Consider the following 72,089-nt stretch of genomic DNA (forward strand, 5'->3'; position numbering starts at 1 on the left):
TGCAAAACAATAAGAACTTAGAGTCATCACTGGATAATCAGAAGCTGAGGAAGGAGTAAATGATCCACAGAAATAAAGATACATTTTGCCTCGTCACAGGAATTGCAACGGGAGAAATTCCCAATGCTGAAGGGTCTTCAAAAGTCCATAGAAGCACTCCATGAGATAAAGAAAGAGTTTGTTTTAAACACCTGCCAAGTTTAGTAAAAGCTGACATTCGCTTGCAAGAATTGAGTCAAGCAAGAATTCTTCTCCTCCCTTGCCTCCCTTTGTGTCCACATGCTCCAATTCAGGATGCGTCTGGAACTTAACTATCAAAATCTCATAAGTAAGTGCAAGGAAAAATAAGTCAACTTCAGCTATAAACTTAGCTTTAAAAGTCCTGAAATTATAAGAAAAATAATATGGTCAATTACAGTATATTTAAGAAATGCAAAAATGATTCAACCTCAAAAAATTTAACAATGTGATATTATGCAACAGTGTTCAAAAGTGGAAAATTAATATCATCTTATTAGGAGTCTAAAGGCATTTAATAAAAACTAATACCTACTTACAAATAAAATCTTTTAGAAAACTAGAAATATAAGCGAGTTTCTTTAACTTGATGCACTCTATCAAATCCCTATAAGAAAGATTATATTTAATGGGAAAACTACAGAAGGGTAGAAACAAGAAAAGAATCTCTTCCCTATAACTCACCTTAGAAGAGGAGATATTGGTCAATGCAGTAAGATGAGAGGAAAAAGATATATAAAAATTGTAGTAAACAAGATCAAATTATATGCCATTATTTATATCACAAACACAAGAGAATCAAAAGAGATTAGAATCAGGTTAGAATCAGAGTCAGATAGACGTTTACTTTGTGTGTATCAATATCCAACAGCCAATATGTTCCTCTGTGTATTTTCATGAGTAATCGTGATGGTTAGTTTTATATTATCAACTTGGCTAAGCTGTAGTGCTCAGTTATTTGAACGAAACACTAATCCAGGTGTTGCTGTGAAGATATTCCATAGATGCAGTTAACCTCTTCCATCAGTTGACTTCAAGTAAAGATTACCCTTGGTAATGTGAATGGGCCTCATCTTATTATTTGAACACCTTACGAGAAAATACGAGTTTTCCACAATGGAAGCTTTTCCACAAGACTGCAGTATTAACTCCCGCCTTTGTTTCCGGTCTGCAGGCCTGCTCTACAGATCCTGAACTTACTAGCCCCCACAATTAGGTAAGCTGGTCCCTCAAAAATATATAGATATGAGATAGAAAGAGAGAGAGTGTGTGTGTGAGAGAGATATCCTATCAATTATGTTTCTCTGGAGAATTTTTAATACAATGAGTAAAAAAGGAAAATAAGATATATTTTGCAACGGTGTGAAAATCTGTATCTTATCTAGGAACTGAGCTTTATAAAAATTAGTAAGACCAGTACAGATAAAACTTTAAGCTTTATGAAAAGACATAAGAGAAGTGAAATGGCATGATTATGGATGGGATTTTTTAATATCCAATGCAATTGCAACTGTAATCTCAGGCAGATTTTAGTAGAATGTGAGAAACATGTTCCAAAATAAATGTGGAAGGCTAAAAGTTTACAAACAGCTAAGGAAATCGTTGAAATAATTTTTGAAAAAGGAGAATTCACCTGCTGGATATAAGTACGTGTTATTTTTTTTCCTTCAACTTTTATTTTAAGTTCCAGGATACATGTGCAGGATGTACAGGTTTGTTATACAGGTAAATATGTGCCATGGTGGTTTGCTGCACAGATGAACCCATCACCTAGGTAATAAGCCCAGCATCCCTTAGCTATTCTTCCTGATGTTCTCCCTCCTCCCTCCACCACCCCTCAAAAGGCTCCGTTGTGTGTTTTTCTCCCTCAGGGGTCCGTGTGTTCTCATCATTGAGCTCTCACTTATAAGTGAGAGCACACAGTGTTTGGTTTTCTGTTCCAGCATTAGTTTACTGAGGATAATTACTTCCAGCTCCATCCATGTCCCTGCAAAGGACATGATCTAGTACTTTTTATGGCTGCATAATATTCCGTGGTATAATATACCATATTTTTTAATCTAGTCTATCATTGATGGGCATTTGGATTGATTCCATGTCTTTGCTATTGTGAATAGTGCTGCAATAAACATACATGTGCACGTGTCTTTATAACAGAATGATTTAGATTGCTTTGGGTTTATACCTAGTAATGGGATCGCTGGGTCAAATGGTATTTCCACCTCTAGATCTTTCACCACACTACCTTCCACAATGGTTAAAACAATTTACACGCCCACTAACAGGGTAAAAGTACTCCTTTTTCTCTGCAACCTCGCCACCATCTGTTGTTTTTTCACTTTTTAATAATAGCCATTCTGACTGGCATGAGATGGAATCTCACTGTGGTTTTGATTTGCATTTCTCTAATGATCAGTGATGTTGAGCTATTTTTCATATATCTGTTGGCTGCATGTGTGTATTAATTTGAAAAGTGTTCGTATCCTTTGCCCACTTTTTAATGGGGTGGTTTGTTTTTTTTCTTGTAAATTTGTTTAAGTTCCTTGTAGACTCTGGATATTAGACCTTTATCAGATGGATAGATTGCAAAAATTTTCTTTCATTCTGTAGGTTGTCTGTTCACTCTGTGAGCAGAAGCTCTTTTGCTGTGCAGAAGCTCTTTAGTTTAATTAGATCCCATTTGTCAATTTTTTTCTTTTGTTGCAATTGCTTTTGGCATCTTTGTGATGAAATCTTTGTCCGTGCCTATGTAAGCACATATTTTAAATCCATTGATATCAAATCAGTGCAATTCTTGCACAGGAAATAACACATAGATCAATGAAATCAAGTATTTCCCTAGTCACATGTAAGTGACAAAACTTTAAGACATTGCAAATGACAGAAGAAAGAGCAGATTACACAATAAATAACGTTGGGAAAATTGGCTTCTTACAAGAAGAGAACAAGTGGATTTCCTACCACACAATCCATGCAACTGTAAAAGCGTTAAACCTAAATGTTAAAGGGCATGTTATAAAACACTTTGAAGATTTCAGAGAGTTGTTTCATGAATTTGAGTTGAGAAATAATTTCTTAAGACTCCACAAGCCCAATTTGCTTTTAAATTTATAAACAGCATAATTTAATTACACAAAGAAAGCTATTTATTTTTATAAACAGCTTAACCCTAAAAATATCAAGTTGATAGAATTGTATATAATTCATCTCTAAAAGTAGAATAAATAATTCCATTTTTAAATGGAGAATTGAAATGATTCTCAAAGCCCATCAATGAGCTGAGATTTATAACTTCAGGATCAGTGCTTTGATGCATAGAATTTCTAAATCATAATCACTTCTCCAATCGGAACTACTCTTGTCAGTTACTCACAAATAACTCTTCCTACCCCTTTGTCAGGACAAGTTCTGAGCATGGTGGTAGAGTTTGTATATTTTGTCTTGAGGCTTCTCAACAATTTTCTAAATCCTCTCAGATCTGATTTTTCAATTTATCTGTGTCGACACAAGAGTCTGCTAGGGAAATGCTCACAGGTACTGTACATTCCCTGGAGAGGTACCATAAAAATACTAAGACATATGATCGAAAGACCAAGGTTCCACATCTATCCCTCCCACTACCAGCTGTGTGACCTTAGGAAAGTATATTGTCACTCTTTGTCAAGTATACATATTGCTAAAACCAGGGGGACAATGAGCTTGCAAGGTCCTTTATAGTTCCAACAACTATAATTCTGCCATTACCAATGACGCTAATGTGAGATTACACATCATGGTAGCCCAAAGTGAAAGATATTTGGGAATAGGCCCCATGGACTCTGACACTGCAAATACAGCATCAATTATCTAGTACTTTTATGACAACAACTGGCCCTGTCCTCAATATGGTAAGAAAAATTTCTGTTTTCTGGGTTCTTTAGTTGTTGACAAAAGAAAAACAAAATTGGCTAAATTAAGCAAGAAAATTTTTGTTTAATTATTGGAAGCAAATGTGATGAGTCATGAAACTGAAAAACAGAGCTGGTAAACTAAGTTTCTTAAAGAACCGTGTGATAATTAATTTTATGTGTCATCTTGACTGTACCACAGGGTGCCCAGATATTTGGTTAAACATTATTCTGGGTGTGTCTGTGAGGGCGTTTCTGAGCTGGGGCATCAGTCTTCTCCTGTCTTTGGATGCAGACTTGCACTGGAACTTACACCATCAGCTCTCTTGGGTCTCCAGATTGCTGAATGCAAATCTTAGGACTTCTCAGCCTCCATAATTCAATTCCTTATAATACATATTGGTACATATATTTACATAATATATACAGAGGCTGAAAAACTATTGTATAGATATCCTATCCATTTGTTTTTCTGGAGTCCCTGACTATATATACAAAAACTCAAAAATCCCTTGGGATGATGAGAAAAAAGACAAAGAGAGAGCATCCCCACATCACCATGGAGGTACTTCTTCACCAACTACTTCACCTCTTCATTTCATCTGTGAGAGATAGTTTGTCCTAGTTGGATTATAAACTTACCATCTCTTGGCCAGGGCAAGTCAAAGCATCTTGGTTGAAACCACAGACAAGGCTGACTGCAATAAAAGGGAGAGATCTTTTCCTCAAAGAGAATCAAGATAGCTACCACACAAAGGAGAAAGTAATCTTGGATAAGCAAGATCAACACCTCTCACAACAATTACTCACAGAAGGCTCTGACACTGGTATATAATAACTGTCATTTTCTGAGGCTTTGCTCACATTGGAAAATCTCTGCTGTCAGGCCTAATAGAATCAGAGAAATTATAGACAGTCTACAGCTCGTCTTCATCTGAAATGGTAGTTTATTAGCTTGGACTTGTTAGGGACACTCTGCTGTTTTTATTCCCCCCATTCCTTTACTGAAATCTCTTCAAACAATTAAAAAAAAAAAAAACTAAGAATATGTATTTACATCTTTTCTCAATGTCTCAAAGGAATTTTAATGTCTTTAAAAAGCATGTTTTTCTTCAGACACAGTCAGTCTTGGTAATCTACTATTGATACTTTCATAGGGATAGAGTAAGATGTGCAAAACCAAATGAGGTAGAGTTCATTTTGAAAATAGAGAAAGACATTATAGTCATACTAAGTAGAAAATCACTGATAGAACTCCTTCTGCTCCATTATGACCAAACTCTTCTTTAGAATTAAGAATCCATCATGCTGGCAAGAAATGTGCTTGGAAGGGTGCAGAGTTATTCTGCGATCTCAATGAGAAAAGATGTAGAGGTGGCAAAAGACAATTTTGCAAACTTCCTAAATGTGTCTACACTGAAGTTACTGCTTTCCTTCAGCAACCTGGATTTGATTATAAGGATGACTGAATAGTATAAACCAGGTTTGTTTTATTCTCATGGTTTCTTGAGGATTTAATCCCTATTTGATTCTGGTTACCTTTTTACAAAATGGGACAAAATATGGCCACTGGATATTGAATGTTTCAGGGAACACTGAAACATGTCACCTGGTCTTACCCAGTGGTAAACTGCATGAACACCTGACCTCCCTGAAGTTGCAGCCAAATACAGCACTGAGAGTGCATGTGTCCGTTGTGAATACTGCACTTCTTGTTTCCTTTGAAGAAGTCCTTTTCCCTGACAGTCTAGAAATAAGGAGACGCCTAGCCCCGGAGAAGAGCTTTACTGATGCCCCCTACCACAGAACTGCCTGTGCCCATGGAGACACACCTGCAGCAATAGAATCCTCTTCTTATTTTTGCCCCAGTCTGTGTAGTTATTTGCCATGGAGTCAAGCAAAGAGAAATTGGAAACAATATCTGACTTAAGTAGAGCATTTGAAATGCAGGGGTTTCATGTGTTAATATAAACAAAGATTCCATCTGGAGTTGAAATCTGGTCTGATTATTATTATTATTATTATTATTTTATTTTATTTTTTTGGAGATAGAGTCTCTTTCTGTTGCCCAGGCTGGAGTGCAGTGACGCAGTCTCGGCTCACTGCAAGCTCCGCCTCCCGGGTTCACGCCATTCTCCGGCCTCAGCCTCCCGAGTCGCTGGGACTACAGGCGCCCGCCACCACACCCGAGTAATTTTTTGTATTTTTAGTAGAGACGGGGTTTCACCATGTTAGCCAGGATGGTCTGGATCTCCTGACCTCGTGATCCGCCCGCCTCAGCCTCCCAAAGTGCTGGGATTACAGGCGTGAGCCACCGTGCCCAGCCCAAAATCTGGTCTGATTTTTAAAATATGTGATAATATATGAATAAACCATCTTAAAAATACAGGAGTTGAAGACCAGCCTGGGCAACACGGTGAAATCCCATCTCTACTAAAATACAAAAATTAGCCGGGCGTGGTGATGATTATGTGCCTATAGTCCCAGCTACTCAGGAGGCTGAGGCAGGAGAATCGCTTGAACCTGGGAGGCGGAGGTTGTAGTGAGCCGAGATGGTGCCACTGCACTCCAGTCTGGGTGACAGAGCGAGACTCTGTCTCACCAAAAACAAAAAACAAAACAAAACAAACAACAACAAAAAAATACTGACTCTTTTGGAGAGCAAGTTTTTACTAAGCCTGTGACCTCAGCTCTGTCATTTAATTTCTCTTAGTCTGGGCTTATTTATCTGTTTAGTGGTATCTGCCTCACCCAACTCAGAGGGCAAGTTGAAATAATGGACGTGAAAACACGACGTAAATCCAAAGTGAAGTGAAATGGAATTATTGCTGGGAAGCAGTCTGATGTAATTCAAATAAAATAGACATTGAAGTTGGGAGATCTTGGTCTAACTGAAAATTCTTAATAGCAAGGTATATATTTTGGCATTTTCGATTACAGGAACATGAACTAGCAATAAATAGCAGAAAAATCATTAGCTCAGGTTTGTAGTCAGACAGACACAGGTTCAAGTACAGACTCTGCCACTTAATAATTTTTGTTGTCACACAGCACCTTCCCCTGTCTAATACTCAATTTTCCCTCTTGCAAAATGAGAAAAATATTCTCTACCATGACCGAAATTAAACTGGCAATATATCCATGAAAGGAAAGAGAAAGATCAAATGAAAAAAGTTAAGGCAGCCTCAGATTCAAGAGGAACTGAAAAAATGTAAAAGGTGGAGATAAACTACATCAAAAGAAGAACAGCTGCAGATTCTAAAAACCAAAAAGTCAGCAAGTATTTTAAATGAAAATGAGAATCTTGCTTAGCATTAATGGGGAAAAAAGCCTCCCAGTTAAAAAGGCTAGAGAAAGGCAACTTTAGAAATCTAAACCAGCTAAAAAACAGTGAGATTTTGCAGGGACAACAAAAGAGGTCAGGGTATTTCATCACCTACTCAGAATTATGCATTAAAAAATATGTGGATAGGATATTCTTCGGCCTAAGCAACTAAAAAGATGGGTGTGTAAATATGTCAACCCTGCATGGTCATGGAAACATGTGCCTTCTTTTTTTTTTTTTTTTATTCAACTATTAAGTTCCAGGGTACACTTGCAGGATGTGCAGGTTTGTTACATAGGTAAACGTGTGCCATGGTGGTTTGCTTTACAGATCAGTCCATCACCCAGGAATTAAGCTGAATTAAGCCCAGCAACCATTAGCTACAGTTCCTTGTGCTCTCCCTCCCCATGGCCGCCCTGACAGACCCCAGTATGAGTTGTTTTCCTCTATGTGTCTATGTGTTCTCATCATTCAGCTCCCACTTATAAGTGAGAACATGCAGTGTTTGGTTTTCTGTTCCTGCATTAGTTTGCTGCAGGTAATGGCTTTCAACTCCATACAAGTCTCGGCAAAAGACATAATCTCATACCTTTTATGCCTGCATAGTATTCCTTGGTGCATATGTACCACATTTTCTTTATCCAGTCTATCATTAATGGGAATTTGGGTTGATTCCATGTCTTTGTTATTGTGAACATATGTGTGAATGTGCCTTTGTAATAGATTGATTTCTATTCCTTTGGGTTTATACTCAGTAACAGGATTGCTGGGTCAAGTGGCGTTTCCACCTCTGATCTCTGAGGAATCGCCATACTGTCTTCCACTGTAGTTGAACTAATTTAAACTTCCACCAGTGTTACAGTGTTCCTCTTTCTCTACAACCTTGCCAGCATCTGTTGTTTTTTGACTTTTTAATAGTAGTCATTCTGACTGGTGTCAGATGGTTATCTTATTGGGGTTTTAATTTGCATTTCTCTAATGATCCGTGATGTTATTTTCATGTTTCTTAGCCACATGGATGTCTTCTTTTGGGAAGTGTCTGCTCATTTCCTTTGCCCACTTTTTAATGGGATTTTTTTTTTCTTGTAAATTTAAATCCCTTGTAGACCCTGGATACTAGATCTTTGTCAGATGGATAGATCACATAAATTTTCTCCCATTCTGTGTGTTATCTGTTCACTCTGATGATAGTTTTTGTTGTTGTTGTTTGCTGTGCAAACGTTCTTTAGTTTAATTAGATCCCATTTTTCAATTTTTGCTTTCATTGCTATTGCTTTTGGCATTTTCGTCATGAAATCTTTGCCAGTGCTTATGTCCTGAATGGTACTGCCTGGGTTTTCTTCTAGAGTTTTTACAGTTTTGGGGTTTACGTTTAAGTCTTTAGTCCCTCTTGTGTTAATTTTTGTTTAAAGAATAAGAAAAGGGTCTACTTTCAATTTTCTGCATATGGTGAGCCAGTTGTCCCAGCACCATTTATTAAATAGGGAATCCTTTACCCATTGTTTGTTTTTGTCAGGTTTAAGATCAAATAGTTGTAGGTGTGTGGTCTTATTTCTGAGTTCTCTATTCTGTTCCATTGGTCTATGTGTCTGTTTTTGTACTAGTACCATGCTGTTTTGGTTACTGTAGCTTTATAGTATAGTTTGAAGTCAGTTGGATAATGCCTCCAGCTTTGCTTTTTTGCTTAGGATTGTCTTGGCTATTCAGGCTCTTATTTGGTTCCACGTGAATTTTTAAATAGTTTCTTCTAATTCTGTGAAGATTGTCAATGTTAGGTAATGGGAATAGCATTGAATCTATAAATTACTTTGGGTAGTATGGCCATTTTCACAATATTGATTCTTCTTATCCCTGAGCATGGAATGTTTTTTCATTTGTTTGTGTCCTTTCTGATTTCTTTGAGCAGAGGTTTGTAGTTCTCCTTGAAGAGGTCCTTCACTTCAATTGTTAGCTGTATTCCTAGGTATTTTACTCTTTTTGTGGTAATTGTGAATGGAAGTTTATTCATAATTTTGCTTTCTGCCTGTCTGTTGGTGGTGTATAGGAATGTTAGCAATTTTTGCACATTGATTTTGTATCCTGAAACTTTGTTGAAGTTGCTTATCAGCTTAAGAAGGTTTGGGGTTGAGACTATGGGGCTTTCTAAATATAGGATAATGTCATCTGCAAACAGGGATAATTTGACTTCCTCTTTACCAGACTTTGTCTTCTATCTCTCAGAGCACTTCTTGGAAAATTCTGCAAAATTGACAAGAAGACCTCTGGGTTTTTCTTCTTATGTTCTTCTCTGCACATCTGCTCAAAGAAGGCATAAGCAGACGTATTGCCCTTTTTTCTCAGGGTTGTCATTAGCCATCCTGACAGTAGTGTTCACTAGCCTAAGCAGTGCAAGGCATGACAGGCAGCTCTGCGCTCCCCAGCCTCCTCACGCTAGCTACCTCCATGAGAGCCACCTATTCCCTGTTCCTTTCTTTCTTTTATTTTCTTTCTTTCTTTCTTTTTTTTTTTTTTTTTTTTTTTTTTTGGGACAAAGTCTCACTCTGTCACCCAGGGTAGAGTGCAGTGGTGTCATCTCAGCTCACTGCAAACTCCGCCTCCCAGGTTCAAGCGATTTTCCTGCCTCAGCCCCCTGAATAGCTGAGACTAGGCACCCACCACTACACCCAGCTAATTTTTGTATTTTTAGTAGAGACGGGGTTTCGCCATGTTGGCCAGGCTGGTCTCGAACCCCTGACCTCAGGTGATCCACCTGCCTCAGCCTCCCAAAGTGCTGGGATTACAGGCGTGAACCACAGCATCCAGCCCTCTTCTTTTCAAAGTAAGTTTCCAGTGGCCTTTTCTGGAGGCCCAAGTAACTTGCATTTATCAGTTTACAGGATTTAGATTCTGCAGTAAAGCCAGGGATAACACAAGTAAAGCAAATTTTGAAATTAACCAAAGAGCTCTATCTTATAGCTGTGGTAACATGTTTATGAGACAAGAATTTCAGAACAAAGCTGAAAAAATGTTAGATGCATATTTGTGGAGAATATTTTAGTTTCCTTTTTTTTCTGAGAAGAATTGAATCGACAAGCCACATTTGATAAATGTTATGAATAATTCAGCTAGGTATGTTTGAGCATCAAAGACATATAATTTTTTAAAAAGCTAGAACTTTATCAATATATCAACATACGGTGGTGATGACATAACAAGGTTATTTTAAGGGTACACAGGAATAGGGACCTCGGTTTGGTACAACATTCAAGAATCATGAAAACCAGAGCATATTTCATGAAGAATCCAGGGCAGCCTTGAGATCTTCTCCTTGTTTCTCTAGCGTTAGGGAAGAGAAATTCTTCAAAGTAAACCAGAAGTACAATATGCACAGAGGCCACATGTAGTCTGGGTGTTACATTTTGCTGCAACCTCAGGAGGTACAGGTAGTCGTAGTTTCATGCCCATATCCACCATTGGAGTAGCCCTAGCACAATTACCTCTGTATATCTGATAATGTCTGCTTTGTATCAAATGTCTTCTAGTGACATTCTTTTTCCCCTCTTGACTTCCACTAGGCCCATAATTTTCTCTTCCCTGTGATTTTGACTCACCAGGAGCCCAGAGGCCATCTGCTTCCTCATGGGATCCTTTCAACTTCTACTTGCACTCCAGCAACTTTCATTCACAGTTCATATTCTCCAGAGAGATGAACTGATTGATCCACCCCATCTTTTCATATCAATCCATGGCACCAATTTCTGGCCAGCCTTTGGGTCAGATGCCACCTTCAGTCCAATCATTTGTTAATGAGAAAGTCACATGGTTCATAACAAGGAATTTAGGTGAGGAAGTTTCATTCACAAGGATTAGGTCTTGATAAATTACGAGACCACTCTCAGTGACTATGGAAATCTAAGCAAGTCATTAACTATCTTTAAGCACTCTGTGCCTGTCTCACCAGATTTTTGTAATCATCATATGAAATAATTTATGTGAGAGCCCTTTGTAACTTCTAAAGTCAAGTATCATGATATGAATATGCGTACATTTAATTCTTTTTTTTTTTTTTTTTTTTTTTTTTTTTGTGAGACAGGGTCTCACTTTGTTGCCCAGGCTGGAGTGCTGTGGCATGATCTCGACTCACTGCAACCTCCACCTCCCAGTTCAAGCGATTCTCCTGCCTCAACCTCTTGAGTAGCCCGGACTATAGGTACACACCACCACACCTGGCTAATTTTTGTATTTTTAGCGGAGCTGGGGTTTTACCATGTTGTCTAGACTAGTCTTGAACTCCTGACCTCAAGTGATCCACCTGTCTTGGCTTCCCAAAGTGCTGGGATTACAGTTGTGAGCCACTGTGCCAGGTCTCATAAATTTATTTTTTAAACTATTCAGTTCCATGTATGTAATGATTGGCTCTGAGGAATTTGTGGTCAGTTCTCAAGAATAAGGTACTTGTTACAGATGCCCTCTAATGTGCCAACAGTCTGAATTAGAGCTTCTTAATTTAATTCAGATCATTTCAGTTCAGATGAATATTTCTGTGTGTCTCTTCAGTACATAAGGTCTCTAGCTACATTAAGGTCTCTAGCCCAGTGCTGAACATTGCCCAGTTTTTAGGAGTAGGACACTCACTGTGTAATGCCTTCCCCACCCCCACCCCCCCCCACACACACACAAATCTTGTTTTGGAAATATTTTCATGACTCTAGTAATTATTTATCAATTGCCAGCTTCCAGGAAGATACTACATAGGCCTTATCCTCAAGGTCTGACCATCTCGAAGGACTTAAAAATGGAGTTCACAATGCTATAAAATATAAAGATGAACTACTGTTTTTTGGGATAGTATATCCAACTGCACAACTGGACTCACTAGGGGGTATAGCCCCCACACAAGGTCACTCTCACTTCTGACACCAATTGAATGTTCAGGGATGGGAGCAGATTTCTGAAACCACCTTTGTATTTGATAATTCACTGTAAGGGCTCACAAAACTCACTGAAAGCATTATACTCGTGATTATGGTTTACTACAAGGAAAGGATGCAAATTAAAATCATCCAAGGAAAGAAGCGCATAGGTCAGAGTCCAGGGAAGGTGGCACACGCAGAACTTCTGCTGTCCTCACCTCTGGCATCATGAACACCTTCCTTTCCCAGCACCAATGTGAGATAACATGCATGGAGTATCACCAACCAGGAAAGCTTACCCAAGCTTGTGTTGTCCAGAGATTTTATTGCGGCTCAATCACACACTGCTGTGTGGTTAATCTTTAGTGTCCAGGATTTGCCAAAGTCAGACTGACATATTTAGCCTCCAGTTCCCTCCAGAGACAAAACTCAAACCACATGGCCAAAAGCCCCATCATAAATCACATTGTAAGACTGTCAGATGGCCAAAGCCTCCAGGCAAACAAAGACCCTCCCCGCCTCAGGCACGAAATATCAAGCATTTAGATCTCACCTCCCAATAGCTTAGGGCAAAGTCCAGACCTTTCTTTGGGTAAGGTTAATTCTTCACTACACAATAACTAAGTGTAATAAGTGACATTTAACTCAATCAGAATTCTAGTAATATGATCCTCAGGGAGATTAGAAACCACTGGTGAGGGTGGGATAGAATCACATAAAATTGACATGCTGTATACAGAGGTAAAATTATGAACCAAGATAATCTAAGAAAGCAAACAAGGCATATTTTTCTATTTTCAGACTGTCTTCCCATTTACTTAAGATAGTTTTATTGAGGTAAAACTTATGTACCATAAAATTCACCCATTTTAATTGTATAATTCCGTATTTTTATTAAACTTACAGAGCTGTGAAACCATCACCACAATCTGAGCATTTCCATCATCCCAGAAAAATCCCCTGTGCCCATTTTTCAAATCCTATTCTTATTCCCAACCCTAGGAAACCCCTGAAATACTTTCTGTTTCTATAGATCTGACTTTTCTGCATAGTGCATATCAATGGAATTCTACAACATGTAATCATTTGCATTGCACTTTTTAACATAACGTTTTGAAATTCGTTCATGTCATAACATGAATCAGTGGTTTAACCCTTTTCATTGCTGAGTTGTATGTATTCCATTGTATGGCTATACCACATTTTGTTTATGCATTCTCCATCTGATCGATTTTTGGATCACTTCTATTTATTCCAATTATGAACAATCGTGCTATTAATGAACTTGTTACGTGGATATAGTTTATTTTTTTCAGGTAGATAGGAAATAGTGGAATTGTCAGGGTTTTCAGTAAGTTTATGTATAACTTAAAGAAACTATCAAGCTGTTTTCAAAAGTGCTTGTCACATTTTTACATTCCCACCAACAATGGGCATGTCCAGTTCCTACGCATTGTGCTGACACTTATTGTTTTCTGCTTCTTTTTTTTTTTTTTTTACTGTAATCATTTTAGTGGGTAAAAAGTTATTTCACATTTTTTTTTTGTTTTGTTGTGTTTTGCTTTTTTTTTTTTTTGAGATGGAGTCTTGCTCTGTCCCCTAGACTGGACTGCAGTGGCGCGATCTTGGCTCACTGCAAGCTCCACCTCCCGGGTTCATGACATTGTCCTGCCTCAGCCTCCTGAGTAGCTGCCTCAGGCACCTGCCACCATGCCCGGCTAACTTTTTGTATTTTTAGTAGAGACGGGGTTTCACTGTGTTAGCCAGGATGGTCTCGATCTTCTGACTTCGTGATCTGCCTGCCTTGGCCTCTCCTCCCAAAGTGCTGGGATTATAGGCATGAGCCATGGCGGCACCCGGCCCGTATTTTTCAAACTAGCTATAACTGCACTGGTAAAGGACATTCATTATTGAGATGTGCATCCAAGGAAATAACAACTTCAGTAACAGGCGCTCTGTCTCTCCCTTTGCTGTGGAGAAAAGATTTTGCCATGCTTGTTCTTTGTGTTTGAAGCTTTCATATCTGAGAACTGTTACTTGTGATTATCACTGGAGAAGACCAAATCCATTGATCTTCACATGAATGTCACATCAAATCTGTCTGGCAGCAAGCACAATGTTATTTCTTTGTAAAATTTCTCATGTTTACTAAAAGAGATGATAGCAAAAGTGGAGGGGATAAGATATACATAGGAATTATGGCAGGGTGGACAGGACTGGGAAACATGCTGCATTTAGATATGTGATAAAAATACTTCATGGTGTCATGCAGAATGACACTGTAAACACAACAATCTGTGTTGACCTATGGATTAAGCTTAAATTTCTAGTAGCGGTATTCCACACATAACTATCTTACTCCCCACTTGCAAAAACCACCATGCACAATAAACTAACATGTGGGAAGTGAGAAAAAATGTAGGAAGAAGAAAAAATAATCCAAAGAAAGAAGGTAAACAAGAAAGAGCATTGCTAGAATGTATAAATCATGGTATGATTTATAACTGGTATAAGCAAGCATTGAAATATTTAATTTCATGCCATTTATAATGTAAAGCACAACCAGGCTGACTAGTTTTGATAGCAGGGGAAGGGGGATTACAGAAATGGCCTTTCAGGAATATGGGGAACTGTAGGGAACTACAGCTCAGAAGCCCCTGACCACTGACTCCGTTCGCATCCCTCAGTATGATGGCATTGCTTTAATGATGCGAGTACAGATCAAGAACCAGGACAGCCAAATATTTGTAAACATTACCTTAATTCAGTGAATTTCAATGGCACACTGTTTATTCCCCAGGGTGTAGTTGGCAACGTCTGGGGGCATGTTGAGCTGTCACAGCATCTGGTGAGTGGAGCTTAGACTTGCTGCTAAACATCCTAAAATGCACAAGACAGCCTCCCACAAGAAAAAATTATCCAGTCCAAAGTCAGTAGTTCTGAGACTGAGGAATGCTGCCTTGAGTAGAAGCACACTGATTATTTCCATAAAGTCTACCTGAATAGTCATGTATGGCCCCAATTAAAGGGCCACTCTGCACAGTAATTGACCTCATGCTGAAACCACTGCAGTTTCATCAGTAACTACATATACTTTTTGAATCTCTAGGCCTAGAAAAGCTGTATTATGATATGCTGCCTGTGCTTCTTTTCTGCCTGGTTACAGTACTTTCAGTCACTTTTTTTTCTAGCCTTGGTGAGTTAAATCATGAACGTAATCTAATCTTACAACAGAGGGAGAAAGGTAAATGTCTGTGTGTGGGGGGGTGGCCTCTTCCTGCCCGTCTGTATTATATCTAAAATGCTAAATCTATCTTTAAAAATTAAAATCCATAGGTAGTCTGAGAAATATTTTAGATAATTGTTTCCAACTTCCTTCTTCTTGCCTTTTTGGCAAAATTGTATTAATAAGAGCAAAACAAACTGCTTTGAGTTTTATCTTGCATGTCCCCTAACTGCTTACGAATTTTAAAAACATAATGACATGTCTTAGAAAGCAGGTTGCAGGAAAGAAGAGAAAAAATAAAATACTCTAAAAAACATAAACTAGAAAAATAATTCCTACAAAAGTCCCTAAGAAGATTCAAAAAACTGAATGGACTTGGAACATTTATATTGTGCTGTATTTTATAACACAATTCCAGTCATTGTGGATTTCCCCCAGATTAGTTTATATTTTTTGCTCATCTCATTTTGCAAATCAGAGAAAAGACCCTCTTTCCATTATGCAAATTTACTCTTCCTATTTCTAGTCCATCAATCTTCATATGTGGTAATAAATGTGATAGATATATTCTGTCATGCTAGCTTTTTTAAAAATAATAATTTTAGGTTTTCCCACTGGAAATTTTTGGAAAATGGTATAGCATGCACCTCAGATTTGTCCCTTCCTCCTGATATAAGGAAAAAGAAGCTGGGGTATTTATGCTCCAATTCTTGTCAACCAGTGGCTGAGGACTGTCCTGGGAGAATGTGTGGATGCTAAAAGAAAATGTGTAGAGAGCATAAATGCATTAACAGCTTTTTCAATTCATTTTCACAGAGTCAGTGATGGCTTCTTTCCATAAATGATGTCGATATTACATTACTTTTAGTAAAGTTGTACAGCTAAGCACAAAGTAAAACCAACAAAAACGTAACTTCTCCCAATCAAGAGATATGAGGGTGGAAGGGTGGTAGGAGGTAATAAAATTGCACTTTCCTCATCTTGCTTACCAAGGAGTAAGGAAAAAAGGGTGATTTATAAAGAAACAGGAATATATACTTATTATTTACATTTGTAATTTTTTAAAAACAAGTGGATGGATGGCAGTCAGTGGTTTGGTTTTTCTCTTATTACGTCTTCTAACCCTGCTGTTTTGCATCTTTCTTTCTCATCCCTTAGCTACCTCTTGGGCCAGTTCTGCAACTCTCTGGTCACTTTCAGCTCCTAAAGTTCGGACTAATTTAATGCACCAATCCAAAACTCAATTTTAATCATAGATCTTCCTTTTCTACCCCACGTCCATTTTCAAGAATAGATTTGATTTGTAATCATGGCTGCTAGAGTGATGGGGAGATGGAGTCTACTCTGACTTCTTTCTCCTGTTTCATTTTCTGCGTTTAGATCTCCTGGGGTTCTGGGGGAGAAATATTAGTGGTGAGGTGTATTTACACAACTACCTGAAGGCTGATCATGGGCACTAGCTCCTGGTCCTGCTCTGATTTGAGTTCATTTTCCTTGCTGCTGATGACCATTCATGGTCATGAGAGTCTGCAGATGGCTGTATGAGTGTTCTTCTTAGTGCAATGCTCCCCAGTATTCACCCAGGCCTCATCTGTTATTGTTGCCCCCTTCAGAGATACCAGCAGTGTCTCCTTAACCATGACAGTGGTTCATGCTCACAACTACTTTTCTGGAATGGACTAAAATCTGCTAGGGTTAGTGGTCTCCTGAACTCATACTTCCTCATTTAACTGCTGTGCCCCATCTCAGGGAGCCAAAGGAACTGCACACATCTTCTTTTGTACCCCTTCCAAGATCACAGAGAACTGAGATGGTTTGAGAGGCTGGTTTCCACCATCTCCTTCTAATCATACACCACAACCCCTTTCTAAGAACGTGTATGCTCCTATATACTCCACGGGAAACACTGAGGTGGCTGTGCAGATCCTTCAAATCAACAAACATTCAGCCTTCCATTGAGAGGCAAGTGCACTCTCAGCACCACCTCTGTCTATCACTGATTCCGCTGGAGGGAATCCTCTCACTCCCTTGGAAAAGAGAAAGTCTCTACTGTGAACACTACTTCTCAATGTCTCTAGTTACAATGGACTTAGACACTCCTTCCCTATTCCCCTCTGTGTAGACTAAGAATAGGGTCATTGATGAGAGTTAAACCATTCCTACAGCCTCTTGCTAAGTTGGAAGAGAAGGGCATGAGGTCAATTAAAGATTCTTTCTTTGGAATCAAGAGTAGAGTTTCTCAAACTTCAGGGTAATTTCCTCAACACAACATATAACTTGGAGATTCTTTTTAAAATACAGATCCTGGTCCATTAACTCTGGACTGGGACCTGAGATTCTGCACTTCTAATAAGCTCCTATGTGATGCTCAACTTGCTGATTTACAGACCACAGTTTGAGAGGTAAGGATAAAGCAAGTAGCTCTTAACCACAGCTTTGTGTGCCATAGTTACAAATTCCAAGGAGAGATGGAAGAGGGAGCTATACAAGCAAGGCAAGGGAGGACATTTTTATTTTCTATTTTAAATTATCGTATTTGGAATTTGTTATGCCTTTACATTTTTTTAATTTTAAAATACAGAGGGTTAAGCAGCCCAATAATAATTTTTTTAAATTGTCATACTCATTGTAGGGACTTTGAATAATTTTTTCGTATTTATATGGAGTCTCTAATTTCGTTTTCTTTTTGATATAAGTGAAGGAAATGCCAGCTGCTAGCAGTTAAGCAGTTAATGCCTTTCTCACTTAAGATGGACCTCATGTTGGTTTAGAAAATATCTGCTAACCAAAAAGAAATTTTAAATTCATTAAATTAGACTTTGGGGATAGTACTCTATGCCCGGACTAAATTACTTTTGAATTCCCGTTTGTTAAAGACAGAAAGAATATAAACGGTCCACATGCATTTAGAATATATAACATGAAACCCTGAAAATTTCCAATATCATTCCGCCAAATAGAAACTTCCTTCAAGGGGATTTAACCAGAGAAAATACACGGATGCTTCAATATTCAGTGTTTTCATCTGCATTCCTGATGCCTTACTTGGTTAGTGCTTCTACCCATATTAACTGTAGAGATTTTCTCTCTTATCTCTTTTCTAATGTGACGCTCCCCTAACGCAAGTCTTTTTGATTTATTCTTTGCTTTTCTTTCTTGCAAACTCTCTGAGATGTTGTGCTGCTGAGGTTAATTGAGGATTCACGCTCCTAGACTTCAGTCCCATTTCAGGTTAGCCGTAGGTTCCCTGTACCCTCAGCGCCATCTCTGGTCATGAGCTGGAACTGCAGGCCAGGGAAATTCCAGAGTCATTCTCACATCTCTGGAGTTGGCCAGGCTCTCTAATGTGGCCTGGGCTGTATTTTTATTTCTAAATCTGCTGAAGAATCTGCCCATGGGCTTGCCTGCTGCCATACTTTCTAATCTTCGAGTAGCTAGTGCCAACCTAATGCTTTTACAACATCCCTCAAAAGTAGAAAGTTTCAGCAGAGAGCCAACTGATGTGTTGGAAGCTAGATCTGCATACAGCGCAAGGTGCAGACTTCCCCAAAACTTTTTAAAAAAATTCTATTGTTGGGATGTCTTAGGTGTTCTCACTTTGCAGGGGCTTCCGTGGGTGTTTAGATATGTAATTTCCTCAAGAAGCCTACTAAATAGGTTACTTTGATTTCCAAGCTAAAATGTTGTTACTCAATATAACAAATCTTTATATTTTGCTTTTTAAAAATGAATTTTAACTAAGTCTATTAGGGTTTTACCTAAAGAAGTATGTATTCTGGGACTAGGGGACCTCGTAGGAGCCCTAAACCCACACTACAAAGCAGCTTATCATTTTATTTTATTATTTTTTGGCTGCAAGAAGTCAATTGGCTATAGCTATAGGATTTAATTTTTCTGTAACTACTCAGTCATAAAAAGGAACGAAATAATGTCTTTTGCAGCACCTTGAATGGAGCCAGAGGCCATTATTCTAATTGAAGTAGCTCAGGAATGGAAAACTAAACATCATATGTTCTCACTTGTAAGTGCAAGCTAAACTATGAGGATGCAAAGATGTAAGAATGTTATAATAAATTTTGGGGACTGTGGAGGAAGGTTGGGAGGATGGTGAAGGATAAAAGACTACATATTTGGTACAGCGCACACTGCTTGAGTGACAGGTGCACTAAAATCTCAGAAATCACCACTAAAGAACTTTTCTGTGTAATCAAAAGCCACCTGCACCCCCAAAGCTATTGAAATAAAAGTAAAAATAAATAAAAATTAAATAAATCAGGATATATCCAAGGCCTAACAAAAATAAATTTCCTGTAGCTATAAGAAGCAAAGACGCATCTACGCTAACATAAAATGAATTGATATAAGACATTCCAAGGAATTCAGAAATTAGGTGATTTTGAAATTAAAACAATTCACATTATAGAGACAGAGATGATGATGCATATGTCAACATTAGTGAAAATTGTGGAAATTTAATTTTTTAAACTTTCTGAATTTTTGATGATTTCCCAGAAAAATGTGTTTATCTAAAGAAAGATTGATTATCCAGATTACGTATCTGGAATATTGTCTGCAATTCTCTGCTAGAGAGTTTGGTTACTTCTCTGTGAAATAACTGTAGATTTCACTTTAAGGTCAAAATACTGACACCTACAATTTGTAACTTCACCCATGAAAAAACTTATCCTTATATTAAGCAATGGCATAAATTCTAACTAATATCTGCCAAATCATTATAAAAAAATGTATTATGAAGAAAAACAAATTGTTGCTATGGTTTCTTAGTATTAAAAGATAAAATTTTTTAAAAACCCGTATTTCTCTACATGAGGTTAAGTTCAGGAAATAAGGTACTTGCAAGAGTGTCCCCTGCTTCAGTGGTGAATAGATTAAGTCAAAAATTATCAGAAGTCTGATTTAAAAATGTATCTTTGGGCATTTTGTTTGCTTAAAAAACACTCAGGACTTCATGACAGATTTGCACCTCCTTAGCTGCACTCTTATGATTTGGCAAGAGGTAAATGACTGACTCTTTTCTAGTTAGTCAGGTTAAAGACATCGAGCACAAAAACCTGAAAGCATCCTGAAGAAGATTCAAAACGGCAAGAGGATGAGCTAGCTCCCACAAATATTAAAATAACTCAATCTATAAAGAAGTTAAATTAAAACAATATGGGATATGTGCATGGTTTAGACAAAATTAGGAAAAAAAGAATATCCTGCAATTTATACACAAATAATATATGTTAAAAGGACCATCTCAATATCTCAATTCTGTGTGAATATTGTTTGGATTTTTGTTGGGTTTTTCGGGGGGTGGTGGTGGTTAGTGATATTCAGAAAGAACGGTATAGCCACGTGGATAAACAGAAAAATTGGATCCATTACTCACACTACACAGCAAGATAAGCTTCAAATGGATCAGAGATTTAAACAAAAAAAATGAAATGATACAAGTAATAGAAGAAATTTAGACCGGGCACAGTGGCTTATGCCTGAAATTCCAGCACTTTGTGAGGTCAAGGCTGATGGATCTCTTTGGCCCAGGAGCCCAAGGCTACAGTGAGTCATGATTATGCCACTGCCTTCCAGCCTGGGTGACAGAGTGAGACCCAGACTCTAGAAAAGAAGAGAAGAAAAGAAAAGAAATTTGGCTGAATTCATATTTAACCTTGAGTGGGCATACCTTTCCCATCTAAAGTCCAAAATCCAGAGGCAAGAAGAAAAAAAAAAGAAATTTAAAAATTGTATCACATGAAAAGAAAATACTTTTGAATTGTCAAAAACACTGTAAGCAAAGTAATAAAATAAATTATTTACAACTTAAATCACGGATAAATCATTAATATCACTAATATATTGAATGTTCCTTAAATAGTAAAGAGTCAATGTTTCTTTACAGATGACCTATAGAAATTCATGATCAATTCATAGAAATAAGAAACGCAAATGGTTTTAGCCATGTAAATAGATGTTCAACCTCTCTCATATTAAGAGAATATACTAATTAAACCTACACCTAGAGAGCATTTTTTACTTATCAGTTGGGCACAAAGTTAGAAAACATACTTTGCGAGGCAGAGGCAGGCAGATCACTTGAAGTCAGGAGTTCAAGACCAGCCTGGCCAACATGGTGAAACCCTGTCTCTACTAAAAATACAAAAAACTAGCCGGACATGGTTGGGGATGCCTGTAATCCCAGCTATTCGGGAGGCTGAGACAGGAGAATTACTTGAACCTGGGAGGCGAAGGTAACCTGGCAGTGAACCGAGATCACACCACTGCACTTCAGCCTGGGTGACAAAGCGAGACTCCATCTCAAAAAAAAGAAAAAAAAGAAAACTTACTCTGTTGGTAAGCCTATGGAAAAAGGGGCACTCTCCTGTATCTCTCGAGAGACATCAACATTTGATTCCATAGCAATCAAAGTAATTGCTATGGAAAATAATTTGAAAATGTCTAGCAAAATTACACAGAATCAATTTTTTGCCCTAGCAATCTCACTTCTAAAAATCTATCCCACAGATACATTGGCTTTTCATTGTGGGAATTATCTGATAGAGCAACTTAAATGTACATCAGTAGGAAGCTGTTTGGATTACATTGCACTGCCACTCAGTGGGTTACTATGTAGCTATAACAATGAATGAGGAACATCTCTGTGGACTTCCAGGGACTGAGTGTAGGAATTATTTTTCAGTGAAAAAATAAAGGTGGAAAATGATGGATAGTATGATCCTATTTATCTTAAAAATAGTACATTGTACATGTGCTTAATATTTTTTAAAAAGAAAATAAACATGTAAAAAATAGATACCTATGTAAGTGAAGGAAGAATTAGGAGCAAGGAATTAGTGAAAGACACCAAACTTCCTTAAATATATCTTGTTTTGATTTTTAAATTATAAGAATATTTTACATAGTTAAGAAATTGTGTGAATTTTTTAATTCTTAAAAATTCTTAATAAAATCAAGACAATGAAACACATAAACTTAACTATGTATGTTGATGATGATATATACACACAGAGAAGACCAGTACTAGTACTAAGCGACTTTAAAACAAATTAGGTATTTATAATCACTAAGAGGATACGCCCTAAGGACAAAAAGGCAAAGGACTGAAAAAATAAATTGAGCTATTTTTGGAAATCATATTGTTGGTAGTCATGTTTATATTGTAATTCTGACACCATTATATCTATATGACAAGGTAAATTAAATAAATGCCTATGGAATATTCTATCACAAGCAATACCATTTATAGCCAAGATTCTCAATGTAGGACTAAGACGATAAGAGGTAAGGTAGAAGAAGCTATACAAAATCCCCATGGTCCTGAATTTTAACTGGAAATATAAATAGGACACACGATAGTCTTTATTTTTTATTCAAACAAATAAAATAGCTCACTGGAGAAATGACTGATTTCAGGTCTGGGCAGGAAATAAATAAGCTAAGGCTGAAACACCTAGGTATATCAGGTATTAAAAAAAGACCTGCAAAGTCAGCAAAAGATATAAGGAGCAAACTTAAGGAGGGATCAATGATTAAAAGTGGAACTATTTGAGCATCAATATCAAAAATAACTAAAACGGGTTGAAATACGTTAAAGAGGCATCATGAGTTTACAATGATTCAAAATAAAACTTTAAAAATTGCTAGTCAATTAATGTTTTGAAAACTTGTAAAAAATACATATCTATATAAATTGGTAAATAAGATCTACCACTGATAGACAAAGAGAAGATGAAGGGATGTTTCTATTTTTAAAGTAATCTAGCTATTAAATGAGAACCAAATGATACAGTTGGAATACCAGTATTTGGCAACCAATATTAAATTAATGAATCAAGAGTGTAAACAGCTACTCACATGCTAAATCCAGAGGTAACCAGACAGTATGTGCCTCCTGATGGAAGATCACAATGGCAGCTTTGGAATAGTCTTGCCAAAACAATTAAACCTGAATATGGTTGTCTCTAGATCCAACTATCAAGACAGATGAAAGAGAAGACAGAAGAATGTTAAAGAACACCACAGGGATGCATCAGCAAAATGCAGACAGTTAGAAACTCCCCGGGATAAATAACCTAATTTCTTCCACAAATAAGTTGCAAAGGGGGAAAAAGTTGGAAAGAAGACCTATACGTAATAACATATAAACCATTTGCCATATTTGAGCTTATTTCAATCTAGACTAAAGCAGCAAACAATAAAACAGTGGCTCATGGCTGTAATCCCAGCATTTCCAGAGACTGAGGCGGGTGGATCATGAGGTAAAGAGATTGAGACCACCCTGGCCAACATGGTGAAACCCTATCTCTACCAAAAATACAAAAATTAGCTGGGTGTGGTGGCGCACGCCTGTAGTTCCAGCTACCTGGGAGGCTGAGCCAGGAGAATAGTTTGATCCCAGGACACGGAGGTTGCAGTGAGTGGAGATCAGGCCACTGCACTCCAGCCTGGTGACAGAGGGAGACTCTGTCTCAAAATAAATGAATAAATAAAAATTTAAAATTTTTAAAATTGAAAATAAAGTAACAACACATGTGAGACTGTTGGAAATTGGAACAGTCACTGAATATTTTATAGTATTCAAGAACCATTGGCAATTATTTTTAGATAATGTTACTGTGCTTGGTTTTAAAAAAGAGTTCTCTTTAAGAGCTATAAACTACAGCATTTACAGAAGATATAATAAATAAAACTACTTCAAAACAATACAGGAAGAATGAGATATACTTGAAAAATATTGATCATAGATTAATAGTTGAAGATGTGTAATGGTTACATAGGGTTTCATTGTACTCTTTGGTCTACTTTTACGTATCTTGGAATTCTCCATCTAAAAAAGTTATCTGGTGATCTTGAAGAACAAATGAAACTTAAATTAAAAGTTAAAGAAAAGTTTCTTAGTGCAGAGTAAAGATGTATAGGTTTAAGTGGGCACAGTTCAGGAAACGTAGTTTCTGGTGGCTGTTGCTTGGAGTTTAAAAAGCAAAGGGAATATAAGGCTGGAATGTTAAGCAGAGATTAGGTCTTGGAGAATTTTATTTCCTATAAAAGATGCTGTACTTTACTGTAAGGGAAGTGGGGAGCCCTTAACAAGTTTTAAGCAGGAGAGTTAACACCAATGGAGTTGAATTCAGAAAGCTCAGGTAGCAGCTGTGAGGAAAACTGATTGAAGTGAGGACAGACAGCAGCAGAGAAAACAGTTAGAAGCCTGTTATAGTAATTCATGAGAATTTTGTTTTATTGTACTTTAAGCTCTGGGATACATGTGCAGAATGTGTAGGTTTGCTACCTAGTTATACATGTGCCGTGGTGGTTTGCTGTATCCATCAACCCAACATCTACATTGGGTATTCCTCCTAATGCTATCCCTCCCCAAGTCTACCATCCTCTGACAGGCTCCAGTGTGTGATGTTCCCCTCCCTGTTTCCATGTGTTCTCATTGTTCAGCTTCCACTTATGAGTGAGAACATGCAGTGTTTCATTCTCTGTTCCTGTGTTAGTTTGCTGAGAATGATGGTTTCCAGATTTATCCATGTCCCTGCAAAGATATGAACTCATCCTTTTTTATGGCTGCATAGTATTCCATGGTGTATATGTGCCACATTTTCTTTATCCAGTCTATCATTGATGGGCATTTGCGTTCATTCCAAGTCTTTGCTATTATGAACAGTGCTGCAGTAAACATATGTATGCATATGCCTTTATAATAGAATGATTTATAATCCTTTGGGTATATACCCAATAATGGGATTGCTGGGTGAAATAGTATTTCTGTTCTAGATCCCTGAGGAATCACCACACTGTATTCCACAATGGTTGAACTAATTTACACTCCCACTAATACTGTAAAAGCGTTCCTATTTCTCCACATCCTCTCCAGCATCTGTTGTTTCCTGACTTTGTGATGATCAACATTCTAACTGGCATAAGATGGTATTTCATTGTGGTTTTGTTTTGCATTTCTCTAATAACCAGTGATTATGAGCTTTTTTTTTCATATGTTTGTTGCCTGCATAAAAGTCCTCTGCTGAGAAGTGTCTGCTTATATCCTTCACCCACTTTTTGATGGAGTTATTTGTATATTTCATGTAAATTTGTTTAAGTTCCTTGTAGATTCCGGATATTAGCCCCAGAGTAGACCAATAACAAGTTCTGAAATTGAGGCAGTAATTAATAGCCTACCAACCAAAAAAAGCCCAGGACCAGATGGATTCACAGCCAAATTCTACCAGAGGTATGAAGAGGACCTGGCACAATTCCTTCTGAAATTATTCCAAACAATAGAAAAAGAGGGACTACTCCCTAACTCATTTCATGAGGCCAGCATCATCCTGCACCAAAACCTGGCAGAGACACAACAAAAAAAGAAACTTTCAGGCCAATATCCCTGATGAACATCAATGTGAAAATCCTCAATAAAATACTGGCAAACCGAATCCAGCAGCACATCAAAAAGCTTATCCACCACAATCAAGTCAGCTTCATCCCTGGGATACAAGGCTGGCTCATCATATACAAATCAATAAACATAATCTATCACATAAACAGAACCAATGACAAAAAACACATGATGATCTCAATAGACGCAGAAAAGGCTTTTGATAAAATTCAACACCCCTTCATGCTGAAAACTCTCAATAAACTAGGTACTGATGGAACGTATCTCAAAATAATAATAGCTATTTATGACAAACCCACAGCCTATATCATACTGAATGGGCAAACGCTGGAAGCATTCCCTTTTTGAAAACCAGCACAATACAAAGATGTCCTCTCTCACCACACCTATTCAACATAGTATTGGAAGTTCTGGTCATGGCATTCCAGCAAAAGAAAAAATAAAGGGTATTCAAATAGGAAGAGAGGAAGTCAAATTGTCTCTGTTTGCAGATGACACGATTGTATATTTAGAAAACTCCTTCACCTCAGCCCAAAATCTTAAGCTAATAAGCAACTTCAGCAAAGTCTCAGGATACAAAATCAATGTGCAAAAATTACAAGCATTCTTATTCACTAATAATAGACAAACAGCCAAATCATGAGTAAACTCCCATTCACAGTTTCTACAAAGAGAATAAAATACCTAGGAATAAAACTTACAAGGGATATGACAGACCTGTTCAAGGAGAACTACAAACAACTAGTCAAGGGAATCAGAGAGGACACAAACAAATGGAAAAACATTCCATGCTCATGGATAGGAAGAATCAATATCATCAAAATGGCCATGCTGCACAAAGTAATTTATAGATTCAATGCTATCCTCATCAAGCTACCATTGACTTTCTTCACAGAATTAGAAAAAATTACTTTAAATTTCATATGGAACCAAACAAGAGCCTGTATAGCCAAGACAATCCTAAGGAGAAAAAAAAAAAAAAAAAAAAAAAGCTGGAGGCATCACGCTACCTGACTTCAAACTATACTAGAAGACTACAGTAACTAAAACAGCATGGTACTGGTACCAAAACAGATATATAGACCAATGGAACAGAATAGAGGCCTCAGAAATAACACCGCATATGGACAACCATCTGATCTTTGACAAACCTGAGAAAAACAAACGAGGAAAGGATTCCCTATTTAATAAATGGTGTTGGGAAAACTGGCTAGTCATATGCAGAAAACTGAAACTGGACCTCTTACTTACACCTTATACAAAAATTAACTCAAGATGGATTAAAGACTTAAACATAAGACCTAAAACCATTAAAACCCTAGAAGAAAACCTAGGCAATACCATTTTGGACATAGGCATGGGCAAAGACTTCATGACTACAACACCGAAAGCAATGGCAACAAAAGCTAAAATTGACAAATGGAATCTAACTAAACTAAAGAACTTCTTCACAGCAAAAGAAACTATCATCAGAGTGAACAGGCAACCTACAGAATGGGAGAAAATTTTTGCAATCTATCCATCTGAGAATTTTTTTAAAAAATGAAAATTGACAGGACTTAGTGATTGGATATAAGAGATCAGAACTACAGAAAAAGTCTAGGACAACTCCCAGGTTTTTGGTTTTGTTACCCATATGCACACGATATAATCAGATTAAAATAAAATAAGGTTAATTTTATCAGAGTTTTGGAGACTCTTATAATGTATCTTGAGCTAATAAGTGCTTAGATATTACAAAACAAGAACTGTGAATCACAACTAAGAGATAGTTCTGACACTAGTGTCCATTAATGTGAAAATCAGCAGTCACAGACTATGGCTCTCTGAATCATGCAAACGATTCTCTATGCAATGATAAATAGACATTTAAATGTTCTGAGTCACAGCCTTGCAATCTTGACAGCACAGACAAGAATATATGCTTCCTAATCACTTAATAAAGATGAAAAATTTTTGTTTTTTCTGGATTTAAAAATGACATTTCTAACTGATGGAAGCATTTGACTTTTGGTATTTGGTATTTGAATACAAAACGAATGTTATCTTTTTACTACAATTTTCTGAGTTGCTCTCTATAAAAGACTTTTTTTTGTTTGTTTTTAATTTATAAAGAAAAGAGGTTTAATTGGCTCACATTTCTGCAGGCTATACAAGCATGGTGCCAGTGAGGCAGGGGAATAGGGCCTGGAAACTGGGAACCTAAAACTTCCTAGAACTAAATTAAATGGAAACACTTCAGCAATGACAGGAATGTAAATAGATTTGTAACTTCACTTCATCCTCTTCATTTACATAGGCAACACACATCCAGTAACATCCTCTCCATTTACATAGGGCGCATACTGAGTAGATGACTTTGTAACTTGACTTCATCTGCTTTATTTACATAGAGCATATACCAAGTAACCAATGGGAAACCTCTAGAGGGAATTGAACCTCCAGAAAATTCTGTAACCAGGGCCCTTGAGCTGCTTGCTAGGGCCCAATCCCACCCTGTAGAGTGTGCTTTCATTTTCAATAAAGCTCTGCTTTTGTTGCTTCATTCTTTATGTGCTTCATTTATGGGTTTTGTCCAATTCTTTGTTCAAAATGCCAAGAACCTGGACACCCTCAACTGGTAACACTAGCATCTGCTCAGCTTGTGGGGAGACCTCAGTGAGCTTTTACTCATGGTGGAAGGTGAAGCAGGAGCAGGAGCAGTGAAAGAAGGAATGAGGGAGAAGTAAGGGCGGGGATGCCACACTTTAAAACAACCAGATCTTGCGAGAACTCACTCGCTATCACAAGGACAGCATGAAGCTATGAGGAATCCTCTGCCATGACCCAAACACCTCCCACCTCCAACATGGGGGATTATAATTCAACATGAGATTTGGCAGCAACATATTTTCAAACCTATCTGTCTGCCTTCCCCCCGCCCCAAATTTCATGTCCTTGGAAGAAAACCTAGGCAATACCATTTAGGACATAGGCATGGGCAAAGACTTCATGATGACAACACCAGAAGCAATGGCAACAAAAGCCAAAATTGAAAAATTGGATCTAATTAAACTAAAGAACTTCTGTACAGCTAAAGAAACTACCATCAGAGTGAACAGGCTAATGGGGGATTATAATTCAATGGCAGCGATATATATCCAAACTGTATCATTCTGCCCTCCTCCCCACAAATGTCATGTCCCTCTCATATTGAAAAATACACTCATGCCTTCCCAACAGTCCCCAAAAGTCTTAACTCATTCCATCATTAGCTCAAAAGTCCCAAGTCCCAGACCAAAGTCTCGTCTAGAGATGAGTTCCTTGCAGCTGTGAGCCTGCAAAATCAAAATAAGTTATTTATTCCCAAGATACATGGGGTTACAAGGATTGAGTAAACATTCCCATTCCAAAAGGGGGAAATTGGCTAACAAGAAGGGGCTTCAGGCTCCATGCAAGTTTGAAACCTAGCAGGGCAGTAATTAAATGCTCTAAAATAATCTTCTTTGACTCCGTGTCCCTCTTTGTAGGGGCTCCAATCCCACATTTCCCCTCCACACTGCCCAAGTAGAGGTTCTCTGTGTGGGCTTTGCCCCTGCAGCAGACCTCTGCCTGGACACCCGGGCTTTCTCATACATCCTCTGAAATCTAGGCAGAAGCTACCAAGCCTCTTTCACTCTTGCACTCTGTGTGTCTGCAGGCTTAACACCACATGAAACTTGCCCTGACTTACAGTTTGCATCCTCTGAAGCAGCAGCTCAAGCTATACCTGGGACCCTTTGAATCAAGGCTGGAACTGGAGCCACTGGGAGGTGGGGAACAGTATCCCCAGGCTTCACAGGGCAGTAGGTGCCTGACCCCTGCAACCATTTTTTCCTCTTAGGCCTCAGGGTCTGTGATAGGAGGGGCTGCCTCAGATCTCTGAAAGCCCTTTGAGACTTTTTTTTCCATTGTCTTGGCTATCAGCACTTGGGTCTTTTTAGTTATGCTAATTTCTATAGCAAATGGTTACTTTGCAGTCTACTTGAATTTTTCTTGAAAAAGCTTTTTCTTTCTTGGCCACATGAGTAGGCTACAAATTTTCCAAAATTGTACACTCCACTTCATGTTTAAATATAAATTTCAACTTTAAGTAATTTCTTTGCTCCCACATCTGAGCTAGGCAATTAGAAGTAGCCAAGCCACATCTTGAAAGCTTTGCTGTTTAGAAATTTCTCCCACCAGATACCCTAAATCATCACTCATTAGTTCAAACTTTCAGATACTTAGGGCATGACTACAAAACACTCAAGCTCTTTGCTAAAGTATAACATAGGTGATCTTTGCTTCAGTTCCCAGTAAGTTCCCCATTTCCGTCTGATACTTCATCAGCCTGGAGTTCACTGTCCATATCACTATCAGCATTTTGGTCACATTTAACTGGTCTCTAAGATGTTCCAAACTTTCCCTCATCTTCCCATCTTATTCTGAGCCCTCCAAATTCTTCCAGCTTCTGCCCATTACCCAATTCCAAAATCGCTTCCACATTTTCGGGTGTTTTTATGGCAATGCCCCAATCCTCAGTACCAATGTTCTGTGTTAGGCGATTCTTGCATTGCTATAAAGAAATACCTGAGACTGGGTATTTTACGAAGAAAGGAGGTTTAGTTGGCTCAGGGTTCTGCAGGCTGTACAAGCGGAATGTTGGCTTCTGAAGAGGCTCAGGGAGCTTTTATGCATGGCAGAAGGCAAGTGGGAAAAGGCACATCACATTGTCAGAGGCGTTTGAACCAGAACAACTCCATCTTGAATAGTTGGTGGGTAAAATAAGGCTGAGACCTACTGGGCTGCATTTCCAGGAGGAAAAGACATTCTAAATCACATGATGCGATAGGAGGTTGGCACAAGATACAGGTCATAAAGATCATGCTGCTAAAACAGTTTGCAGTAGAGCAGCAGCCAAAACCTACCAAAATTGAGATTGCAACAGGAGTGACCTCTGGTCATCCTCACTGATATGCTCCCGGCACTGCCATGGCAGTTTACAAATGCCATGGCAATGCCAGGAAGCTACCCTATATGGTCTAAAAGGGTGATGCATACATAATCCACCCCTTATTTAGCACATTAGCTTATTTAGCACATAATCAAGAAATAACAATAAAAATGGGCAGCCAGCGGCCCTCGGGGCTACTCTGTCTATGGAGTAGCCATTTTTATTCCTTTACTTTCTTAATAAACTTGCTTTCACTTTATGGATTCATCCTGAATTATTTCTTGCACGAGATCTAAGAATCCTCTCTTGGGTCTGGATCATGACCACTTTCCAGTAACAACATGGTGACAGCAGGAGCCAGAGAGCAAAAGGGCACGTATTTAATATCTGTTTTCTTGTCTGTTCCTATGGGTTTGGCGTAAAAGTGTGTTTTAAATATTAAACTCATGATGATAGCCATTAAAAGAGATACGTGAAACAGTAAAGCAGCATGAGATCCTAAAAAGATCCTTAATAATGTAACTGTTTCCATTCCCTGGTTTGATGGGTCCAGAAAAGGGAGAAGGGAAAGTCCAGGATGTATCTTGAAGCTACATTCAGATAAAAAGTGTATTGTTTATATTAGAACAGATGTTTATCTATGCTGCTTTCCAAAGCTAAGAGAAAGTAAAGGAAGTTAAAGCCCAAGCCCACATTTGGTCACCAGGGAAGGTCTTCAAGTTCAAAAAGCCTATTTGCCTCAATTCACTGAATCTAAGAGGGTGGGGGTCTGGCACTGTCTTTAAGTAGTTACCAACCAATGCACTATGGCTCAGGCACAGCCACAATACAAGCTATGGCAAGTCTATGAGATCAGAAACTCATCCTGCCACAAAGTAAGCTGTGTCTACTTCTTGGGGGTCAGCATCACTCTGAGTTCTGGGGTGATGTGGATATTTCAAGTCATTTTAATGACCTATTTGATATCATTTTTAATTTATAGGCATATGTAATATCAATGTTACTATAAACTCCAGTTGGCACTGGTATATATCACATGAAGATGAATTTTTGCACAGAGGGACAATAGAAGACCCATTCTTTGGTTCCCTATTAAAGACAATACAAAGAGCAAAAAATATCGTTTGGCTAAGCAACACAATACAAATCAGAGATGTTTACCTCCAGGACTCATGACCAGAGACCGAAAATGGCTACTACTTCCAATTATTTTATCTTTATGTAAGATGCTTTAAAAATTATAAATTATCTTAATGAGAAGTCCTCCAAGCTTCCCTTTTCTTACAGTTTATTATGATTAAAGTGTCTTTCTCCTACTCTTTATGATGGTATCTGCTTTAATGAATGATTAATTTTAGTGGAATTCTTTGCTTTATAATTATATTTGATGAGATTCTGGCATAAGAAATCTCACACGTAGAGCCACAGACCAACATAGGGTAGAAATTATTTATCTTGGGAGAATAAAAAGCCAGCAAAACTTCTTCATTCTCTGGGTATTAATTTTTGTTTGAATAAGAGTTTGATCTACTCCAGATGTAACCTTCTGTGATCCAGCAAATATGACAGTTCAGGTTTAAGAGGCCTTTAACTAATGTTAATTTCATTACTTTTTATGTTGTAATTGAAAGTTACATAAAAATGTACTCTGCTTCCTAGAAACTATTTGCCACAGATACACACACACACACACACACACACACACACACACACACCACTCATACAAAGTGATACAAAATTATGATCGATATTTGGTTACTTTCATTTTATAGAAATAAATGGTTATTTAAGCGTGTAAGAAGTACATGGTTAAAGTACTTATCCAGAACATTTAATGCATACAAAAGCTATTCTATTTACTAAATAAGATATAATCACAATGTTTTTCAAACCTCAATAAAATTCTTCAGTCATCTGAATTTTCTCCTTTTACAGAGGGGTGTTTGTAATATTTTATACTGATAAGAATCTAAGAATTGCTGAGGACAAACCAGGTATATTAAAAGTATGGTTGAGTACTGTCTTCTAGACTCAGCAAAAAAAAAATGTTCAACTAGCATTGACTATCTGATATATGACATATTATCTTGTAATCAGGATAGTAGTTAGTATATCAAATAATATGCTGGGTTCTATGCTGGTAATAAAATGAAATTTCTGTAACTTTATTATTTTGACATATGTATGAATTTTTGATTGTCCTTTTAAAACTTTTAAAAATATAAATGCTGTGTATTCTAAAGATTTCTTCATGGCTCATTTTTCTCTTGTCTGAGGGCTCAAGCTCTGCATGTCAGATACGTACCAAGCAGCTGTTGCTAGGATGTATCTGTTTCCATAGCAATAGATGAACTCTTCAGATGCATCTAGAATTCCCCCTCTTTTTTCTATCCCTCAATCCCTTGTCCATCCATATGTAAATCAGTATCCAAATCGCTAACTGCAACAGAATTGTTCCAAGTGATAATATCCTGTATTTAGCATCCATGTATATAGTGTTGTCCAGTATAGAACTTTTTTCTTTAATATTTGCATTCTTTTCTCAACATGTTTAGATTGTGTAGAAATTTCTGTGATTTGGGGATTAATGCTGTGTCAAGTTGATAAGGATCAAAAACATTTTCTGCCAAGGCACTTTTCAGAAACAGTAATTAATAGGAGAAAACAGCTACGTGCAAATGGTTTATTTCTTCTTCCTTTTTTTAAGCATTCATTATGGAACAAAGAATGTGTTACAAAAGTAGCAGGCAATATAAGCCACGTGGATTTGGGCCAATCCCTTTTGGACTCAAGCCTGAATTTCAAACATCAGTTTAGGTTGACCCTTCAGAAAGATTTCTGGGCTTTCCAAAGTTCTGAAGATCTTGGTGTGAAGTGTCACCGTTTCTCTGGCTGTGAAGAGAGCTGTGATGTGATTGCCCCCAGTGGATCTAAAATTTTCACTACAGGTCTTCTCACCTTTCTTTCCTCCCCCGCCCCCATTCAGGAGCTTCAGGCACTGACAACAGTTTTTGCAGAAAAAGAAAAGGAGTAGAGCTATCACTAGACACCTGCCACTATGCTAAATAATCTCTGCCAAGTGCTAAACAGACTGTGAACTCAGCAATATCTGGGGAAAATGGAAAAAGTAAAGATAGGTACAGATAGAAATCTCTAAAAATAATATTTGAGTTGATTCCTGGAGGCAAAATCTTGTTTTGTGAAAAGAGATTTGACACTGGCTTTTTTACATGACTTTATACTTTCTGAGGGTAAATAACCATGCTTTCTGCTTCATGTTGTGATTCAAATGCAGTCTCTCTCCTGTGCAAGAAGCATTCCTGCTTCCCTAACTATCCATCTTCCCTAGAGGGAGGAAGGAAAGAAACATGATGTTCTTAATCAAACAATGCCCACTTGTGCTCAAGTTGTTTGTGGTGAAATAACATCTGTTGATTATATAAGTATTAAGTTAATTAACAATTGTTTATCTTAGTTTTCCTTCAAAGTAAACATATTTTATATTATGCCTCTGGCACTGCCTTTATCTATAGAAAAAAAGAAATAACAATTAAAAATTATCTTACTAACATAAGTTCTTATTAAAAATGTATTTATTGTGCTTGTAGTTAACAATACTGTATTGTACACTTAAAATTGTTAGGAGGGTAGATGTAATCTTAAATGTTACCACAAAATAAAATTTTTTAAAAAATCCATTACAGATACACAATTATATTTTTGACCCATTTATACAAATATATTAGGGATGAAGTTGGGAATTTGAAGCAATATGTTAGTAGAGATTATGTAATCTATTTTTTCTTATCTATATTTTCTTCAATGTTACTTTTGTAAAGGGAAGTAAAAAAAGTAGCTTTTAAAAAAATACTTACTGCCTTAATTTTAATTGTTGTTTAATAATTACCTCATATTTAGAGTGGACATATAAGAAGAAGCATGCTCTTCCAATTATGAATTTGACTTTTTAAGATTGTTAATAGAGAAGAATTTAGGAAGTGACTTCTGTGTCCCCTCAGATTGGTGATGAGCTGCAACTGTTTAAAAACAGCTGGTAATTGTTTTGGCCAGCATTTGGCACCCAGATGATGTCTCCTGTCATATCCATTTGTGCTTTATCCTGATATGAGAAAAGAGCAGAAAGTAATTTTCAATACTATGTTCCTCACTATGAATTCAATTAGAGAAAAATGGATCTCCATCAAACGAACTTCTTTCAATAAGTGTTCTTTATAATTTGCCTATTAATTGTGTATTAAAGAAAGAAAACATTTAGAAATCCAGAATTCAAATTATTTTCTCAAATTAAGATTTTTATCATTTATATTCAACCATTTATTGAATAAAAATGTAGGCCTATTATACTCCAGACTTCAGCACTTGGGCTAAAAAGATGAATAATACATGGTCTCTGCCTTATTATTATGTCATATATATATTATACTAATAATTACTATTGCAAAAAGACTAAACAAAACTCCTTGTTTTGTTAGTAATTATTGGTATAGTATAGTATAATAATTATTAAGGCAATACATGTTACTAATTAATGATGACCATAATCAACATAAGCTTTTAACAACATTTTATTGTAAGGACTACATTCTATATATAATTAAAGGGAAAAACATAAAAAGAATTATTATTATATAAATGATTTATAACTGGTTTCATAAAGCTTTAAGATGTCCCTTCTTACATATTGGAAAAACACGCTAATAAAAATTACAAGAGTTTTATTCAAAGACATACGTACAACAATTGGGATTGGTTAAAATAATAGAACAGCCATACAATGGATGTAATTTGACTTCAAAGTTTCAAGATAGAAGTATGTTCAGCAACTGACAAATGTACTCACAAAATGTGTTAAGTGAATAAAAGATGATAATATTGAGGCCAGGCACGGTGGCACAAGCCTGTAATCCCAGCACTTTGGGAGGCCACGATGGGCGGATCACGAGGTCAGGAGATCAAGACCATCCCGGCTAACACGGTGAAACCCTATCTCTATTAAAAAATACAAGAAAAACTAGCCGGGCGAGGTGGCGGCCGCCTGTAGTCCCACCTACTTGGAAGTTGAGGCAGGAGAATGGTGTGAACCCCAGAGGCGGAGCTTGCAGTGAGCTGAGATCCGGCCACTGCACTCCAGCCTGGGCGACAGATGGAGACTCCGTCTCAAAAAAAAGAAAAAAAAGATGATAATATTGAGAGGTGACAACGTGCTAGCAGCCCCTGCTCTCGGCACCTCCTCGGCCTCGGAGTCCACTCTGGCCGTACTTGAGGAGCCTTTCAGCCTGCCATGGCACTGTGGGAGCCCCTCTCTGGGCTGGTCGAGGCTGGAGCCGCCTCCTTCTGCTTGAGGGAGGTGTGGAGGGAGAGACACCGGGAGAACCGGGGCTGCGCGCCGCACTCACAGTCAAGCCCGAGTTCCAGCGGGCACGGGTGTGGGCTCCCGCCAGGCAGGGCTGGGGACCTGCAGCCCACCATGTCGAGCCCCAACTCTGCAGTGGGCTCCCGTGTGGCCCAAGCCTCCCCAATGGATGCTGTCTCCTGCTCCATATTGCCAGGTCCCATCAACCGCCTAAGGGCTGAGGAGTGCAGGGGCAGCTGGGACTGGTGGGCAGCTTCGCCTGCAGCCCCAATGCAGGATCCACTAGGTGAAGCCAGCTGGGCTCCTGAGTCTCATGGGGACTTGGAGAACTTTTATGTCTAGAATAAGGGATGGTAAACACACCAATCAGCACTCTGTGTCTAGCTCAGCCTTTGTAAATACACCAGTCAGTACTCTGTGGCTAGCTCAGGGTTTGTAAATACACCAATCAGTATTCTGTGTCTAGCTCAAGGTTTGTAAATATACCAATCAGTACTCTGTATCTAGCTAACCTAGTGGGGACTTGGAGAACGTTTCTGTCTAGCATTCTGTGTCTAGCTAAAGGATTGTAAATGCACCAATCAGCATGCTGTGTCTAGCTCAGGGATTGTAACAACATCAATCAGCACTCTGTCAAAACAGACCAATCAGCTCTCTGTAAAATGGATCAATCAGCTCTCTGCAAAATAGACCAATCAGCTCTCTGTAAAATGGACCAATCAGAGGGTGTGGGTGGGGTCAGATAAAGGAATAAAAAAGGCAGGCTGCCCCAGCCAGCAGTGGCAACCAGCTAGGGTCTCATTCCACCTTGGGGTTGGTTTGTTGTTTTGCTCCTGGCAATAAATCTTGCTGCTGCTCACTCTTTGGGTCCATGCTGTCTTTATGAGCTGTAACACTCACCACGAAGGTCTGCAGCTTCACACCTGTCAGCAAAAACCATGAGCCCACCAGAAGGAGGAAGCTCTAGACACATCTGAACGTCTGAAGGAACAAACTCTGGACACACCATCTTTAAGAATTGTAACACTGCGAGCGTCCATGGCTTCACTCTTGAAGTCAGTGAGACCAAGAACCCACCAATTCCAGACACAATATCACAAACCATGTTTTGTTGTTGAGATGGAGTCTTGCTCTGATGCCAGTCTGGAGTGCAATGGTGCAATCTCAGGTCACTGTAACCTCTGCCTCCTGGATTCAAGTGATTCCCCTGCCTCAGACTCCCAAGTAGCTTGGATTACAGGCACACACCACCACCCCCGGCTAATTTTTTGTATTTTAGTAGAGATGGGGTTTCACCATGTTGGCCAAGACAGTCTCGATCTCCTGACCTTGTGATCCACCCGCATCTTCCTCCCAAAATGCTGGGATTACACACAATCCATGTTTTAAGTACATCAAAATGACAGCAATGATTATCTCAGGTTGTGATATTACAGGTGACTTTTTTCTTCATTTTAAATATTTTCTAATTTTTCTAAATGACCACATGTAACATTTCCTATTTATATTAAAATTATTTTTGTAAACAGAGTTGAAAGATTAGAATGAAGAAAGTCTGTAGGTACTAGAAAGGGTAAACATGAAAAATTACAAGAAGATAAATATGGTTAAAACAAAAAAGAAAATTTTGTCAGAGAAGATTTGAGCTGCCTTAACATAACACCAGATATTCTGAGGATAAGAAACACACTATCTTGACACTACAGTGTTTCAACTGGTAAGTTATCAAAAACTTCCTCCTCAATCTGATGTTCTTGGTAAGATATCAAAAGGACCTCATGCTTACAAAACCACAACTGAATCTTTCTTTTTCTTTTTTCTTTTGAGATAGAGTCTTGCTCTGTCGCCCAGGCTGGAGTGCAGTGGCGCAATCTCAGCTCACTGCAAGCTCCACCTCCCGGGTTCATGCCATTCTCCTGCCTCAGCCTCCTGAGTAGCTGGGACTACAGACGCCCACCACCACACCTGGCTAATTTTTTGTATTTTTAGTACAGACGGGGTTTCACAGTGTTAGCCAGGATGGTCTCGATCTCTTGACCTCGTGATCTGCCCTCCTCGGCCTCCCAAAGTGCTGGGATTGCAGGCGTGAGCCACCATGCCTGGCCTTGAATCTTAAGTTAGAATAACAGGGACACTCCTGCGAACATTCCATCAAAACCACAACACCAACTGTCTCTTTTACCATGAGTTTCATGAGAACTGGCTAACACGAAAGCTACTCACCAATGTAAGTTTAAAAACAAGCCAGGCATGGAAGTCAGGGTGGGGGCTGTGTGCACATATTTGCTAGAACACATCCATGTCTTAGTTAATAGGAATGCAACTTTATGAAGAGTAATCCACTGAAATATCAGAATTATATTTCTGTTGGTGATTTATGAAGTAGTCCATGAGACATCTTGTTACAACACACCCTGATCATTTTATTTAAAAATGACATAAATGTCCACTCCTAAAAGATATAATGATGCTTCTTACCTCTGTGTCTCTTGTTCTTGTTGTTTGTTTTGCCAGAAATAATCCTTCAATTTCAAGTTAAAGAGGGTATGGTCAGAGCTGACAGGCAGAAGAATGAGCTGATCCTGCGGAAACTGGAATTTCCTGCCCCTAAAGGTGATCACATCCCCGAGGAAGGACCAATGGCGTACACTGCAGGACGAGAACATCAGAGAGGTGATTTAAATAATCTTATATTGGCTTCCCTTGCAAAAACGAAATTCTTATTCAATGATCATATGCATAATTTGCTAAATGAACTGTGAAGAAGATTTTATCTCTGCTGTCCCCCTGCCCCATATTAGATTCCTCCAGTATTCTCCAGGTTCTCTTCCCCACTCAGAAGGCCTACTACTGAAAAACATTGTAAAGTTTTCTTTGCCGTCTCTTTAGGTACTACTATGTGGCAACAAATGGAAAATCATCCGATAAATTTTAGTTGACTGAAAGCAACTAAAGCAAGAAGAGTCAGGCTGCAGGAAACAAGCTTAAGGATTAGATATGCCATACAAAGAATTATTAAAAAAAAAAAAAACAACAGGAAAGGACACCAAAATATGATTATTCAATCATGAGGAACAATGAGCCTATCAAAACTGCATACTGGACAAATGAAAATTGACTTGATGCTCATCAAATAAATGGACAAGGAAAGATAAAAATCTGAATGAAATTTAGTTTCTAAGTAGTCCCTGCTAGCTACTGCTAAATGACATAATAATCCTATTCTTCCTGACCTTGGGACTCCTAATAAATATTATTATCTACCCCGTGCCCCAAGAACCTAATAGAATAACTCATTGGCACCAACTTGCCAGAAGCTAATTTCTTAATTCAACTTTTAAGAGTTTGTAGATGAATAAGAGTAGGCAATGATAACATAGAAGAGCTGAAGCATCAAATAATAGTTTTTAGTAAACTCTCAAACACTAAGTTATTCCTGAGATTAAAATCTCTTCTTTGTTATCTTCCGTTATGGAAAGAGCACAAGTTTTGGGGTCAGGTAACCTGGGTCTCAGGAATACTCTTAACTAGATCATTAATGTAATTATGTAATCTTTATGAGATTTGGTTTCATCTTGCATGAGGGAAAAAAAAATGGTCTCGAAAAGGAGAATATTGAATTTATCCTTATAAGGCTTTGTGCTTATACACTTAAAGGCCTGCCTTGAAAACACACCAGCAGGCTCAGGTTTGCAATATTTAAATATTACATTTTAAAAGTGTAAGTTCCATGTGAGCAAAACCTCTTTGCAATAAATCCTTAAATTGCCTATTTAAAGCACTCTCTTTAACATGCTCCTTAACATTCCTGAAAAAATAATTAAAAGCACCTTGGTTAGCTGGCTGTACCTTTTAGCTTGGCCTGGTTCCATAGCTATTCCCACTTTTCATCTGTTTACAGAAAATGTTGCCTTCCATTGATTCTTGAATAACTCTTCTTTGCAAATATCTAAACAATGTATTATACATCTATAGCTTGAAATTAGTCCCTAAGAACTAATATTATTCTTAATAATGCTTGGGCTATTTTTTTCACCATTGTTTATTTCATACAATGTGTAGTGCACATTTGGATATTCTTTTCAAATTTGGTCAAATTTTCAAATTTGGTCAACAATTATCATTTTTATCATTATACTCAATACATTTTGAACATTTACTACATGCTATATATGTTCTGAACAAAAAAATTCTATTCTGGTTTTATATTTAGGATTGCCAGATCCATCAAATAAAAATACAGGAGGCCTAGTCACTTTTGAATTTCAGATGAATAACAAATAATTTTTCATATACATGTGTCCGACGTAATACTTGGCATACTGTATTTTATCTGGCAGCTCTGATTATGTGCCATATTTCCTTACACAGCATTCTTTCTGAACACCTTACATAACCCAGTTTAATATTGCTTCCCTTCAAATAAACTGGAAAATGTAGCAGTACCATTTATTTGTGGCATTTTCTGAATTTGCTCAAAGCCATTTTATATACATATTAAAACCTAAAGGATTCTTAATTTAAACTGTAGTTTTTTTGAATCTATTATTGAACACTTAGCATTATGTCATAAGAATAATGATTAATAAAACTATAAAGTAAATTAGATTATGGGTGAAAGAAAAGAATGCAAACCGGCCGGGCGTGGTGGCTCACGCCTGTAATCCCAGCACTTTGGGAGGCCGAGGAGGGTGGATCATGAGGTCAAGAGATCGAGACCATCCTGGCTAACACGGTGAAACCCTGTCTCTTCTAAAAATACAAAAAATTAGCTGGGCATGGTGGCGGGTGCTTGTAGTCCCAGCTACTCGGGAGACTGAGGCAGGAGAATGGCGTGAACCCAGGAGGTGGGCTGGCAATGAGCTGAGGTCATGCCACTGCACTCTAACCTGGGTGGCAGAGCGAGACTCCATCTCAAAAAAAAAAAAAGAAAAAAAGAATGCAAACTAATTCAAGAAGGTAAGCTGTTGGCCGAGCAAGGTGGCTCACACCTGTAATCCTAGCACTTTGGGAGGCCGAGGCAGGCAGATCACCTGAGGTCAGGAGTTTGAGACCAGCCTGACCAACGTGGGAAAACCTTGTCTCTACTAAAAAAAATACAAAATTAGCCAGGCGTGGTGGCACATGCCTGTAATCTCAGCTACTCAGGAGGCTGAGGCAGGAAAATCACTTGAACCCAGGAAGTGGAGGTTGCAGTGAGCCGAGATTGCACCACTGCACTCCAGCCTGGGGAACAAGAGCAAAACTCTGTCTTAAAAAAAAAAAAAAAAGAAGGTAAACTCTTAAAGCTACATTAGGAAGATTGATGTACATATAAATGTGCTAATGACATTTTTTCTGTACTCATTTGTTTATCCTTTTAAAACATTTATTCGTTTTATCTCCAAGAGGCTATCCTCTAGCAGAAACAAATTAGCAACTACTTCTGATACTATATATAAGTAACTAGATAAAATCATGCTTCCTTTTATAATTCTGTCATTATACATTTGTAATTATAGAGTCAATTTCATAATTCCCAAATTTTACTTACTTTTAAGAAGTTCTTACAATTTATTTTCATGCATATAAAGATATCAGATAATTTCCCAATTTTATTATCTGAAATTGGGCTGATGTAGACAGTGTATGGATTATCACTTTCCTAAACAACTGACGAATTGTTTCTCCTCATATAAAGGTTGGTAAGTGGGCCAAAATAATATAATTTTATAGTGTGTCTAAAATCTCCAGCATGTAAGGATTTATACATAATGTGTTTATCACAGCTAGATTAGAAGGAAGAAAGAAAAATGCGTGTATATCCAAAAGTGAATGACTGCATAAATCATGGTACATCCCAAACTATTAGGAACAACTAAAAACAATGGGCTATAAAAAATCGATCAGTGGCTGCCCTTTACTAAAAGTGTGGAGTACTGGTTTTGTGTGTGTATATATGTGTGTTTTAATAAGTATACATTAGTTAAAAATCTTTTTATAAAAGTGTGGAGTATTGTGTGTCTGTCTTTAACAATTGTAATATTATATTAGCTATTCAGAGGAATTTAAGAGGGCCTTAAAAATAATTTACAACCAAATAATGAACATTGGAGAGTGTGTGCTGTCCTTTAGCATCTACTAGGAATGTGCTGTAAGCTGTCCATCACTAGAAAGATGTTGGATGATAGATAGATAGATAGATAGATAGATAGATAGATAGATAGATAGATAGATAGATAGATAGATAATAGATAAAGCAAGCTATTTTAAGCTCTATTTTAATCCATAAAATGTGTAAGAATTGTGTTCAAAAGCTGGCGGCAATTTTTCCTTAGTCAGAGATTTTTATTCCTGTGGAAGTTGGTAACACAAAGAAACTGTGAATTAGAGTTGCATGTATTCTCGGGAACTGCGTCTCCTTTACCTGTGAGACTTGGCTTTCCTTAAACGCCTTGTCAACTGAATTTCAGTATAAATCCTGAAGTGGTGTGAGTTTTTCTACTGCAGAAATTGGTTCATAAAATAAATCACTGACATTTCTCTGAAATGTAATACTCTGTGTCAACTTCTCCTTGTACCTACACTGAAACTTCTGATAGCGCTCACCATTGGAAAGCAATCACATACAGGTATCTACAGAAGTTGGAAATCTTCCTATCCAAACTTTGAGACTAAATAATTTCAGACAAATATTGGATAAATGCTTTAGTATCCAAAATGTCCTTACTTGTGTTCTGAAATTTGGATTCCAGATGGATTTAGATATCACTATCTGAGGTTACTATGGAAACTCTTATTTACCACACTCAGGAAATAGAGACATAAGATTAGACTGAGAAATTAATACTAGTCAGATATGTTTTATTGATGATTTTAAATGGGGAGTATATTTGTCTATTTAAACGTAAACACTCATAGCTGACTGCATAAATTAAAATTAGCTATGTGTTTTATACAGTCGACTCAACTAAAAATAAATACTTCAGCTAGATTAAAAGTAAAAGAATGAAAATATTATATTAGGCAAGTTATAACAAAAAGAAAGCTGAGTTGCAATAGTAATTTCAACCAAGATTAAATTTGCAACAGATACTGTCAAATAAATCAAGGAGGGGCACTAAATTAATATGAACAGAGATTTGGTATCACTGTCATATTGACTTTTTCAAAAAAAAACAAGATGTAGTAAAATGCATTTTAATTTATTTTATTATTCTTGAAAAAGTGTTCATCTTCTGTGTATTTCTTTGTATTAAGAAAAAGAAAACTAGCTTTTTATTTTGTAAAAACATTGCACAAACCTGTTACCAGTGGACTACAAGTCATCCATGTTCTTGGTGTTGTGAACAAAGAATTGGACCAAATGCACAAACAAAGCAATGAAAGAATGAAGCAATGAAATTATAGATGTATTGAAGTGAAAGTACACTCCACAGAGTGAGACCTGACTCAAGCAACTGCCTTGAGAGCTGGGGTTACAGAATTTTCTGGGGTTTAAGTACCCTCTAGAGGTTTCCCATTGGTTCGTTCATTTATCCTACGTAAACGAAGGAGTGGCCCTTGACCAGTCTGATTGGTTATGAAGGCGACCAATAAGAAGGTGAAGTAAAGTTACAAAGTTACACCTTATGCAAATATCTGATTGATTGCAGGAAGAGACCAATCAGAGGTACTTTCCATTTCTCATCTGCAAGTCAGAAAGTGGGGGACCTCAAAAGTGAATAGTCTCTGTTTGTGTTACTTGGGCATGGAGAATTGGGGTTTTCCTTTTGATTTAGTTCCAGGAAGTCAGTGTGAATCAGCCTTTGGTTCCCTGCCTCCAAACCCAATTCTCCTGCCTCAAACCTTTTTAAAATTATTTTGTACTTTTAATTTTTGTGGGTACATAGTAAGTGTAAATATTTATGGGTTGTGTGAGATATTTTGATACAGGCACGCAGTGTGTAATAATCACCTCATGGATAATGGGGTATCCATCCCCTCAAGCATTTACCTTTTGTGTTACAAACAATTCAATTATATTAATTTAGTTATTTTTAAATATACAAATTATAATCCTTATTCATATGTTCTATTTTTTGTTCCATTTAACCATTCCCAACTCACCCTTAACCCCCCTCTACCCTTCCTGTGCACAAACCTTTTGCCACACTGGGGATTCTATCTTAAAGAAATCAAATCTCCAGTATGTAAGGATTTATGTGTAATGTGTTTATCACGGTTAGATTAGAAGGAAGAAAGAAAAATGGATGCATATCCCAAAGTGAATGGCTACATAATCATGGTTCATCCTAAACTATTAGGAACAACTAAAAACAATGGGTTATAAAAAATCGATCAGTGACTGCGCTTTACTATAAGTGTGGAGTGTTGGTTTTGTGTGTGTATACATGTGTGTTTTAATAACTATACATTAGTTATAAATCTTTTTATAAAGTGTGGAGTGTTGTTTGTGTGTCTGTGTGTATATGTGTTATATGTTATATAAGTATGTATATATGTTATATGTTATAAGTTATATGTCCATAACTTTTTATCCAAGTTTGCCTTTTTGCTCTCCAGATTAGCTCTACTTTCAAGGAGTGAATTATTCTACACTGTACATGCTCGTTTCTGTTTGATTAAGCATAGAGCACCTTGTGGAATAATGTATATCAAATTGCTAATGCTGCTTACGTATGGTGGAGGAATTTCACGGGTTTGTAAAAAAGGTTTTACTTTTTTTCTAAAACCATCTCTTAACTCTAATTTGTCGTGAAAAGCAAGTGTTACATTGGCAAATTTATAAAATAAAAAGTGTAAGACCTCAAGAAGCAAATGGAAAAAAGAAAAAAACAAAAACTGTTCCCTGAGGGACCTACACGTTGGCATTAGTGTGAGGATAGAAGGTACACAGTGTTATTCTAGATCAGAAAGTGGCGAGGTGAGGTGGTCCTGCAGCAGCTCCATTTAGATGTTTTTCTCTCTTCTAGGTTAGAGCATGCAAACTTTTGTGTAAAGGGCCAGGTTGTAAATATTTTAGGCTTGGCAGGCCATACGTCTCTGTCATAACTACAGACTCTGCTGCTGTAATGCAAACGCAGCTTCAGGCAATGTGAAAACAAATGACCATTAGCTATGTTCTAATAAAACTTTATTTGTGGACACTGAAATATAAATTTTATATACTTTTCATGTTTTATAAAATATTGCTCTTCTTTTGATATTTTTCTCCACTGTTGAAAAATGTTAAAACCATTATCAGTTCATGGGCTGGCCCAAAACAGCCTTTGGGCCATAGTTTCCAATTCCTGTTCTAAGCAGTGTAAGTATAAGTGGAAATATACCTACTACAGGTGGGTCCTGTTGTCCAAACCAATGCCATTAGAAGCCAAGTGAACCCAGTACTGAGGTTGGAACTTGTCACTCCTCTATGGTCTGATACATGGATTCTGAAACATATCTCCCCAGGTTCTTTCCTGATAAACTGTACTTGATTATCTTTCTAGCTCTAATTCTAAACTTAGAAATCTCAGTCTTTGCAAAGAGAGAGAGAGAGAAAGAGAGAAAGAGAGAAAGAGAGAAAGAAAGAAAGAAAGAAAGAAAGAAAGAAAGAAAGAAAGAGAGAGAGAGAGAGAAAGAAAGAAAGAGAAAGAAAGAAAGAAGCTACCATTCTAGGGGGAAAAATGCATTAGGCTATGCTCTCTCTCACTATGTGAAATTGTGAAAATGATTTTCTCTAAACAACCATATCCAGAAAATGGAAGTTTTAATAGAGTAGATGAGAGGATGAAAGGCCCCTTTTAAGTAATAGATCCCACAGGAAAAAGGCTGGATGGGCTCTGGAGGGGTGTGCTGGTCACCAGGGGTGAGGCTGCAGGGAGGTGCTGGGCCCTGTTGGCAGCAGGGGAGATGCAGGTCTCCAGAAGTGGCACAGAAACAGGGGCGTGGGGGCACACTATGGAGGACAAAGCCAGTTTAACAGTGTTCCCCAGAACACATACGGGCTTTACCACTGTGGTTAAAACTGCATAAAACAAAAGGCATTTTAGGGAAGGAGAGGAGAAAGATGAGAATCCTCATTTTTCAGATTTCTGGCAAAGATTACTCAAATGTGTTTTAGGCAGAGAAGAAATGGGGCATCATGCTTGATGATCACAGATGACTGTACCGAATATGCCTTAGATGTAAGCCAGGATTTCATGAACTGGGAATATTGAAAGCTGTGGTCAGTGGGGAAAATGTTCTGTTTTAAATAAATATGGGGAAGAATGTTTTAAGTTCAATAAAGAAGGCTCATTTGTTTGCAGGGCTATTTACAGTCCTACGTATTCTAATGAGAGACCTGTCAATCTCCAAGGGAAGCTAGAGAGTACATCACTTCCCCAATACTTCTGAAAACGAGGGGTATGTGAATGTGTGTGTGTGCGCTTGTGTAACATCTCTCAGAAATAATCTTCATAAAACATATTTTGAAAACTACTACTTCAGCTATAACCTTCTTATGACAAAATGTGTCCTAAGACAACAAAAACCACCAGACACAGCCAAACTAAGAGGGTGAAATAAAATGTACAATATTTATATACACTTGAAGATTTGCTTCCTCTGGCACAAACTATGGGAGATAGTCGCATAAACAATTTCTTAAAAGCAAAGAGTTCAACTTACCAAAGGAGTTTTAAGTTCTAAAAGTTTGTTTTTATTACTCTTCATAACTCAGAATGTATTGTCTAATAGACACATAAAAATGATGGCTCAGTTTCCAGCCAAGCCTACTAATTCTTTAAATAAAGTTGAAATAAATTACTGATCATGCAGTAAGATTTTTACTGCTAAAACAGTAGTAAAATTGAATCAAACAGAAATGCAAAGATACATTTTTAAATGTTATATTAAATGCAATGCCTCTGAAAAATAAGAGTTAGTGAAAGGAGATTTAAGTTGAAGAAAACTATGAAGGAAATTTTGTAGCCTGCCATAAGGTTGAGGTATTTATATTATTTACAACAGCTTCACTTCCTGTCAAATTTAAAAAGGTATAATAAAATATATAAAATTAAAAATATGAAGAATAATATAAAACCATCTATAATTTTACCACACAGTATAATTCACTTGAAATACATACTGTCACACTATATTCTTTGCCTACTCACGTATTTATCAGAAGGAGTTTTTGCATTAGTAACATTCCTAGCTCTTTAAGAATAGCAAACACACAGAAAACATCTGCAGAACAAATATTCCCCACAGTAAATTATAACAGAATGAACACCCTGGTAACCACCACTCAAGGAAGGATAGTAATATTGAAGGACGAGGAAGTGCCTCACACAACTGCACAATCACTACTTCTCTCTTCATCAATGGTAACATGATTCTGACTTCCGACAGAATGGACAGTTTTGTAAGTTTTGAAATTCATGAAAAGGAAAAATACAATACGTCTTTTTCTACTTATGGCTTTTTTAGTCAATGTTATATTATGCAATTTATCTATGTAATTTTGTCTTGCTATAGTTTGTTTGCCTTTATTGATGAATAATAAATGTACTAGTATATGAACACACCACTCTTTATTTATTCTACTTTTATTTTCAGGTGTTGGATCTTTTTCATTGATATGTGGTTGATTCTTAGCAATGGAATAGCTGAGTCATAGGCTCAGCTATTGAACTAAATAGATTCCAATTTAGTAAATAATGCAAAACAGTTTCGCAAAAGGGTTGGTCCAGTTTACATTTCTGCCAGAGTTTCCCTTGCTTCGTAACCTTGCTAGCACGTGGGATTGCATTTGTCTCATGTAGTCATTATGGTATATGTGTGGTCTTTTGTTATGTTTTTATTTGCATTTCTCTCATTACTAAAGTTAAGCCCCTTTCTATACATTTATTGAGCATTTGTGTATCTTCTTTTGTGTTCAGGATACTTGCCCATAATTTTGCCAGATCATCTGTTTTTTCTATTATCTTTTAACAATTCTTAATTTAGTCTAGATATAAGCCCCAATGTATTTTACAATTTTTTATTTAATATCTTGATGAGTTTGTCAGGATATACTAGGTTTATGCTGAGAGCACAAATAACCTCTATCAGTGGATTTACACGTAAATGTTTAGATGTGCTGCAGATCACTGGGCTTGATGACAGCACCTTTGTCCATATAGTCTCTCACTCAGGGATCCAGAGTGACTGATGCTCCACCATCTGGAATGTTGTTAGTTGCAAGGCAGAGAAAAACAGAAAACTGGAAAATCTCACACCGAAAGTGATCCATGTCATGTCTTCTCACCTAATATTATCCAGAACTAGATAATTGTTAATGCCCAACTGTGAGAATGATGAGACATGCAGCTTCCCAAGTGCCCAGGAAGAAAAGAAGAACCCAATATTGGTAAGAACTAGTAGCATCTGCTATGCTTGGACATTTTCCCTTATTAGTAATATACATCTACATTTCTGTTCTAATGTTTGCAGTGCATTCCAGTTTTGGTTTATACCATATGTTGGTTAAATACTTCCCCCAATTATTGAGGCATGGCACACAAGAAAAATAATATTTCTATGGAAAAATGGAGGAAATACATGTGGGATTGGGTCATGGTAGAGATATCCACTTGGTGTTTGGCAAACAAAAAATTTTCATTGCACTTTCTTTATATTGCTTAATTATTAGAAAAATGTTTGGTCATATAGTATATAATTAATGTCTATAAAACATTCAGATCTCAGCTTTTCAAAATTTAAATGAGAAATTTAAATTTGTTTCTCTGAACATGTCTCCTTGTTTTTTGAGATGGAGTCTCACTCTGTTGCCCAGGCTGGAGTGCAGTGGTGCAGTCTTGGCTCACTGCAACCTCCGTCTCCTGGGTTCAAACAATTCTCCTGCCTCAGTCTCCCGGGTAGCTGAGACTACAGGTGCCCGCCGCCACGGCTGGCTAATTTTTGTATTTTTAGTAGAGGTGGGGTTTCACCATGTTGGCCAGGCTGGTGTCGAACTCCTGACCTCAAATGATCCACCCACCTCGGCCTCCCAAAGTGCTGGGATTACAGGCATGAGCCACTGTACCCGACCTGAACATGTCTTTTTAATATCTGAATCTTGTGCTTGAAATGGTAAGATGCAGTTCCTGGTCAAGGTTTAAATGATGATATTTTAAAGTTCTTCATGTGATCATCAATAAAACTTTGTTCATAATAAGCTTGCAGAAAAAAAAAATACCACAGTTGAAATCATATTTCAAGATTTGAACAGCTCTTCTTTTTATTTCGTTGACAAATTAATGTTAAAATTGCTTCTGAAAATGGGAATGGATTTTGAATCTAATTCAACGTTGTCAATTCAACTATTTAAAATTATTGATGAAGATCTAATTTGCAGGATACGCATGCATTGTTAGGGCAATATCCTGAAGCTAACATAAATATAAAAAGGAGTGTATTCACCATGAAAGGACAAGCTAATATATGTGAGGACATACATACAGGGATCAAGGCTGTTGCACCTGCCAAGAGTCCCTGCCCACCTTAATAGACCACACCTGTGACTGTGAGCCAACCTTTGGGCACCTGAAACATCCACTGTGCCCAGCAGCAACGTAGAATTCTTGACCCTGATGGAAAGCAATATGCTCTGCAGCTGGTCACTAAAAAAGTCATCAGGGCGGTTCACTGCTGACCAGTGTGTGACAGTGAGGTAATTAGTGCCAGATGTTGCTCATTTTGCTTGCCAACTGCAGAGATTTTGAGTGTATCACAGCCCTGCCTGCTCTGAGGAGCTCTGTGGGAAGGTTTGTGCTAAGGCAGAGGCATCTGGTGTGAGATTTGTTTGGCTAAGCTCCATTTTGCTGGATTCTCCGACTCTTTTCACAATATTCTGGACACCAGTTAAGTGAACCCTAATAGATTGTAAGGACAATTCCCCAATTTAACACAGGAGGAAGCTGGGACACAGAAAGATCAAACATGTGATGCACTGTGACCCAGATTGTTAAGTGGGGAGTGACTATTTGAATGTGGCTCTGAAGCTGATGCTACAGCCACCACATTCTACAGACTTTCTTTGATTTGCTCAAAATGAAACCAAAAAAATGGCACAAGTAAAAAGCACAGATATGTTGCATTAATATTAACTACTTCCAGTGTGTGACCTGTTGATCTATGGATTGTAACCATTTGCAGATTTGCGCTACATAAAAATCATGGCCTTTTGCAACTCATCATGACTTTTGCTCTTATTTAACAAAATGAATTAAGGAGAACTAGTTTGTCTACAAGTTTAGTATGTTATAATGATATGGAGATTGTGATTATAGTTGTAGTTTGTACAGTATTTTTAAATTTTCCAGGGATCTGACATGGTGCTAATAATACCAATAAAATTGTGTTGGTAGTTTTTTTCAGGGTAAAACAAGCAGAATTTTAGTTGCCAAAATTGATTATTCATTAAATTAGAGCTGCAGTAACAATAAAAAAGTCATATCTACACTAAGGAAATAATAAGCCATTCTGAGTATAATTAGTCAAGAATATTCTTTATTAGGTTTCATACAAGATTTGACTAGTTAATATGATTATATAAAACTCTATAGGTAAAAAAGTATTGCTGTATATTTTCATAAGCTATATAATTACACTATAGCAGCAAAACTAGAAGTTTTAGATGGATAAAAAATAAATCTGTCAATTTTTCTGACAGACCTTTAGAAATCAAAAAATCATGGCATCTTCCAAATTGAAGCAGATGTAATCATATTTGATTTCAATCGAATACTCAAAAAATAAGACAAGATAAAGATTGAGCTCATCAAGATCCTGCAAAAAGGGTATGTTATAAATGATGTTACTCTGATTTAGTTCTTGCTTTCTCCAGTTTGTTTATTTTTATGTGATTTAGCTTTATAAATTGCAATTTAAGGGAAATGAAAAATAGTTTTGTAATTTTCTTGTGTTATCTGGGAGATTATCTGATTCTTTTAGGGTCCAAGTGCCTAGAATTGATGCAATCGACCACAGTTTATGACATAGTATAATTTATGCTTCTGGCATTCTGTTTTAAGTTTATTTTCACCTTTTATTTTCCTTCCTTATATCCCTTTGTATCATCTCTAATATCACCTCATCTTCACCCCAATCCATTATGTCACCATAAACTATGTGAATACAATTTACATGATGGCTTTGGGCTTTTCATCTCTTCATGTTTCTTCACAATATTCATTCAGAATACTGCGAGTTGTCCAGGCTGTCCGCTGTAGATGTAGTAGTTTCCTTTTCACTGCTGCATAGCATTCCATCATGTGTAATACCACATTGTACCTATCAAGTCCCTATATACAGACATTTACATTGTTTCCCACTCTTTGATTTGACTAACAATGCCGGACGATCTCTTTGTGTATATTTAGAATGATTTTTCTCAAGAGTCACAATGTGTACACATACACAAATTCACTACAAATTGTCTGTGCAGATTAATTTTGATGGTTACATTTAACATTATTTAAAATTTTTTTCTTTTTTCTTTTTTTATTCTTTCAACTTTTATTTTAGATTAAGGGGGTACATGTACAGGTTTCTTATACAGGTATATTGTTTGATGCTGATTTGGGAGTGAATAATCCCATCACCTGGGTAGGGAGTATGGTACCCAACAGTTTTTCAGCCTTTGCACCCTCCCTCCTCTCTAGTAGCCCCCAGTGTCTCTATTGTTGCCATCTTTATATCCATGAGTATCGGACGTTTAGCTCCCACTTGTAAGTGAGGTCATGTGTTATTTGGTTTTCTGTTCCTGCATCAATTTGCTTAGGATAATGGCCTCCAGCTCTATCCATGATGCTGCAAAGGATATAATGTCATTCATTTTCATGGTTGTGTAGTATTCTAAGATGTATATGTACCACATTTTCTTTATTCAGCCCACCATTGATGGGCACCTAGGTTGATTCCACGTCTTTGCTGTTGTGAACAGTGCTGCAATGAACATATGAGTGCATGCGACTTTTTGGTGGAATGATTTTTCTTTTGGATATATATCCAGTAATGGGATTGCTGAGTCACATAGTAGTTGTTTTAAGTTCTTTGAAAGATCTCCAAACTCTTTTCCACAGTGGCTTAACTAATTTACATTCCCACCAACAATATACGTGTTACCCTTTCTTTGTAGCCTTGCCAGCATCTGTTATTTTTTGACTTTCTAATAATACACATTTTTGACTGGTGTGAGATGGCATTTTATTGTGGTTTTGATTCGCATTTCTCTGATGATTCATGATGTGGAGCATTTTTTTTTCATATGTTTATCACGCACTTGTATTTATTCTTTTAAGAAGTGTCTGGCCGGGTACAGTGAATCACGCCTGTAATCCCAGCACTCTGGGAGGCCAAGGTCGGGGGATCATGAGGTCAGGAGATCAAGACCATCCTGGCTAACACAGTGAAACCCCGTCTCTACTGAAAAATACAAAAAATTAGCCAGGCGTAGTGGCGGGCCGCTGTAGTCCAAGCTATTCAGGAGACTGAGGCAGGAGAATGGCGTGAACCTGGGAGGCGGAGCTTGCAGTGAGCCGAGATTGCGCCACTGCACTCCAGCCTGGGTAACAAAGTGAGATTTCATTTCAAAAAAAAGAAAAAAAAGTGTCTGTTCATGTCTTTTGTCCACTTTTTAATGGGGTTGTTTTTTGCTTGTTGGATTGTTTAAGTTCCTTATAGATCTTGGATATTAGACCTTTGTCAGTTGCATAGTTTGTGAATATTTTCTGCCATTCTGTAGGTGGTTTGTTTACTCTGTTGATAGTTTTTTGTTGTGCAGAAAGCTCATTAGTTTTATTTGGTCAATTTTTTTGTTGCAGTTGAGGACTTCATCATAAATTATTTCCCAAGGCCAAAGTCCCAAATGTTATTTTGTATGTTTTCTTCTAGGATTTTTATAGTTTGAAGCATTACATTTAAATCTTCAATCTATCTTGAGTTAATTTTTGTATACAGTGAAAGGCAGAGGTCCAGTTTCATTGTTCTGAATATAATTAGCCAGTTATCCCAGCACCATTTACTGAGTAGGGAGTCATTTCCCCTTGCTTATTTTTGTCAACTTTGTCAAAGATCAGATGGCTGCATTAGGTGTGTGGCTTTATTTATGGGTTCTCTATTCTGTTCCATTGGTCTGTGTTCCTTTTTTTTGTTCCAGTCCCATGTGTTTTTGTTACTGTAGCCTTATAGTACAATTTAAAGTTGAGCAATGAGATGCCTCTAGTTTTGTTCTGTTTGCTTCAGACTGCTTCAGCTATTCAGATCCTTTTTTGGTTCCATATGAATTTTAGAGTAGTTTTTTTTCTGGTTCTGTGAAAAATAATGTTGGTAATTTGATAGGAATAGCTTTAATTCTGTAGATTGCTTTGGGCACTATGGCCATTTTAATGATATTGGTTCTTTCAATCCATGATCATAGATTATTTTTTCATTTTTTGTGTCATCTCTGATTTATTTCAGTAATGTTTGGTAGTTCTCATAAAAACTTTTCACCTCCTTGTTTAGATGTATTTCTAAGTATTTTCTATTTTTGTGTGTGACTGTTGTGAATAGGATCGCATTCTTGATTTGGCTTTCAGCTTTGAATATTATTGTTGTATAGAAATAATACTTATTTTTGGACATTGATTTTTGTATCTTGAAACTTTACTGAAGTCTTTTGTCAGTTCCAAGAACCTTTTTGGTGGAGTCTTTAGGGTTTTCTAGGTATGGAATCATATTATCAGCAAAGAGATCTTGTTTGGCTTCTTTTCCTATTTGGGTTACTTTTATTTATTTATTTATTTATTTATTTTATTTTTATTTTTTTTTTTTTTGCCTGATTGCTCTGGCTAGGATTTCCAGTACCATGTGGAATAGAATTGGTGAGATTGCACATTATTGTCTTGTTCTAGTTCTCAAGGGGAATGCTTTCAGCTTTTTCCCATTCAGTACAATGTTGGCTGCAGGTTTGTCCTAGATGGCTGTTATTATTTTCAGGTATGTTTCTTCAATGCTAGTTTCTCAAGGGTTTTTTATCATAAAGGGATGTTGGATTTTATTGAAGGTTTTTCCTGTGTCTATTGAGATGATCATATGGTTTTTGTTTTTAATTCTGTTTATGTGATGAATCACATTTATTAATTTGTGCAATGTTGAACCAACTTTGCTTCCCAGGAATAAAGCCTACTTGATAGTGATGAATCATAATTGATGTGCTGCTGGATTTGGTTTGCTAGTATTTTACTGAGAATTTTTGCATCTGTGTTCATCAGGGATATTGGCATGTGGTTTTCTTTTTTTCATTGTATCTCTTACCAAGTTTTGGTATCAGGTTGATGCTGGCCTTGTAGAATGAGTTAAAGAGGAGTACCTCCTCTTCAATTGTGTGGAATATTTCAAGGTGAATTGGTACCAGCTCTTCTTTGCACTTCTGGTAGACTTTGGAGTTAATTCAGCTGGTCAGGGGCTTTTGGGGGTTAGTTTTTGCTTTTTACTGAATCCATTTTGGAACTCAATATTGGTCTGTTCAGGGTTTTAATTTATTCCTGATTCCATCTTGGGAGGGTTTTTTTTTTCAAGAATTTATCAATTTCCTCTAGATTTTCTAATTTGTGTGCATAGAGATGTTCATAGTAGTCTCTGAGAATCTTTCTTTTGTATTTCTGTGAGCTCATTTGTGGATTAAACTTATTTAAATCGTCTCTCTTTTGTGCTTTGTTAATACAGCTAGTAGTCTATCAGTATCATTTATCCTTTAAAATAATCAACTTTAGGTTTTGTCTATTTTTAAATATATATTTTTGGGTCTCAATTTTATTCAGTTCTGCTCTCATTTTAGTTATTTTTTTTCATCTGCTACCTTTGGGGTTAGTTTTCTCTGGGTGTGATGGTTAGATCATTAATTTGAGAGCTTTCTAACTTTTTGAAGTAGATGGTTAGCACGATAAACTTTTCTCTTAACACTGCTTTTGCTGCGTTCTAGAAATTTTAGTATATTGTGTTTCTGTTTTCATTTATTTCAGATATTCTTTTATTTCTGCCTTAATTTTGTTAGTTTGAAAATTTTCCTCACTAATGAGATTGAATAATCAGGTATCAATGTTCCTTTTTGTGGACTGCCTAATTACATCTTTTCTGGGCTAACTAGTGGCATTCCTGTCTTATTTTTCCTAAATTAAAGAAATTCCTTATATATTCAAGATTTTAGTCCTTTTTAGCTATATATTGTGACAGAATCATCTCCATCTATAACCTGCCTCTTAATTCTGTCCATGACGTTATTTGTGTAAGAGAAATCTTTGTGTTATATTCAAAACTCTCAAATTTTGTCTTTATAGAATTTACTTTATGTTCCTTTTATTTTGTAATATTTTATTGAAGTCTGAGATGCATTAGAAACACGGATATTTAGTGTACAGTTTGATGAGTGTTTATCTATGTGTAAACCCTTGTAATGACCATACAGAGAAATTTCTAGCAGCCTAGAAAGTTCCTTTATGCCTTCCAAGTCAAAACCTACTCCTTCTGATCCCCCATAGCACCTATTCTACAACCACACATCAATGTTTTATTTTTTGCCTTCATACACATGGAATCATAGTATTTTGCATCTGGTTTTATTCACTCATGACAGTAAGATTCATCAATGTTGTTGTAGGTAGCGGTTGTATTTTGTAGCTGTGGAGTTCTCCGTTAAGCAAATATGCTGCATCGATGTATCTATCCATTCTACTGTTGATGGGCATTTGCATTGTTTCCAGTTTGGGGGTATTATGAATAAGCTGTTACTTATTGTACAAATTATTTTATAAACATATTTTGGGCATACGTCTTTAGGTGGACACATATACTCATTTCTCTCTCCGATATATTTCTATAAATATTTATAAGGATACATAACATTTCTGTGTGAAGGACTATGTAAACATCTAGTGTTAGAAGATATTACAAAACTGGTTTTCAAAGTGACTGTCCCAGTTTACACCCACAAGAGCAATATATGACAGTTTCATTGCTCTACATTCCTGCCAATATTTTTATGTTTGGTCTTTTTAATCACAGCCATTCTCATAAGTGTATTTGGAATCACATTTTGTTTATTCTTTTAATTTCTCAATATTTAACTTAATTTTTCTAGCTTCTTTACAATATGAGGAAAACACCACTTGGAGTACCACTCTAATAATCATTGCATATAGACTATCAGTTTGCAATTCTGCTTCCTGCTTCAATACATTACTATTTAACCACAATGTTTTCTAATCACAAATATTAACTTTTATCAACTTTAATTTCAGTATCTATGTATATGTAAAATGATTACATTTTTACGGATTAGTTGATAAATTACTACGTTTCCTAGTGCTGAATCTTTGTTATATAACCAGAATAAAATGCAATCTATTATGCTGTGAAGTTGTTAATCATTTGCTAGAATTTTGTTTACTTGGAATGCTTTTATTATTATTCACATGCACGCTTGGCTCGTTGACATTTTAAGTGCTATATTTTGGGGCATTAATATCAAGGTTATGTTTGCTTCATAAAAGAAACTGGTGGGAGGCTGAGGCAGGTGGATCACCTAAGGTCAGGAGTTCGAGACCAGCCTGGCTAATATGGTGAAACCCCATCTCTACTAAAAATACGAAAATTAGCCAGACATGGTGGTGGGCACCTGTAATCCCAGCTACTTGGGAGGCTGAGGCAGGAGAATCACCTGAACCCAGGAGGTGGAGGTTGCAGTGAGCAGAGATTGCACTGTTGTACTTCAGCCTGGGTGACAGATCAAGTCTCCCTCAGAAAGAAGGAAGGAAGGAGGGAGGGAGGGAAGGAAGGAAGGAAGGAAGGAAGGAAGGAAGGAAGGAAGGAAGGAAGGAGAGAGAGAAAAACTGGGAGTTTTTTTGTTTCTCTCATTTAGAACTGATCAAATAGCATTGATTAGATTACATCAAAGCAGAGTAGAATTTTCTTTGCCACTCTCTAGTCTGATTTCTTTTTCAGGAAGTAACACTTTGACAGTAACTCCTATTTCTTCTGTGGCATTTGGCTTACTTAGGTTTTCTTACAGTCAATGTAGTAAACTGGCTGAAAGCATCAAAGCTGGTGCCAGGCAACCATGGTTAGACTCTTTATTCCATCACTTACTAGCTGTGTATCCCTAGGCAGATCACTTCTTCTGTGCCTCTATTTCTTCATTTGAAAAATGGCAATAATTAAAATAATAAGAATAAGAATACCTCATAAGTTTGTTGCAAAGAATAAAAGAGTTAAGGTCTGTAAGCTCTCAGAACAGTGCCAGGCATGGAAAAAAACAACATTTAGTGCTATTGTTTTATTTCTTCTGGGGGCAATTTAGACCATTCACATTCTTATAGAAAATATATTTCATGAAATTAAATAGCATAATTTGGATACAGCCATCTCTGTTGCCTCTTTCAATTATTATTATTTCCCCATTATCATTTTTTATGGTTTATTGGCATACTCCCATCTTTATTCCTTGACTGGTTTTGCTAACAGTTTTAACAATTTTATGGTCTGGTTTTTTTTTCCCCCCAAAAAAGACCTAATGTGAGATTTATTCATTATTTCTAATGGTTTTCAGTTTCTAATTCATTATTATAATTTTTATTTACTTTTTTTCCTTCTGTTTCTTGTAAGTTTATTTTAGTTTTTCTAACTTCTTGTGTTGAGTGTTTAATTTTTTCTTTTTGTTTCTTGATTATTTAGACAGAGTTATTTCATGCCATCCATATGCCAAAGGTTCAGATATATAGTTTTACCATTATTTTTGTTTTCCAGATATTTTACTATTTTGCTATAGATTTTCTCTTTTACCAAATAGTTTTTAAGAAAGCTTTTTATCTGCTTTTTTTATAGTTTTATTTTCTTGTAATAGATGTTACCTTATTCTCCAATAATCTCATAAATTCATTAATATTTAATTTTGATCAGAAAATAAGTCTTTTTTTTAATTTATGAAGTTTACTGAGGTTGTGTTAATATGTGGTCAATTTTTATTTATAGCTCCATGAGCACTTGAAAAGGACATAACATCTATTTTCTGAATATATGGAACCCATATCATTAGTCAGGTTATTTATACCTTTTGTAGTCTTGCTTAAATTTTGTTTGCTTGATCTTACATGATTGGATAAGAGTGGACTAAAGACTATCCTCAATGCGTTTTTCATCTGTATTTCTCATAGTCTTTGCCTAATGAATACTGATACTATATTATTTGGTGCACAGATATTTATAGATTATTACACTTTCTACTTTTATTTTATTTCACTCTAGTATGAAGTTAAGATAACTCCTTTCTTTTTCCTTTATTTATTTATTTATTTATTTATTTATTTAGAGTTAGGGTCTTACTCTGTCAATCAGGCTGGAGTGCAGTGGTGTGATCATAGCTCACTGCAGCCTCAAACTTCTGGGCTCAAGTGATTCTCCCATCTCAGCCTCTCAAGTAGCTAGAACTACAGGTATGCATCACAATGCCCAGCTAATTTTTTATTTTTGTAGAGATGAGATCTTGCTATATTGCCCAGGCTGGTCTCAAACTCCTGGGTTCAAGCAATCCTCCTGCCTCCGCCTCCCGAAGTGCTGGGATTGCTATCATGAGCCACCCTACCTGGTCTATTTGTATTTTCCTGTTACATCTTTTTCTATCCTTTTAGTTTCAGCATGTCTAAATTATTTTTTAAAGATGCATCTTATGAAGCAATTATTATTTGTGTTTTGCTTTGTGATTCGATCAGAAACTTTTCCTTTTGTGAGTTCATTAGCTCATTTATATTTATCAGGACATTATCTTGGTCTTATCTCTGCCATCACATATTCTACTATACTTTAAATTTTATGTTTTTTCACTATGTCTTCTTCTGCTTTATTTGTTTTATTTTGTTTTTAGTATGATTTTTTCAAATAATGTATATAATTAATATTTTGTTCCAGTGGTTACTTTTATATCTATACATCTAATATCTTAATTATTTTCATTTTCTACAGTATTTGACTTAATACATTATATGATCATAACAGAATTAATATTGTTCCCCTTTGTTCCTTTTCCTGCCTTATTTCTCTATCATCCAGTTTTTGAGGAACATACTTTTTCAGTGATATTACTTGATTTATCAGTTTTAAAACCTATTTTGACCATTAGCAACCAAAGGTAAGGAGAATAACATACTTTTACTATTCATCCCTTCTATCTCGATGGGCCTGTGGTATAGAACTGGGCATGCTTCCTGCTGCTGCACCTGGAAGAATCCTTCTCCTCCAAATCTTCAACTCTACCACCGTCAAGGACAGAAATGACTTAGTCCACCTCAGTTCCTCCCTACTCTCTCGATGATCAGGGAGACTCAACACACTCAGTGGATGGGAAGATCTTCCCAGTCTGCTGGTTCCCAGAATTCATCCAAGAACTCCAAGAAAAGCAGCAAAAGCTCTGCACAGTTCTCTCTGCCTAGACCCCAAGAAAGCCCAAGACCTTACTTGAACCCAGCTGCCTATAGGCCCACTGCTGCTGTATTTGTGCTTTAAGTTTAATTATTTACCCTTCATATAACTATTTATGGGAAAGAAGGGAGCATTTGAGGAGCTGGACTTATTGAATCATCTAAAAATGGCATTTTTTCTAGAAGTAAGTTTGCTATTATTGTTGGATTTTTCTCTATAAAATATTTCCCATGGACCTTAAGATTAGAATTACGTTAGTGACTCTGTCTTCTAGATATTGCTTATCTAAACCCCTCAAGTAAGGGGTATTATAATTGCTGGGACCACTATTTAGTAACTGCAGCCTTTTTGGTTCTGTATAAATTAAATCATTTTAGTTTTTAAAATTGTAGATTTTCATTTATTTCCTGTTGCAGACAGAATGGAATTAGAACCAGACTCACCATATCTTCTTAATAAAACACATATATGTATACAAAAGAGAAAAAATACTTTCCCCTTATTATAAGCACTGCTTTGACCCTTTACTAGCAGTTATTTATTCTAACAGCCTTCTTCCTGCTCTGCTTCCAAGCTCAAAGCGTTCTGGAATGTGCATCCTAACACAAAGAAATCTTGACTATTAGTAAAGTGCCAGAGTCCCTCCTTTATCCCTAGGATCAGTCGGTCAGAAAGATACCCAATATTACATCGTTTTATATTTCAATTAGAAGAAAGATCAAACATGCTAAGACAATTAAAATGCAAGTTGATATCATGTGGCTTCACTTTGCAGATAAGAATGAAAACCAAAGGTCTTTAACATTGCTTAATCCAGCTGTAGTTACTGTTCTAATCCTCAGTGTTTATATTGCAAGCTTGAATTATCCCTCTTATATTCTGTGTGGCAAGCATCCTTAGGTACCTTCCGGGCTTTAGGGACAGGGGCTAGAACGTACACTCTCTCAGTTCTCTTAGCCAAGAATCCTCAGAAAAATTGGGATTTGCTATGCCCCACCACACCCATTTATTACAGGCCCAAATAATTTCCTGTCAGGCGTTCATCTGAGTCTAAACCTCAGCATTATGAACACTCACTAGCCCCATTTTCAAAAGTTCAATTACTTAGACTAGGTAGTGTCTCTAGAGGCACAGAGCTGAAAAAATTCTGGTGCTATCACTCTTACTTCAAAAGCTGATTCTCATTCCACAGAATGAAATATTTATTCCCTAGAGAAGCTGAGGACGCTAAAGAACACGTTTAAGTCGTCTGCCCATTATCACTTCTGAACGCTTCTACTGCTTATTCCATTAGAAAATTCAGTGACTCAAAGTCAGAAGTTTTTATCCCCAAGTGAAAAGTCCTTCATTTGGTCTAAAATTGCAAATATACTGAAGTGCACAAAATGACATTCTGAAATTGGCCAAAGGGTTCTATTCAACCTCAGAGCACTCAGAGCATTTCTGAACTAGCACCGAAATTTTATCTTTTTTAAAGATAGGGTCTAGCCCTGTCACCCAGGTTGAAGTGCAGTAATGTGATCATATCTCACTGCAGCCTTAAATTCCTGATTTCCAGTGGTCCTCACACCACAGCCTTCCAAGCAGCTGAGGCTACAGGTGTGCGCCACCATGCCTGGCTAATTTTTTTAGAGATGGGGATCTCACTATGTTGCCCAAGCTGGTCATGAACTACTGGCCCCAAGTGATCCTCTCCATTCAGTCTCCCAATTCGTTAGAATTACAGGTGCAAGCTACCGCACTCAGCTAAAAACTTATCTTTTATAATTATATTCTTTGTATCAATGTGTTTCATGACACATCAATATTTAATTGTTCTAGCCAGTAAGACTTTGTTTTCATACAATCTTGGTTTAACCTAACTTGTGGCTCAAAAACCGATCATCATCATTTTTCTTTTTGGTACTGGCAAAGGCAAATCATATCACCCTCTTATTTATCCAGGGGTTCTATCACTAGACTGTCTCTAATTTCTTCCATAGCGTTAGATACTTCTAGTTCTTAAAAAATCTACAGTAACCAGTGTATTTTTAAGCTTAGACAGGTTCCACTGGAAATGTTTTTTAAACTTACCATTTGAATAATTGAATTTTTGTCTTTTAAAAAATCAGTGTCTGTTAGATTCACGAGGCATCTGTGTGTGTGTGTGTGTGTGTGTGTGTGTGTGTGTGTGTGTGTGTGTTTGTAAATTGTTCCTAGGGAAGAGAGAAAGATAATACTCCAGGTTTTTCTGAACACTATTCGAAACTTATGCTATTCAGCAATTTAAGGCTTTCTTGTGTTTCTATGGTTATTCTTTGATAAATATAAAATAGAATAAACCAGGGAAAAAAATAACCAAGGGGAAAAAAACCAACCCTTCTTGATGGATGAAAATAGGTTATCAAGAATGCTGAAGCAGCAAGAGAGAATAACACCATGATAATAATTCATAGTCACCTGGGGCACAAGGAACCACCCCGAGTCCCACTGAATGGCTTCAACACTCAGCAGACATAAACAAGCAAACACGTTTTCTATTTCCAGAACGGAATCATAGTTTTTGCAATACTTTCTATGGTAATGCTGCTAAAATATTCACAGTAACTGGCAAAGATCCTTCAGCATTCTGCCTATGTAGAGTCTAATAACATGTCCTGATCAATGTCTCATAGAGTAGCACACCAATCTTGAATCCCCAACAGATATGAAATTTAGGGCAATTCACTAAGCCTGTGTACATGAGCTCTATGGCAACATCAGTTCAGAACAATTTCAACATGACTTTTGGACAAAATAGCAGACCATGTAGCAACAGGACAGGGGATCATGATGAAATCACTCTTCAGTGGAGAAACAGAAAATCAGAACTTCAGGTATGCTTCTGAATGCCTAGTCCATTCACTCTATCCAGATGACTATTTTTTTCTCCTCAATACTCCAACATCTCCTCTCCAAATTTCTAGCAGCAAAAACAGAAGCTCTTGGAAGACATCCTTCTCCTCCTAGTCCACCAAGTCCACCAAGATCAAGCATCTGTGCTCATGTAGAACACAACTCTCCTATATTATGGAGGAAAAGCCTTTCTCCTAGATGAAGTCAATTCCTCCTCCTATGCCCTGGATCCCAGCCTTGCTCACCTACTCAGAAACTTGCTCCTGAGATTACCTGGGTCGTCTCCCCTGGGATCAAGTTCTCCCTGTTCACTAGAACATTCTAATGACATAGCAATCATGTGATAAGTCCCACCTTTAAAAAGTCCTCTTGCAACCCCCATACCACCAGTTTTGCACACATTTCTTGCTCCCTTTCATAGCAAAAATAAGATAAAATGATTTTTATCCTCATTGCTGCCATTATTTGTAATCACCCACTCTCTCTTGAACTCATCAGTTCAAGCTTTTATCCCCACCACTCCACTGAAGCTAGTCTTGTTTTTGGTCAATAACAACATTCATATTGTCATATGCAATAGCCATGGTTAGCCCTCTTCTTATGTGATCTCTCAGCACTATTTAACCCAACTGTTCACACTTTCTTCCTTCAAACACCTGTTCACTTGGATTTGGGGACAACATACTTTTCTGATTATCTTTTGCTCTCACTGACCATTTCTTCTCAGTCTCCCCCTTTTTTTTGGATGCTATACATGTTCCAGGCTTCTAAATATTGGCATACTCCAGGGCTCCATCTTGCAGTATGTCTATTCTCTAACTACAGTTTGTCTCCAGGTGATCTCATACAGGACCATGTGTTAATATTGTCCACAAATTAAATTAATGACTCCAATAACTAGACCTCAGCTCTGACATGCCCTCTGGTATCTATCAAATATCTAATATGGCTAATCCTCTGTTTGCCCTTCTCTACCCTGCTCTGTTGCCCAGGCTGGAGTGCAGTGGCGCGATCTCGCTCACTGCAACCTCCACCTCCCTGGTTCAAGCAATTCCCCTGCCTAAGCCTCCCGAGTAGCTGGGATTACAGGTGCACACCACGCCACCATACCCAACTATTTTTTTTTTTGTATTTTTAGTAGAGATGGGGTTTCACCATGCTGGCCAGAATGGTCACAAACTCCTGACCTCAGGCAATCTGCCCACCTCAGCCTCCCAAAGTGCTGGGATTACAGGTATGAGCCACTGCACCCAGCCAATATAATTCTTTTTATGTTGACAATATGCAAAAGATAACTCTAAGTAGTAGCACTGTGATCCTAATTTCTCCAGCCAACAAATATAGAGTAACCTTTGATTCTCATCTTTATCCCAGACCCCACCAGCAATCCTTCAACAAACTGTGTCATCTCTAACTTCAACTTCTTCTTATCTCTAGAACTCAGTCGTCATTATCTTTCACCTGGAAACTGAATAAGCCTTTAAGTCATCTCTCTGTTTCTTCTTTTGCCTTTCTACATCCATATTCTGGTTATCTATTGCAATGACAAACTTTATTAGAGCACAGTAACTTGAAAGCAACAATTTTATGGTTGTTCATAGTTCTGTGTGTTGACTGGGCTTGACTGACTGATTATTTGGCTGGCTTCACTTGGTGTCTTTAACACAGTTGGAGGTAGAGAGTTACCTGGACAAGGAGAAAGCTGGACCTCCCTCTCTTTGTGGAGCCTCAGGGCCTGTCCTCTCAGGGCCTGTCCTCCCCATGTGGTTTTTCAGCAGAGTAACCAGGATTCTCCCATGGTAGCTAAAGACTCCCAAAGTGAGTGGTTCAAGAAAGAAGAAGCAGAAGTGGACGGTCCTCATAAATGCTAGATCTATAACTAGGACAACATCTCTTCTGTCACACTTATTGGTTAACGTATGTCAAAGGCCAGCCTAGTTTCATGGTGGTGGGAGAGAACTTCACAAAAAATGACTTCTGAAGAGTACGGGCCATTGGGCTCCATCTTTGGAGGCTAGCTGCACATTCTCCAGAGTTATCCTTTCAAACAGAAATCCCATCATGTTGCCCTCTGCCGTCAATACTCCCAAAGACTTTCCATTGAACTCAAGATAAATTTCAAAGTCCTTAGCATGGCCTACCAGATCCTACATGGCCTTACTCTTGGATGCCTCTCTAATATTATTCACTCCCACTCTCTGGAAACGCCACACACGGTGTTCTGGTTCTAAATTATCTGGATAGTTGCCTCCATCCTTTAGTGCATCTGACATTTATAGTCTCAGGAGGACCACAAGAATCTCACATTTAAACAAAGTCACAGGTACAAGGTAAACAGATTAGAAATTGCCATTGTTCCTGCAGAACTGAGACTCTCACAAATAGAATTTCAATCACTTCTTCAGGCTTTATGGCCTGTAAATGCCCATCGTATTCATCACATCTCTTGATAATGGCATTACAGGCAGAGTGGGAATTACTTTCCTCATTTTTAGATTAAGAACCCAAATCTTTTAACCACAATGACTTGTCTAATGTCAGAGACGTAATAAGTGGTTGATCCAGAACATAGAAATACTCTTCTAATTATTTGCTCAATATTCTTGTTACTTTCTCATAATAAAAGGCCAGAGAGAAGAAACTCAGAAATACCAGACTATTGAAAAAGGAAAGATAAAATGTATCAATTGATACTTGTAGTGTGCTGTCTGATCACCTCGATTCAGTTACTGGATAAAAGTTACAGTGCCAAGTGCTCCTCTGGAACTTGCTTTTGTCATTGTAAACACTAACCAGAGATATAGGAGCACAAAATGTAGTCTTCGCAAAGCCTTTTTTTTTCTCTTCTTTTTAAGATGGACTAGGGTGAGTCAAACTTCTCTTTCTCCCTACCTGGTATTTATTCATGTGTCAATATATTCACACTTTCCTTCCTTCTTTTGTACATTCAACAATATCTGTTAAGTGCCACACACCCTCGATTTATGCAACTCTTTTGCAGGTCATGCCACCACTGCAAAATAAATAGAAGCCAGGACTTCTGCCTAAAAGGAGTTTGAATTGTAGCTGAAGGAATGAAAAATAGAAACAAGGCGATGTGGGAACGAAACAAGAGACTTAGCCACAAATGCAAAACAAAAGTAAAGGTGAATGTGGAAAAAGCTTTTTAAAAAGTTTATGACCTCCTATTGGAAGATCTAAGATTATACTGTTCCTAGGCATAAACTGCTTCTCACCTCACAACTAAGCATAAATGCTTCTCAATTGTTATTGGAACAGTTATTCCCTGCAAATAGTTGAGGGATATTACAAGATATAGAAATTTTTTAGTGAGTTTCTGAGCTATGTATTTGATCTAAATATTATGTTATTAATCTGGCTCACAATCTCATAATCTGGATTACAAAACATACAGTTAAGCCTTGAACAGCACAGGTTTCAACTGCATAAGTCCACTTACTTGCAGATTTTTTTCAGTAAATATATTGGGAAAATTCGTGAAGGTTTGGGACAATCTGAAAAACCTCACAGATGAACCACATGGCCTAGAAATGTCAAAAACATTTAAGAAAAAGTTTTGTATGCTATGATACTACTGTATTTTATCATGTACTATAATAAAATAGATATGTCTATTACAAAAAGCTAAATACATCAAAACTCACACACGGACGCAGACCATATAAGGTACCATTGGCAGTTGAGGTAAATGTAAACAAATGTAAAGATGTAGTATTAAATCATAACTGTATAAAAGTAAGTGTGCTAGTGTAATCATTTTATAACCATCTTTTGTTGCTATTGCAGTGAGCTCAAGTGTTGTGAGTAGCCACTTAAAATGCCCTATCATGCTAATCATCTCCATCTGAGTGGTTTCCAGCTCCAGTAACTTGCACATGGTAGTGAAAAGCGAGTTCTCACTGTTCTCACGTATTTTTCATCATGTTGAGCACAATACTGTAAACGTTGAATATAAAGTGCACGCAGTGCCACTGGAAGTGCTTCTGAGGAGCAGATAAAAATTATGGCATTACAAAAAAAAAAAAAAGTTGGACTGCTTGATATATACCCTAGATTGAGGTCTGCAGCTACGGTTACCAACCATTTCAGACAGACAAATCATCTTGTAAACGGTTATCAAATTACCATATGGATAAATACAGTACAACACTATGAGTGTATTTTCTCTCCCTTATGATTTTCTTTATAACATTTTCTTTTCTCTAGCTTACGTTATCGTAAGAATATAGCCGATAATACATGTAACACACAAATACGTACTTTTTGACTATTTAAGTTATCATTAAGACTTCCAGACAACAGGAGGTTATTAGTCGTTTAAGTTTTGGGGAAGTCAAAAGTTATACGTGGATTTTTGACTGTGGCGGGGGCGGGGGTAGGGGGGAGTAGGGGCAGTGCCCCAATCCCCACGTTGTTCATGAACCAATTATACTTCAAAACTTGTCTTATCCTGCAGACATTCTCCTGTGCTTAGAAGATCAGAGAGAGCAGCCCCAAGGTTTTCATCATTAGCTTCCGAAGTCTGATAATGCAAGCTGTATTGCAGACAAGAGCAACCTCTCCTATAGAACCTCAGCCTCAAAGTATGTTGTGAGCTGACTAAATGTAACAAGTTAGAGGAACAGAGTAGCGCACATTTCCAAAGCAGCATACCCAGAGATGTATTGCTTTGGACACAGCCTGATACTTTGTTCAACAGCCAAGTGACTTGTCTATCCATTTTATGAGAGCCAGGGGAAAAAAAAAAAGAGAGATATCGCTGGTCTCAGTACCAGGAAGGATTGTGCTTCTCCAGAGCTACTAGTTTTCAGACCCTATCAGACACATAACTGCTTATGTTCCTTTTCTAGTAAGTGTATAACATTTCATGGTTATGAAGGTTAACTTTGTATCAACTGACTTGAGCCACAGTGCCCAGATATGTGATCAAACATTCTGGATATTTCTATGAGGGTATTTTGGATAAGATTAGCATTTAAATGAGACTTTGAGTAAAACAGCTTGCCTTCCTTAAAATGGGGAGGCATCCTCCAATCAGTGGAGGCCTTAGTACCGCAAAATGCTGACCTCCCCTGAAAGCGAGAATTCTGTCAGAAGATGGACTTGAACAGCAACATTGGCTGATCTTCAACCTGCCAGTCCACCTTGATGATTTGGGACTAGATTGTCTCCATATTGGAGAAATTTCATAAAACAATATAGATTCTCTATATACCCTCTATATTCTGTATATATTGGTTCTGTTTCTCTGGACAACCCTGACTAATATGATGGTACATATTTTGTACACTTATTATTTTGATTTTAACACATTTTTCTATTCCTTACTTCTCCTTGATCTCCCTTACCTGATTTCATTTTAATTTATCTTGGAAAACAGAAAAGCTGCCCTTGACAGCCAGGAGCTGGCCTGGCACTTAGAGCTATGCCTTGATGTTCTCCTCTGTAACGTAGTTTCAGAGAACATCAATATCAGACAAGGACACTGTGTGACTATGATGGATTAAGCCAAAGACAAGACCACTCCAAAACTGTGTCCAAATACAGGCAAAATTATTGATGTTGTTCAAACCACAAAACTGTCTAAACACACCCCATTCTAGCTAAGATGAGTGGCTGATTTCAACCTCAGTCTAGTCTTCCCTCCTTCTAGATGTGATTTACCCAGATAGAAATAACCCCAGTCTCTGAGTATCCAATCCAGAATAAAGCCTGCTTGCTTAACTCTTCTGAAAATCACTAACCTCAAACCCAAATTCTATGTGAAAAAAAAAACAAACAAGAAAAGTTTTTTCAAAAACCCTTCTACTGAGGTGACTCGGTTTCCTATGGCCTTTGTTGATACAAACAGTAATTCCAACTTGTTCTGTTACAGGTAAATTTCTCATTGTCTTTGTCTAGAGAGCATTGACAATCTCAATTTACTATATGTATCATGAGTTGCCTTAAGTGATTTCTGGATCAAATCAAGGTGACATGTAATATTTAAAGAAGAGTAGCATGAAATGTGAAACTCGAAAAGCACGGTGATAGTTTTGTGTTTTAAACACATTCTTAATACTACATTGACTGATTTCAACATTTATTTTGGTATCACATCGCTATAAACCAATATTGTATATGAAAAGCACTTCATTAATTGTCTTAGAGTATTAAATTTTCCTAAGTGGCTATACAATATCCTTTTCCTGAAGAAAACCACAGGTTTGTATCATTATAATTCTAGGTTCTATGAGTATTCTTTAGTGATCAAACACTTTCTAACTGCCACTGCTAGTGCAACCACAAAAAGAAAATACGTAGGTTGTATAAATTCCATTTCAATTTAGGAGACAATTAAACACTCAAATGATTTTTTAAGGGCCAAACAAATCGGATGGAACCACAGAAGAGAAATACAAAGAGAAGACACAACATAATATGACAGACATAGATTTAAAAACAAAAGAGATTTAAGGTTGTCTTTCCAGCCAAGATGGAATAACAGATATTTCATTAACCCTCACTGAAACAATAAAAAGAGAATAACAAAAACAAAAGTCTTCAAGACATTGAAAACAAAAGTCTTCAAAACATTGTACATCCAACAACAAAGAACAATGATCCCTGAGAGACAGGAAACAAGATGAGCCCACGGTTGCCCTGGCTTAGTGCCTTGAGTTTCCAGGCCATAGCACAGGAAGAGGAAACCGAGGCAGAGCATCTGAGCTGTGAAGAGAGGAAGTAAAAAGTCCAGGAAAAGCAAGGCAGCTAGAGCTCACCAGGCAGAATACTGGAGAGGCGAGGGCTGCAGAGATAAAGAACCCTGGAATCTGCAGAGGGTGCTTCTTGAGTATTCAACATAATACTGAACAGTGCAGAGGAAGCTATTAAAGACTTGAAAAAGAACCACCCAAGCAGGATTAGAGGGAACAGTATCTGGCACTCATCTCGTGCTAAAAATATTGCCTATTTCTACTAACCAGATGGAAAACTATCATATTTTATAGGGCACTGTGCAGAGTAGTCAAAACGTCCCCTAATCTAATATTTTTAAAAACCCACAAAGGTAGATGGTAGAGGAGGGAGAATGATGTTTTCACAATTTTATTTATCTTCTTGAAAATCAGCGTGTTATTCAGTATTATTTTCCTGTTTTCTATTTTATTGTTTTCTTCTCTGACCTGTATTATGTTCTTTCTTTTGCTTACTTTGGAATTAATTTTCTCTTCTTTTTTAGTATCTTAAAGTAGAAGCTGAAGTCGTTAATCTGAGACACTAATTTTTCTAGTATAGGACTTCAGTGCTATGCATTTCCCTCTACATATTGCTTTAGCTACATCACACAAATTTTAATATGCTGTGTTTTCATTTTCATTCTCTTCAACATACTTTTTAATTTTGCTTTTAAATTCTTTTTTGTCCCATGAATTATTTAGATGATCTCTAAGATTAGAGATCTTAGAAGTATAGGTCTTAAAGAAATATCTCAGAGATATTTCTTATTATTATTGCCTTGTACCTTAATTCCATTTTGCTCAATGAACATATTTTCTATGACTTGAAACTTTTAAATTCTTCTGAGACTCATTTTATTGTCCAGGATATGGTTTCCCTTATTAAATGTTCCATGTGCACTTAGAAAAATGGACAGTTTGGTCTTGTTCAAAGAAACATTCTATATATGTCAATTAGGTCAAATTAGGTGAGAGTGTTAGTCAAGTCTTCCGTATCCTTACTGGTTTTCTGTCTACTTGGTCTGTCAATATCAGAATGGGTATTTAAATATTCAACACACATTATATATTTGTCTATTTCTCCTTGGCGTGCTTTTAGTTCTTCAGTTTTTGCTTGATGTATTTTAGGTGCTACTATTAAATGCATACATATTTGGGATTATGCATTCTTAATGAATTGATCTCTTTATGTCATTTAAAACCTCTCTTTATTTCTGGTAACATTATTTATTCTGAAATCCACTTAGCCTAACAAACATAATATAGGTGCCCCAGGTTTGCTTTGATTACTATTAGTATGGCATATTTTTAACCACCTTACTTTTTTACTTGTTATTTTATCTTTTTTCCTTATTCCTTTTTCCTTTGGAGAATCTATTTTACATATATTAGGCTACATAAAGTTTCCCACAATTCTTTGATGTAATCTTCATTTTGTTCATTCTTTTCCTCTCTGTATTTTATTTTGAAGAGTTTCTATTGCTAAATCTGTAAATTTTTCTTTCCAGTGTCTAATGTGCTGTTAATCTCACCCAGTGTATTTATTATCACCATTATTGTAGTTTTCATTTCAGGAAGTTTGATATAGAGATTTTTCCTATGTCTCTACTTAATATGCTCATCTCTTTCATAGCTTCCTAAACATATCAACTATAATGAAAATAACTGTGTTACATTCTTGTCAAGTAATTCTATTATGTGTATTATTTGGGGATTGGATTTGTTTGATAGATTTTTTCCTTCATTATGTATCATATTTTCCTGCTTCTTTGGGACACTTTGTGGACACTTTGTGTATTAGGGTTCTCTAGAGGGGCAGAACTAATAGGAGATATATATATATATATGTGTGTGTGTGTGTGTGTGTGTGAATATATATGTATATATGTGTGTATATATATGTGTGTGTATATATATATGAAGTATTAACTCACATGATCACAAGGTCCCACAATAGGCCATCTGCAAGCTAACGAGCAAGGAAGCCAGTCCAAGTCCCAAAGCTGAAGAACTCGGAGTCCAATGTTCAAGGGCAGGAAGCATCCCACATGGGAGAAATATGTAGGCTGGGAGGCTAAGCCAGTCTAGCCTTTTCATTTTTTTCTGCCTGCTTTATATTCTACCCACGCTGACAGCTGATTAGATTGTGCTCACCCATATTAAGGGTGACTCTGCCTTTCCCAGCCCACTGATTCAAATGTTAATCTCCTTTGGCAACACCTCACAGACACACCCAGGATCAATATACTTTGCATCCTTCAATCCAGTCAAGCTGACACTCAGTATTAACCATCACATTTGGTAATGTGTTATTATTATAAGCCAACATTATGAAATTTACCTTGTTGGATGCTAAATATTTTTGTATTTTTATAAATACTCTTAATCTTTTTTTCTGGAACAGAAGATAAGTTACTCAGAAACAGTGAGATTTTTACAGGTCTTGCTTTTAAGTGTGGTTAGGGAGGAGCAGAGAAGCCTTTATTTTAGTGTTAATTTTCCCTACTACTGAGGTAAAAGGCATTTGTGTACTTTTCTTGATGCCCATGGTTTAGGAGGATTTTTTACTCTGGTGGAAGAAGAACTATTCTCAACCCTAGTGGAAGCACTGTTGACTCTTAATACTTTCAGGCTGTTCTTCATCTCGCCTCAGATAATTTCCTCACATGCACGTCCTGACTAGTAAACACCGGAAGTTCTGAGAGGGACCTATGCAGTTCTGTCTATATGTGGCACTCTTTTCTCTGGTATTCTGCCATACTTATTCAAGCCACCTTGTCCTCTCCAGGGACACACAGCCTTCTCTTCCCAATTCAGGAGACCACCAGGTTCTATTTGAATTCTTCCTCCCCATGTTGCAGCCTCAAAACTTTCTTCAGGCAGGAAATTGAGGCAATTTTCAGGCTCACCTTGTGTGTTTCACATTTCCCAGGCATCACTGTT

This window comes from Macaca mulatta, chromosome 4 (genome assembly GCF_049350105.2).
Source record: "Macaca mulatta isolate MMU2019108-1 chromosome 4, T2T-MMU8v2.0, whole genome shotgun sequence".
NCBI classification, from domain to species: domain Eukaryota; kingdom Metazoa; phylum Chordata; class Mammalia; order Primates; family Cercopithecidae; genus Macaca; species Macaca mulatta.